Here is a 72,089-nt window from a genome sequence, read left to right as displayed (position 1 = left end):
GGGAAAATTCATTTTGTTGGGGGGTTGGTTTTGGTAGGGAATGTGAAACCCTAGCTTGTGGGACAGCGGGTTGGGTTTGCACCATTCCTTGCATTGTAGATATTTTAAGTGTTATACGTAATGATTTTTATAAAATATGAAGTGTAACTTTTTTGAAAACCTTTATATTGAAACAGCACTTTCTTGAATCTTTAGATGATTTTCATTTGTTAACTTCTTTCTTATGAATTGCGAAAGGATTTATTTGATTTTTCTCGGATGGTTGGATTGTATGAAGTCCAAGGTTGATAAAATGTAAATATTTTTGGGAATTCTTGAGTTCCATAGAGATTGGCTTCGGATATGTTCGGTGATGGTGAAACTACACTTGTGTAGGCGTAGGACCTACCTTATGGTTTGGAACTACGGTAGAGTGCCCCCATGAGAGGGTACTATTATGCTACATTTTTAGCATGGCTGAGTCTATTTGTACGACACTACGATGAGACGACCTGAGCAAGTAGGGTATGTGATACTTGCCGCTAGGTATATAACCTAGTTGACGTTACATCTTGTGTTGGTGATGGTATAGTATTCCCCGTAAATGATGAACTTTTACATGATTTTGATTAAGTTTTAATGCTAAGAACGAGGACCTTGAAATGTATTTACTTTAATATTGATTTCACTGTTTAACTTGAAAATTGATATAAATGCTTTCTTCTTATATCAATGTCTATGCATATCACTTGATTTTTTTGAACCTTGTCTCACTTCTCGGAGAAACGGTTGTATGATACATACTAGGCATGTGGAGCTTAGGCCTTTTGGCCATTCAAATTTTTATTTCAGGATTATGTGTTGACCATCTTGAGCCATGCGGTTAGGTCAGCTCTACATGTTCCAGTCGGATACTTTTGGGGAGACTCCACTTACTTTCGTGGAGCTTGAATTGTTATATTTGTTGAGTCACCGGGGCCTATTTCAGTTGACTAGTTTAATCCTTTTCATAGACGTTCCATAGACGGTAGTAGTTCTTTCGGGTTGTAACTATGGTTATTCATATGGCATGCATACATGAGATTTTATTATTATTATTATTATGAATACTCCGTTTAAACGAAATGTATTGATTTACTTGATTGTATTAATGCATGATTTCAATACTTAAAGGATTGAGATTTTTCCAAAGGCTTCCACATTCATGTTTTCGGGTGCATAATTAGGGATTATTGATATTTGGCACAAATATCTAGATTAGTAATGTCATTTGCACTTCGCTTAGCACTTTAATCTCCGCATTTTTAATGCAAATTAAACGTATATAAGCTTATGTTGGTATGCTTGTATGAATAGGTACAACAAGGACCAATGGAGGGTATTCAGGCGTGATTTTGATTGATTAAGGCTTTGCATGTTGATTGAATGTTGGGAAAGGAAGTTCAGCCTTGAAAAGGCGAATCCGACCTTTGAAGTGTCTTATGCGCTGGCACGTACGTCGCACGGCCCGGCGCATAAAAACCCCCCATCTCTGAATCTCGGACATGCCATGCATTGGCCATGCGCCGCACAAACACACAGGAGAGGAGATCATGCGCTGGCCATGCGACGCATAGCCGAGCGCACAACGCGTCGTTGTCCCTCTTGGATCGAGATTGGGCCAACTTATCTTATATTCACCCTAACATATAAATAGTCGTTTTAACATTAGAAAGGCGGCTTGGACCAATTTTGAGACTTGTGAAACTCTTTCTAGGTTTTATTCCTCTTCTATTATTTTTTTTTACATTGAAACCCTATGTTAATCATGAATTCTTGCTCCCATTCTCGAATGTGTAACTAAACACTGTTGGGGTTGTGGCTTAGCCATGAATATTGACGTTTGACAAGTATTTCAATATTAGTAGCTTGTTCGTATGCAATTGCTTCTTTACTTACATTATGTGATTGATTGTCTGGCATAGCATGATTGAGTTCTATTTACTAATTGATACACATGCTTGGGAAAGACGTTGTTAATTTGGAGAGGAACTAACGAGATTGTGATCTGAATATCCTTATAGTTGGGCTAGGATTTTGTGACTAGGATAGGAATATACTTAGTTACCGCAGTCAATTTCATGCTGTGCTCTTATTGCATTCTTGATAGGTCAATACCATAGGAATATAGGAGCGAGTTATCTTGAATCGAGTAGTGGTTCGGGAGAATACTACGAGATTAATAATCCGGTTAATTGACAATTGTGAACAAAGTTGCTAAGGTGTGATACTTGAATGACTCAATAGGATTGGTGAACAAACCACACCATGGAATACTTTTAAAATCTTGATAAAAACGTTACTCAAATATGTTCTTAGCATAAATTGTGGTTACATTATTAGTTATTTACATTATAGCATTAGTTTACAAAACAACCATTTTATTCTTTACTTGCATAATTAGTAGTAATAGTTTATTTTCGTAAAAGTATTGGTCATAAGTCTCTGTGGGGTGGGTTCGACATCCGATTTTATATAATCACTATATTACTTGTACGACCACGTACACTTGCGTGTGCATTAGGATACAACAATTATTACATGGGTTTGTTCGCTCAGGTTGGGTAGAATTCCAGGTGCCGGTCACGTGAATTTGGAGTGTGACACTAGCTTTTGGGGTTGAATTAGGATCAAGATCCATCAATATCTTTGGTTTTATCCTGTTTAAACTTTCTTCATGGTATCAGAGCCAGGCCCAGGTCCTAATCCGATGTGGGCCATCGAAAAAAAGGGGGCAGAATGCCTCCGGACCAATTGACCCGCACGAGTACAACTAAGTCAGGGAAATTCTTGAAATTAATATTGTATAGCTTGGAATAAATTACAACTCCATGATATAAGTGTAGGAATTAATTGAATGAATCCGTGTTATTGAATTGCCTGGAAATAATTAATTATTAATGATTGAGAAACTACTATGTGGTGATCATTTAACGGTGATTAATAATAATTGGAGTTATTAATGGAGCAAAAAGGATTGGGGCGTTATTAATGGAGCAAAAAGGATTGGCTAGCTAATGAGGCGACAAAGTGATAAAACATTTGGAAAGTGATAAAACATTTGGAAATCTAAGTGTCGTGGCAGTAACCAAAGAAAGGACTATAGTGACTAATGAAAAGAAAAGAAATAAGGGAATTTGTTGCTTTGATAGAGGAAATAGATGCTGGGAAGAATAGGAAAAATGAGACCTGCACGTTCTTGCAGCAGCTGCCCGATGCACGGCCATCCATTCAAGTGTTGGGTGTGGAACAAAATTCTATATTAGTAGTTGAAAAGAAAAAAGAGCTACTTATAAGGTGTTGGATACTTTAATGGTGTGAGGCCTTTTGGGAAAATTGTGCGAGCCTGTCCCAAAGCGGACAATGTCACCTATGTTAACAGTATCTTTGGGTCGTTTTAGCCCAACAACTGTTATCAAAGCCAATAATTTGGTGGATGAGTATGAAAATAAAGGAATGTGGCGTGGGGCCCGGCTTGGTGCCTTTGCCTGTCTATGGGTTGGTTTACGATATTTATCCATAACTTTGGAGAACCATACATAGCCTTTGGGCTTCGGTGACCGTAAATACTTGGACGATGTGTGTGGCACAAAGACACGTTGAATCTCTAACCCGTGATAAGTCATGTGAAACTTAGTTCGAGGGAGAGATTGTTGGGCGTATGATGAATAAAGTTCGACATTGGTAGTTGAAAAGAACAATGAATCAATTATAAGGTGTTGAATACTCTTAATGGTGTGAGGGCTTTTGGAAAACCGTGCGGCTTGACTCAAAGCGGACAATATCATAAGAGTATCTTTGAGCGAGTTTTAGCCCAACATCAAGTTGGACTAAATTCCGGAAAAAAATCTTGTACGCTACTCGTGAGATGCACAAAATTTGGAAATTTCATAAATTTCAGATAGGCTTATAAATAAACCTTACGGGGGAGAAAAATTTATTTGTTCTTGGAGCTTGAGAAAGGGAAACAAGCTGGGTATTAAATACCCATTTAAGGTGAGTTCTTTTGGGTTATTTTGAGTCGATTTCAGGTCTTATATGCTAGCTATAACACCAAATCGTTGTTGCGATTTAGATTCAACAAGGAAATTATCCAAGAGCACATGAAAGGGGGAAAAGCTAGGTTTTTTCTTCAACAAGGTAAATTCTTGAACTCTTGCTTCATTTTATTGATGAGAGAAGGTATTATTGGTGTGTTCTTTATCTAGAAACACCAAGTATTTCATGGATTGAACAAGACCTATAATTGACAATTTTCATTTGAGTTAGCGAAGAAGACGGGTTTGGTGATAATGGGTTAAATGCTATTCCTTGTAATCTTGAAAGCATTTCATTGTCGAATATTATTATTGAGAACGACATGAGAGATTTAGAGTTAAATCTCAAAATCGACATCTTTGATGAGAATATGATTTTTATTATACTTGGGAAGTTGGACGCTAAGTGTTGGACACTTAATTGAATTAGTCAGTGTCGTGATGCGTCATTTATATATTTGAGTTCGTATATGTAGATTGGAAAATCGTTGGCATCGTTTGATCTTTTGTGGTAACATTGAATAGCTATTCGAGGTATGTTGAAATTTACTACCTTTGAAGTTTATAAGCTTTTTCCCGAAATTCACTTTGAAGCTTTTTCTCGAAACTCACATCGTTGGAGTTAGTTTTTGAGTATGCTTTAATGTGAAATCCTAGCTTGTGGGGACAAGCGGGTTGGGATTGCACCACTCCTTGCATTGTAGATATTTTAAATGTTATTTGTAATGATTTTTATAAAATATGAAGTGTAACGTTTTTGAAAACCTTTACATATTGAAATAGCACTTGTTGAATCTTTAAAGATGATTTTCATTTGTTAATTTCTTTACTATGAATAGTGGAAGGATTTATTTGATTTATCTCAAATGGTTGGATTGGCTATGAAGGCCAAGGTTGATAAATGTAAATATTTTTGGGAGTTACTTGAGCTTCCGAGATTGGCTTCGGATATGTTCGGTGATGCCATGAAACTACACGTGCCGGTGTGGCGTAGGAGGTTTGGAACTACGGCGAGTGCCCCCATGAGAGGGTACTATTGTGCTACATTATTAGCATGGCTAGTCTATTTGTGCAGCACTACGATGAGACGACCTGAGCAAGTAAGGTATATGATGCTGCTGGGAATATAACCTAGTTGACGTTACATCTTGTGTCGGTGATGATATAGTATTCCCCGTAAATGATGAACTTTTACATGATTTTGATTAAGTTTTAATGCTAAGAATGAGGACCTTGAATTGTATTTGCTTTACTATTGATTTCACTGTTTAACTTGAGAATTCATAATGCTTTCTTCTTAAATCAATGTCTATGCATATCACTTGATTTTTTTGAATCTTGTCTCACTTCTTGGAGAAACGGTTGTATGATACATACTAGGCATGTGGAGCTAAGGCCTTTTGGCCATTCAAATTTTGATTTCAGGATTATGTGTTGACCATCTTGAGCCATGCGGTTAGGTCAGCTCTACATATTCCAGTCGGATACTTTTAGGGAGACTCTACTTACTTTCGTGGAGCTTGAATTGTTTTATTTGTTGAGTCACTGGGGCCTGTTTCAGTTGACTAGTTTAATCCTTGTCATAGAGGTTCCATAGACAGTTGTATTTCTTTCGGGTTGTAACTATGGTTATTCATGTGGCATGCATACATGAGATTTTATTATTTTTATGAATATTCCATTTAAATGAAATGTGCTCTATTTAACGGTTGTATTCATGCATGGTTTTCAATACTTAAAAGGATTGAGATTTTCCAAAGGCTTCCACATTCATGTTTTAGGTGCATAATTAGGGATAATTACATGGGTGGGTTCGCTCGGGTCGGGTAGAATTTCAGGTGCCGATCACGTGGCTTTGGGGCGTGACACTACCTTTTGGGATTGAATTAGGACCAAGATCTATCAATATCTCTGGTTTTATCCTGTGTAAACTTTCTTCCTGGTATGAAAGCTAGGCCTACGCTCGATCCGATGTGGGCAACCAAAAAATGGGGCAGAATGTCTCTGGACCAATTGACCGGTCCCGGACCAATGGGGGATGGAAATACCCTCAGTCTATGAATGTGTATGCTCCAGATCGAGCCGGGTAAAAAGAATGTTCGGATCTGGGCGTGCGGGGTGAAGAGAATATACCACATCGGTGACGGACGAGAACCCTGGGCTCCTTATAAGGCTTGGGCAATCCTCCTCCCTTTGAGCTAGCTTTTAGGGTGTTTTTCCCCATCCAAAGTCAAAATCCAGTAAGCTTCCATTACTAAGAACCTTCATCTCCGGATTCTTTGTCGTCCACGTCGCCACGCCGCTGCCACCTCCATCGACCCACAGTAAGTCTCTTTGTCTCTTCTTGATTTCTTTTGGTTATTTACTAATTTTTTGTCTATTGAAAATTTAAAATGAATAAAATCTCAAATGGGTTATCTATGAAATGATAATAATTTGTCATCTATAAGAATATGTCTTTCTATAAAGATAAAAGATAGAAACATTACAAAGAATATGTGCAAATAGAAATACAAAAACTAGCACCTAAGTGGCTAAAAAGGGGTAATTCCTTACTGTTTACAAAGAGTATTTGTGTACTGCTTCATAACTGTGAGTTGGATACAACTTTTATTTTGTAGGAAGTGCTCCAATTTTGTGAATTGAGATGGATAAATTTCTCACGAAGTTATTCTCAATCAAGTTCTAGTATGGATGCCAATAGTTCTCATCCTATAGTGAGCTCAATTTGGGATCGGTTGAAGTTGATCCATGAGAAAGAGTACCTATTGCTGACTATAACCCTCAAATACAAGATGAAGTGAGGAGACATGATATTGAAAAAGGGCCTTGTTAACCTTTTGTGCGTCAATTTCTTAAAACAAAAATAGGAGGTAGAATGAGTCAATTTGTTCGAAATTGGTTCAAATATCAACATTCTAGATGATTAGAGTATAGCGTGCATAAGATGCCGCATATTTCCTACGTTGTTATTTGTTCAAAAATGAATTCGTACATGAAAGTACGAGTGAGTTTTATATAAAAAAGTGGTTTCAGGGGTTGGAATATGGCTCTTGAAAGATTATGTCTGCATGTTGGTGAGGTTAATAGATAAATGTTGGTGAGGTTAATAGATAAATGTTTCAAGAAGATGATAGATTTGAAAAATCATCATCAATCAATTCAAGTTGTTCTTAACAAGCATATTCATAAGTTAAAAAGTGAGTACGAATGCGTTCGGAAGCCTCAATTGATGTGGCAAGACTTCTTTTGCATCATCGATTGCCTTTTTGAGGTCATGACAAAGTGAATCTTCAACAAATCAAGGCTTCTTTCTAGGATTTTTGCGATGGAAAGGGGACAAGCATCCGAATGTGGGAAAAGTGATATTAAAAAATGCTTCACAAAATGATACTTTGACTTGTCCTATGATCCAAACAAATATTGTCAATGCTTGTGCAAAAGAAACGTTGAAATTATAATTGGAGACTTGAATGAAGATTACTTTAGTATATTAGTTTATGAGTCCAAAGATATCTCACACAAAGCACAAATGACTCTTGTTTTGCGGTACGTTGATAAGAATGGTGAGATGGTAGAGCAATCTATCGGTCTTGTCCATGTTGGTGATACATTGGCATGCTCATTGAAGAAAGAAATCTACTATTTTCTTTCCAGTCACTCAGTAAGTCCATCCAAAATATGTGAACAAAGTTATGACGGAGCTAGTTATATGAAATGAGAGATAAATGGTCCCAAAACTTTGATTATGAAAGATAGTCCATCGGCATATTACATTCCTTGATTTGCTCATAAATTGCAATTAACACTTGCAACTATTGCTAAAAAACATGGGGATGTTGAAGACTTCTTTAATCATGTTACTAATGTGTTGAATGATGTTGGATGATCTTTTAAGTGTAAAAATTTGATTTGTCATCATCAAGCTGAAAAGTAGGAGCAATTACTTGAGTCAGGTGAAGTTCATACTCGACAAGGACCAAATCAAGCATGCGGACTTCAAAGACCAGGTGATACTCGTTGGGGATTACATTTCAAAATATTAGATAAATTTGTTGTTTTTATTCTCAACTATTTTAAACACGAAGGTTCCAACTCAAATGATAGAAATCAAGCAGAATATCTTTTGATTGAGATTAAAACATTCAAATTTGTTTTTATGTTTCACTTGATGTTGAAAGTGTTGACAATGTCAAATGAATTGAGCAAGACTTTAAAAAAAAAAAAAAAAAAAGATCAAGATATCTTTAATGCCGTGGAGTTTCTTAACTTTGCCCAAAAAAAAAAAAAAAAAAAATTGCAAGATATGAGAGAAACTTGATGGGAATCTTTGTTGGATGATGTTTCCTCATTTTGTGATGCTTATGATATTTTGATTCCCAAATTAGATGAGTTTTATTTTCCTAAAAAGTCAAAGTGTAAGTCTTCTGGTGTTTATAAGTCATAACACTTGCATGTTGAAATCATTTACGTTGTGATTAATATGCAACTTCAAGAGCTTAATCATCGTTTTGATGTAGTCAATAGGTATTTGCTTCTTGGGATGGATAGTCTGAATCCAGTCAATTCTTTTGCTAATTTTGATAAAGGTAGAATCATGACTTTAGCAAAGTGTTACCTAGATGAGTTTGATGGAGTACAGATTCGAGATTTGAGTTACCAACTCTATACTTTCATATTTCATATACGAGGTGGTATTCCCAAGCCTGAAAAGATGAATAACCCAATCCAAAGCCCAAAGTGATTGAATGGAGCATGACAACCGGAAACTTCAAATCCTGAATCCGCCTCTGCTTAGAATACAATTTTGGCTCTTCTTATAAAGGTAGTTTTTGCGATGCACTTGTTATGTTTATATGATAGTATTGACAATCTTGTGTTCTCATCAATGGATGGAGCAAATTTGATAAGATCCTAATTAGAAACTCTAGAAATTCAAACAACAAAAATAAAAATGGAGAAGTAGGAGAATTGGGGTTGAGAAGTTTAGAGGATAGAAGCAAGACCTTTAGAATAATGATTCTATGGACAAATTTGGGTATACCAAACCCAAACCCTTCCAATTGGAATTAATCCTAAAAATATGTACTATTTGAATTCTAAAAGATGACTCAATTTTAGAACCCACAAATGAGCAATCCAATAATGAATTCAATGGAAAGGATTCAATTTGCAACTAAGAAATCACACTTAGTTAACCAAACAAAATATATTAATAACTAAATAACCTCTATCACTCAAGTTTCATCAATATTCAAGCTAAGGTGAAAATGAAGACTAAGTAGTGTATTTATACTAAGCCTATTACAACAAAGATGTCACGACCCCAAATCGGAGGCCCATGACGGGCACTCGGGTCCTACTTGCCGAGCACTGCTAATCATGCTTTCATATCATAATCATAAACAAGAGTGGACCTCAAGGGTCTTTAGATAAAAATCTGCTAGATCATAAGAGAAATATCTTTGAAAAAGGAATGAGCCCGAAAAGACATACTATATAACTATCTTTGGACAAGATATACTAGCCGACAAGACCATTACGGAATACTATAAAACAAAAATATAGGCTGAGGGGGCCATACAACGCCTAACTAAACCGTGGCTGTCTAGAAGCCTCTACTGGAGTATATGACAAGATGTACACAAAAGTATATTGTACCAAAATACAACAGTAACTTCGGAATAATGGGAGTGCTCCAATATCAGCTGGACAACAATCTACGGGGGCGGATCGTCAACCTGTCTACCTGAACCTGCAGGCATGAAATGCAGTGCCCCCAGAAAAGGGATATCAGTACGGAAAATGTACTGAGTATGTAAGGCATGAAAGTAACATTAAGAAGACATGAAAGTATGCAGGATAAAAGGAATGTAACATTTACATCTGAATTGCCTCTGAGGGCTAATGACATGCATGAGTACTGTAAAAATATATATATATATACATATATATATATACATATATATATATATATATATATATATGTGTGTGTGTGTGTGTGTGTGTGTGTGTGTGTGTGTGTATAACGCACATCAAGCCTCTATGGGCATTCCATCATACCATATCGGCCTCTGTAGGCATCATCATCATCATCATATCGTCCTCTGTAGGCATCATTATCATATGACCAGCTGATCGGGTGGTAGTGCATATATAACGTCATAACCTCCCACATACCCCATATAAATAATACATAATCTATGCGTATATAATGCACGAGGGTTCATAGGTTTATATATATATATATATATATATATATATATATATATATATATATATATATATATATATATATATATATATATATATATATATATATCGGGGCCAAGTGCTGAGGTACACCGGAAGCTTAAGGGATCTGCCGAGGAAGTGACGATTTGAGAACAAAGATGTTGTTCATAATGGGCGAAGCTATCACTTTGAGAAAATGAAGTACTCACCAGGGGTACATCTCAAGAACTTGACTAGTGCATAAAGGTGCAAAGTGTGTGAGTTGCCGAAGACACCACGGTGAAGCGTGGGTAATTAGAGGCCGTGTTACACGTCAGTTGGGATAGAATAAGGTTAAAAAACCACTACTGTCAGTGTGTGGGCAATTTACATCGATTTATGGGGTCGAGACTTGATTTGTTATGTAGCTGATATAGTGGGATCTTCCTGAGGGAAATGGACAAGGACCATGAGGAAATGGTTGGCAAAGGTTGCCACATCGAGGGATGCCTACCTTGGCTATCAGGGCCTATGTTGCAATTGTGTTGGGCCATTGTGACAAGCATTGAAAATTGTCTTCCACCATGAGTGGGGGAGCGTTCACCTACAAAGAGGCATTGGGCCGTCAGAAACCTGAAGGATGAGTGTCTTCTGAAGTAAACGATAAAAAGAGGGCTGTGAAGGCCGCAGTTGGACTGTGCAAGTCACACCAGAGGGTGCTCTATCGAAATTATCAAAAGGGGAGACAAAGGTTCCGAATGGAGATGAAGGCCGTGAGGGACAAGGTGTGGATGACAAGCATGTCACCACAAAGTTAGTCACCAGAGGGTGCAAATGCGGAGGCACTTTCCAAGTGAACACCGGGAGGTGAAGTGCAGAGGCACGTTTGGGAGGAGAAGTGCGTGGGACGCGAATCCATTTTAAGAGGAGCCTAGATGGGTTCCAAACCCATAGGATTTAGGGGTCATGATGTGAAACCCTGAGGGGGAAAACTCTGGGTTTTCGTGGATGCGTTTATATCATCAAGGACGATGAAAAGCTTGAGTGGGAGAGAATGTTATGGGCTGCCTTCGTTATGCCTTGGCATCCATAACCCTACGCGCCCCTAGTGGGCCAAGTGTGTGTCAGCAGCGCAGGCGACGTGCGCGAGGGTGAGGTGTCGGTCGCGCGCGTGCGACGTAAGCCTCGACAATGGGCTCCAATATACGGGGAGCTAACAAGCACTTGGCCCCATATATATATATATATATATATATATATATATATATATATATATACACAATACATGAAAATGGTAAGAGTACATCCTGAGTCTGTCGGAGTGACGTAAGGTCGTTATACCTCCAAAAATCATTATGAGATAGCATTTTCATTAACATGTTACGATATGAATCATACTGAATCTGAAGGAAGACGTACTGAACAACATTACTAGAAAATGAATCAACATGGACCATCCCTAGCTGCTAAGAATAGATTTCATTATGGAGTAGTGCTACGTTTACATTTATGTTTCGTTCATAAGGATCATGCCAAAAGAAGGAAAGTTAGCCTTAACATACCTCAAGTCGTCAACAAAAACCCACTATGAAGCTGTCGGCTAGTATTCCAATCTCCTTAGTTACTACAGGACACCTAGCAGCCAACAACACAACAACAACCCTACATAAGTCTCTTTAATTCCACATCACTACTCACTTCAAGATTTATATCAAAATAGCCCAATATACGCGTTGTATACAATAATTATACACTTTCTTCCTTCAATTATACCAATTATAAAATCCTCAATACAATCTCAACACCAAATATTATCCTTACAACAAGTTTATAGCTTAAAAACACATTTACAACATGACTCAATTTAGATTACATCTCAACATTAATTCAAATTCATGTTTGAACCTTCCCTCCAACTCCTTTCCCTCCAAACCTAGCATAACCATTATATAAACTAATAAACATGGAGTCAAGATAGAACCTTCCCTCAAAACTCAAGAAGACATCAATTCCAATAGTGTTTCACCTTGAAGTATCCTCCAAAACCACTACCAAGAGGAGAAACAAGCTTCTATAATCACTTTAGAACCTTTAAATACTTGATCTTCTCTTTTGATCCTTGATTTTTCTTAGGAGTTGATTAGATATATTGGAAGGAACTTTCTAGAAGGTTAGAGATCAGGGGAAATGGAGAAAATGAAATAAAATGAGGGATACACAAAATATATATAAAAAAATAAACTGGGCCAACTAAAAAATATGTTCGCAAGTACTGACCGTATTTTCAAATATTGTCTGTATCTTGGACCATAATTCTCAGTCTGAAAAATCTCACTCTTTGTCTAAGTAAATACGGCCAGAAATAAGGTCCATATTTAAAAATATGGTCCGTATTTCCAAAATATGGTCCATATTTTTCACTTCCCAAAATCAATTCCGACGAGATGTATTCTCTTCGATTCGTTCATCCTCTAATCCTTCCAACACATGCCAATCATGAACTTATACCTCTACATACTCAAGATGAACACGTCTAATCTCATATAACCTCGAAGATAACTCCGCTCTCCAAATCTATAACAACCAACTCATGAAGACACTTAACGTATAAAAATACGAGGTGTAACATCCTCCCCCCCCCCCCCCCCCCCCCCGAATCCCCTTTAAAAACATTCGTCCTCCAATGTTAGCACTCTCAGGAGTCTACAAAATTTTGGCAGAGTCTCCTCTATAATCACAACACTACCAACCTACCACACAGCCCAACAACACAGTATAATCCCACACAGGGCTACAACAATCAAACAACAATGGTCTTACCTGACCATTAAGAGTAACTGATAAATAATATATACAGAAGGCGATGTCATTAAGTCTTCATCCAGACCGGAGCCAAAAACAAATGAAGATATCTAAACTTCATATCTTCCTCGGATTCCCAAGTCATCTCTTCTACATTCTTATTTCTCCAAAGTACTTTTACAGAAGCAACATTTTTGGTTCGCAACCTATGAACCTGGCGATTTAAGATAGAAACAAGGACCTCCTCCTATGACAATTGCTCTGTAACCTGGACATTATCAATGGGCACAATCATGGGAGGATCTCCGATGCACTTGCAGAGCATGGATATATGGAAAATCGAATGTACAGACTCCAAATCTGAAGGTAAATCCAACTCATATGCTACTTGGCCAACTCTATGCACAATTCTGTAGCGACCAATGTATCTACGGCTAAGTTTGCTCGTCTTACCGAATCTCATGATACCTTTCATAGGGGATACCTTCAGAAACACCCAATCATCTATCTGGGACTCCAAGTCTCGTCATTTGTTATCTGCATAAGACTTCTTGCGACTCTGAGCTGCTAGCAATCTTTCCTGAATGAGCTTAACCTTCTCCACCACCTGCTGAACCAAATCAGGCCCTATTAACTTTGATTCTCCGACCTCAAACCATCCGATAGGAGATCTACACTTCCGCCCATATAGGGCCTCATACGAGGCCATCTGGATATTGGAATTAGGGGTGGGCATGGTATGGTATTTAAAACTTCGGTACGATAATTTCTATTTTCGATTTCTAAAATTACTATACCATTACCGTACCAAATTAATTTGGTATGGTTCAGTATTTTAAATTTCGGTTTTGGTATTTTATGGTACGGTAAATCGGTACTATAGTTTGTCAGACTTAGACTTACATATACTCATATCGTGGAGAATTATGACTTCCGCTACTTAAGAAGCGTCTCAATTATTATGTACTAAACACCTTACACATGTAAAAATATTCAAAAAAAAAAAAAAGTACAAGCAATCCCCTTCGAAAATCAATTACACAAAAAAACATTTAAATTAAGATAGAGTAGTCAATGTTCCAACATTTAAACAATTAGTTTTCTAATAATAATAGTTTATATATTTGTTAGTGTTATAATACTAAGATATATGAATTGTATATGTAATTATATATTTCGGTTTGGTATTTCGGTATTTTCTTTATGAATACCGAATACCGTACCGAATACCAAACTTTTTAGAAATGCATATCAAATACCATAATACCGAAACTGCGGTATAAAAAATTTTGGTTTCGGTATGGTAATCGGTATCTACCATACCATGCCCACCCCTAACTGGAATAGTAGTTATTATTATATGCAAACTCAATAAGTGGAAAATGATCATCCCAGCTACCTCCGAAGTCTATCACACATGCTCATAGCATATCCTCTAGCGTCTGAATAGTACGCTCAGCCTGCCCGTCTGTCTATGGATGAAATGATGTACTGAGGTTCACTTATGTCCCGAAACCCTTCTGGAAGGATCTCCAGAAGTTACCTGTAAATTGTGCACCTCTGTCTGAAATAATAGATAATGGACACCACGAAGTCATACTATCTCCTTAATATATACTTCGCATAATCTTCGGTGGAATAAGTAGTTCAGACAGGTAGAAAATGTGCCGACTTCGTGAGTCTATCAAAAATCACTCATATCGAGTCAAACCTGCGTTGGGAACGAAATAAGACGGTCTAATTTATGTGAACCTATTTCCTTATTAGTTCATGCCAAAAAGAATGACTTCTTGCTATATTTGGAAACAATTTACTTTATGCATTGGTTTATAGTCACACAATATATGTGACTCATTTAACACTACAAGATTAAAAGTCTTCTCTTCTTTCTTAAACTTCGTGCCCAGTCAAATGAGTTCACATAAATTGAAACAGAGGGAGTATGAAATAGATAAAGAAGTACACAACTAAAAAATGCGTATAACCAATCTAGAATATCGACTTCAAGACGAAGTTGGAAAAAATCATCCTCTGGAGGTCGGTTTTGGCAACAAAAAAAAAATCAAAGAAACCAACCTCGGATGGTGGTTTTGTTTTATGATAATCTTTTTTCAAGAAATCGACCTCCAAAGATCGGTCTTTTTGCAACAAAAAAAATGAATTTGAAGAGTATAAATTTAAAAAATCAAAATCGTAAACCAACAAACACCAATGGTGATAAGACAAAGTACATTCTATGTTTTGATGGTTGTCAAACGGCTTTGAGTACAGAGAGAGAGACACAGTTCTCTATCTCGCTCTTTCGTACATCTCACGTATAACAACAATGGGGCTGTAAAGCCGCATGCCTAACTATATAACTATACAAATAAAGGTCTTTGGCATCATGCCTTAAGTCAAACATGGGATGAGTGGTCTATATCTCACCGACATGTTCCCCAATATATATACAACTTGTTCCAACATATTGTGCATCACTTGAAAACCAAAACCATCTTGTTCAAATCCTTGCTACCACAAGTTCTCAAGTACTCTCAAGAACAAAGTCACTTACAAGTTGAAGAACCTAATGCAGACACCACATTATGTCTATGTTATTTAGGTTGTTGTGAGTCTTTGTTCATTTGTTTTTTAAACTGTAAACCTACTCTTCTTTCAAGAAGCTATTGTAGGTAGCCTAAATTCTCAATAGTTGTTAGGCAATTTACCTATTCAATCTATTAAGTGGTACCTGGGCTAGAGTTAGTCAAGTGTATTAGTTGGTTTGGCTAGAGTTAGTCAAACGTGGTTGTGTGCTTGGCTAAGGGTAGTCAAGAGTTTTAGCTTACAACAGGTGTATCGTAAGGGTAAGGGATTTATGTGAGTTAAATTCCTAGGATTTAAGAGGTTGTAATATGAAGTTACTCAGTGTAGTGAAGTGAAATCCTACGTGGTAGGTCGTGGCTTTTAATCCTTTGAGGAAAAGATTTTCATATTAAAATCTTGTGTTATTTACCTACTGCATTGTCCGAGAGAATTGGTAGAAAACCAGGTCTCTCCATACTTTGTTTGGTGGACTCACAACCTCTATCAATTGAAATCAGAGCAGGTGCTTTCTAAAAGGTTAACACCTAGAAAGAATCTGTGAAATGGCAGCCCCACCAAACTTGAAAAAAGGTCAATCATCTACCAGACCACCTAGATTCAATGGAAATATTATGGGTGGTGGAAGGCTAGTATGTACGACTTCATTATGGCTGAAGACTCAAAGCTATGGGACATCATTTGTGATGGTCCTCATGTCCCTGTAAACAGAGATGAAGCTGGTTTGGCAACCACTCCTAAAACAAGGAAGGAATATAATGAGGCAGATATAAAGGCTATGGAAAAGAACTATAAAGCAAAGAAGATTCTTGTCTGTGATATAGGAGCAGATGAGTACAATCGAATATCATCATGCACAACTGCTAAGGAGATCTGGGAAGCTCTCCAAAGTGTCCACGAAGGAACAACTCAAGCAAAAAACTCCAAGATTGACATGCTCACTACAAAGTACGAGTTGTTTAAAATGAAAGAGGATGAATCTATCCATGATATGCACAGTAGATTCACCTCTATAATCAATGACCTCGGTTCTCTAGGAGAGGTTATCACAACTACCAAATTGGTAAGGAAGTTACTCGGAGTCCTGCCTGATTCTTGGGACAGCAAAGTAAATGCCATCTATGAAGCCCAAGATCTCACCAAGCTGACTGTTGATGAACTGATTGGAAATCTCAAAACTTATGAGATGAAGATGACCATAAAGAAGATTGAAAAGAATGAAATAAAGGAAGAGAGAAATCTCATTTTCAAAGCTGCTAGAGGATATTTAAGTGATGATGAATCTAAAAATGGCTTATCTTACACGAAGGTTTCATAAGATAATTCGGAGAATTGGTGGGATCCCGAAGATAGAAATTTTCAGCAGAAATTTCAAGGAAAATGACAACTGCTTCCATAAGTGTGGAAGATCTGATCACTTTGTTAAAGAGTGGCCTCAAAACAAGCAGGACAACTGTGTCAGAATTGTGATGAGGAATCAGGTTCTCGACAGAAAATTCAGAAGAAATGAGTCCACTGATGAGATAGTAAATCAGGTGCTTGCAGCATTTGGGGGTGGGGGGGGGGAGGTTCCTCTAGTGGATCAAGATGGATATGAACAAGGAACTACACAATGGTGGCCATAGAAAATAAAGCAACCAAATATGAGTCAATCTTTGCACTAATGGCTGAATTAGAGATAGATGATGATAATGAGAAGGGAGAGGTAAACTTTTATGAAGTCAAGAAAATTTGAAAGTATATTCTCAAAACAAACTCATATCGCTATCAAGTGTGTTAATTGATGTGTATCATGCTCTCATTGCTGAAAAAGGTGAACTGAATGATGAGATCGGTGAAGTGGAATAAGAAAGAGATGACCTGTTAGTCTCCATTGGGGATATGAAGAAACAAATCAATGAGACTAATCAGCAAAACATTATGTTGGAAAGTCAAATGAGAAGGGGCATGGGAACTTCCTCTAAAGGAAAGAATGAAGCCAGTAAGGCTCAAGAGGAGCTTGAAAATAAACTCAAGAAAGTGAAACTAAGTTTGACTACGGAGATTGAGAAAAATGAGCTACTAAAAGAAGAGGTGAAGAGGGTAAAGTTCGATCTCGGTAAAGCTCTTAAGTGGACCTGGTCTTCTGATGCAATCATTTCCATGCACAAGAGTAAGGAAAGTAGTAGATAAGGACTCGATTTTAAGAAGGAGAAGATGCCCTACAATCCCCACGTTAAATACGTTTCCATAATAGAGAACTGGGTATGTACTCATTGTGGGCAGGTTGGTCACTACAAGGATGCCTGTAAAGCAAAAATTGGTCTTTCTCAAGGGAATAAGAACTTTATCAAGCAAAAAGTTAGGATTGAAGGAGCTGGTCCTTAGAAGAGAATGAAGGGAGTCGGTTCTCAAAAGAAAGGACTTCAAAATAGAAAGGGAAATGTACTTCCCAGGTGGGCTAAAAGAAGTCTAATTCATCCCTTCCATGACTACAAAGGACCCAAGCTGGTTTGGGTTCTCAAATTGAATCAGTGACATCATTTACAGGCTGAGTAGAGAGGAAGTTATCAAGACGATTGAGGAATAGTTCCTAGCTCATGATTGAGATAAATAAGTCTCTCTTCAAGGCCTTCACAATAGAATGTGTTCCTTCGGTAAACAAAAGAAAGAACACATCCTTGATGACAGATATCGCAGGGAAGAATCATCAATGGTTAAAAGAAAACTTCAAATGACAGAGAAATTTGAGCCATGGGAAGAATTGAAAAATCGATGAAGCAGAGGATGGAAAATGATCAAAAGGATAAGGAAGTTGTAACATATGGATATTTAAAATGTTGAAGAACCTGGTGTCAAAAATTACATTGAAAGCACAAATCAAGAGGCACTGGAGGAAGGTGTACACATGGTAGAGACCTGCTCTCTCCGCAACTCAAGTTAGTAGGCTTCTCAATACTTACATATGTTCTGAACTACAAAAAGGTTCCACATCAGTCAAGCGTCACCTTATTCATAGAATGTGTCTCTTCTGAAGAGTGGCCTTATTCATGAACTGACCCGTTTTCTCTTCTTGCACTCCATCTAAACCGCCATCTCTGTCACTTTAAAATAATCTATAGTGTCTTTATTTTTCCTTTTCTCACTTTTAGACCGGTGATCTCCATCTCTCTCTCTCCTTTACATAACGTCTTCTTCTTCGTTTCAAATCGTTTCATATGTCCTCCCCCGTACCAACCACTTGGTCAGTGTGACCAATAGCTCTCTAACCCAAGATTATGGATTCTGTGTCATCATTCTCAAATAATCCAATCTCTTCAGACCAAAATACCATTGAATCAACCTCAAAATCCCCTATCTCGGTCTCTCTTGGAATCGAAAATCGCAGAATTTTGGGAAAATCTACATCTCTCTCTGCCCTGTTTGACTCAAGTAAAGAATACGACTCTATTGATAGCGATGGGTGTTCACATCTGTCAACATCAGACTCTTCGTCAAAAAGATCGAGCGAAAGAGATGAAGGGATGACTCTTGAAAGTAGTAGCACTGACAACTCTGCAGGTCAACAGATCGAAAATCTTGACAGGGGAAAAAATACTGTGGGTGGTATGAGTACTCCATTGGTCATGAAAATGGGCAAGAAAACTGAGGAATCTCAAGGTAAAAATGATGATGGGGGGATAAGCATGAGCGAGGAACTAGGTTCCTCTAAAAGGACAAGAAATGCATTTGATAAGAAAGAAAAAGAGGAAAATTTACGAAAGCAGATAGTTCCTTTTAGAACGATGATTGATGTAAACTTGTGCAAGGAGATAGAAATGAAGGAACTGTTGGAAATGGAGAAATTTCAAAATTGGACTCATCTCCTTACTCCACTGGCACCTAGTGTGTATGAAGCTGAAGTGATTGAACTGTACACAAGCTTATGCCACTTGGATGATAGTATCTGGTTCTAACAGTGAATGTAACAGAGTTTGTGTTAACTGAGTCAGTGCTAGCAAAAATCTTGGAAATATGGAATGAGGGGTTGAAGACTGTAACCGGAAGGGCCTTTACCTATTTCAAAATGCAATTGTTAAGGAAGAAGAGTCAGCCTCTAATGAAAATCTCTTCAAAAGAGAGCTTAAGCCTAATTATCAACTGGTTTTTGAATTTGTGGACAAGGTACTCATACCAAGAGCTGGGGGAAGCACTGGTGTCACTAAGACACATCTGATCCCCATGAAAGCCTTTTCAGCTTTTGAACCGATCAATCTACTAGCCATCATGAATGGACATATGATCAATACAGTGAGCATTAAGCAAGGTAAACCTGGTCTCCCATATGGGTTTTTTCTAACAAAGGTACTCGAGAATTTCAACATAAGAACTGGAAAAGCTACCTTAGGGACAGAGGAAAATATGCTCTATGGCTACCCTAGAAGATTGTGAGTGTGTGACTGAAGGAGCAGCTCTGATCCTCCCGACCATGATCGAAGCTCAAAAGCCACTGATGTAAAAATTCAACAGTTCAAGGCTGAGAACGCTCTTTTGACAGATCAGTTGGCTGAAGAAACCAACGAAACCAGTTCCTGTCACCAAATGAAGGAAGAAAATGAGAGGTTGCGCTTTGAGCGGAATCACTTGAAAGCAGTAATGGACGAACTTAGGGATCAGATACTACAAGATCAACATGCTTACAATAAGAAAGTTGATAAGCTCCTTCGAGCACTGAACCGTCCCCAGTAATACTTCCTAGTGTCTATCCTTCCTTTCATCCCTTCTGTCTAAAACCTTGTTATTGCCTGTCCTTTTGTTGTCTTTCCCCTTGACTGATGGTATAATGGTAGTCGGGTTATTATATATTTGTCCTGATTCGACTATCTTTTTTTGTGTGTGTGATTACTCTACTTCAAGGAATTTAATCTTACTTGTTTATGTTCTTCTCATGTTGTACCTTAATTACTTTTCGTTGAAGCTAGAAGGGGGAAGGATGAATGGATGTTATTGTTTTGCGATGTTGTTTGGAGGGATGTTGTTGTTTTACGATGCTGTGATTAAGATTATGCTTTAAAATTGGTCTATGTCGCAAAGGGAACAAGTAGGACCTGATTCTCAAGGGAACATTGTGTCAAAGTTTGTTATCATCAAAAAGGGAGAAATTGATAAGACAAAGTACGTACATTATATGTTTTGATGATTGCCAAACTGTTGAAGTAATAGGGAGAGAGACCGGTTCGCTATCGCTATTTACGTATGTTGTACGATCAACGGTAATAGTCGTAAAGCCGCTACTTATATTCGTACTATTACAGATGGTAGTGTTGGCCCATGCCTTAAGTCAAACATGGTATGAGTGGTCTATATCTCACCCACATGTTCCCCAATATATATACAACTTGTTCCAACGTATTGTGCCTCACTTGAAAACCAAAACTATCTTGTGCAAATCCTTACCGCCACGAGTTCTCAAGTGCTTTCAAGAACAAAGCCACTTACAAGCTGAAGAACCTGATCCAGACACCAGATTATGTCTATGATCTTTAGGTTGTTGTGAGTCTTTGTTCATTTGTTCTTTAAACGGTAAACCTACTCTTCTTCAAGAAGTTGTTGTAGGTAGCCTAAATTCTCAGTAGTTGTTAGGCAGTTTACCTATTCAATCTATTGAGTGGTACCCTTGGCTAGAGTTAGTCAAGTGTATTAGTTGGTTTGGCTAGAGTTAGTCAAACGTGGTTGTGTGCTTGGCTAAGGGTAGTCAAGAGTTGTAGCTTAAAATAGGTGTATCGTAAGGGTGAGGTATTTATGTGAGTTAAATTCCTAGATTGCAAGAGGTTGTAGTCTAAAGTTGCTCAGTGTAGTGAAGTGAAATCCTACGTGGTAGGTCGTGGTTTTTAATCCCTTGAGCAAGTAGTTTTCCACGGTAAAATCTTGTGTTATTTACCTACTGCACTGTCTGAGAGAACTAGTTTAGGTCTCTCCATACTTTGTTTGGTGGATGTACAACCTCTATCAAGTGGTTTAGTGGTAAAAATGTATCCTACCACGATAAAGACGGGACATTCTGAAATGAATCTTATCTGAAATCAACTATTATGGAAGGGTTTGCGAAAAATGGCCATGCATACATGCAATTGGGGTCACATGGAGGGTGTGTCCATCTATCTCCCAAAGCAAACAACTAGCACCTGCAATCATAAGGTAGCTAACCCTGACTGCAATGACACGTGCTCGAAAAGGTTAGCTATTTCTCTATGCTGAATGTGATCACGTTAATATCTTAATAAGGAACTACATGCAAATGTACACAAGTGATCAAATGAAGACATAATTTTTTCCATATGTGAGCTAACTAGATCAGCAATATGTATATCTATCTTACTTTCTGAATTTCATTTAGTGCTTATTTGCACCCACAAACACACTTAAGTTCAAATTAACACACTTTAAATATATGTTGTGCAGCTACTAATAATTCATTAAAGTTTTCAACCCAATAATTAATAGATAGGGTAAAACAGGTATGAAATGGTAAATTATCTCTTGGTTTTCCAAATTGGACAAGTAAAAATAGATATCTATTTTTAATATAAAGGACAAGTATCCAAAAAGATTGGCATTTTTCGTTTTTCGAGCGTCAAACGAGTTGTTCTTTGACCGTTATTTTTTCATACATCTTTTAAATATTTTAAATTATTAATCATGGTGACTTATAGTCAAAAATTAAGAAGTTTGACTCTCAAAAAGCGAAAAGTGTCAATCTTTTTGAGACGGATGGAGTATATATTATGCATGATAAAATCCATTTCCACTAGTATTTGGACACTTTAAAGGTTATTATTAAAGGCAACATCCCCTAGTCAACGCCACTAGTAAACAGGTTTTATATCTAGTGGAGGTGAGAGGCCATCTGAGAATGGATAGAATGCTGATGCCTTCGTTCAGGATCAGATCAATCAAAGGTATTTTAATTTGTGCCCCATGAATTATAATCTGTATTAAAGTTATTATGGAGAAGAGGAATCGAGGTGGTCTATCAGTTATAGCGCAGTGAAACGCTTGACTGTAAGAAGAGGAGCGAAAAGCCAGGATGGCTTTGACGTTTGGCACATATAGAAGTAGAAGACTTTTATCGCTCAAATAATGACTCTTGGATCCATTCAAATTCTTCAACTAAAGAAATGCTAATTGAGCTTGACTAATTCTCTGTACTTGATGTGTCCTTTTTATTATCCATCTTATAACTAAGCAAACATCCAACGTAATCCTTGAACAAATCAAATGGAATTAAGTTGACATTATGAGTTTCCATTGTTATAAATACCACCATTTCAACTATTTGTTTCCTCACCAAGAAATCCACTAGAAAGAATAGCTATGGCCAAGTACACTACTTTTCTTGTCCTCCTCTTTTGCATCCTCCTTGTGGCTGCAACCGGTGAGTCAACAATTAAAGCTATAACTAATTCTTTTAACAACTATATTACATGTATATTCATCATTATCAGTATTTCTTATTTTCATTGATTCGAGTTATGGTTTGCGAAGATCCCAAATAGATCTAGTATTGAATTATGTACTGCTAACTCTTCCTAAAGTGTAAGAGGTAATAGAAGAGTAAGATATATCTATTTTCCAATATTATATTATTTTATCTTCAGAAACTTATTACTGCTACTATCTTTCATATCACATTATTTTAAGTTACAACACGATGAAATTTATAACCAAATTGTAGACTTGGAATTTTTTATTTTTTTTCCAAATAGTATAGTAGGTCATTCAAGAATGTTACTTTATAAAGTCCTCCAACCGGCATACATAAGGTATCCTTAGTATATTGCATCATTTGTTTTCTTTTCTGTGATGCTATTTCCATTTTAGTTTCTAGAAATACTAAAATATCTTTCTATATTCGAACACAATTTAACTTTAGAATTTCTATTTCAAACACTTAGTGGCATAATTTTTAAAGCTACGCAAATGTATCATGACATGTTTAAGACCAAAATTTCAAAAGTGTTTATTTCTTTCTTAAGTTTTGTGCCTAGACAAACAGGTCCAATAAACTGAAACGGAGGCAGGAGGTCATTAGGGAGTTTTTGAAAATTTCTATTTCAAGTACAAATCATGGTTTTTCCAATTTTCCTGTTCTCGCAGAAATGCAAATGGCAGAAGGTAAATACTGTTGGAAGAAAAGTCACAAGTGGAATGGGCCTTGCCATTACTCTTACAAATGTATCCATCATTGCAAGCATTGGTTTGGCGCTAAATATGGTATATGTAAGAAGTACAAACCATGGGGTCACAAATATCACTGGGCAAAATATGCTTGCTACTGCTACTCTCCTTGCCATCATTGAGGAACTTCAGAGTCTCAAGGGTTGGCTTTGACTACATAAATAAATAAGAACCTACCTATTTTATGTGTGTAATAAGGTTGATTTAAGTCCCTAGTCTGAACCTTTTTGGTCAGGCTTTGCCTGATGAGCAATTGTGTTGCTTTCATTGTATTGTATGCTTTGTCTACTAGTGTTGATGTGATTATGGTTATTGCTAAATAAATATTTGTTGTGGTTCAATGAATAGTTGTGTCAAGTACGTACCATGAAGGGCATCGGTACAAAAATAATTACCATAAAGAGTATTAATTATTTGGATAATTTCAGACACATCCCCTCGAATTTGGCTAGGTTACTAATCTGCTTTGTGCTTTGCGATATTATATTTACCTTCTTTGTTTTGATTTCTTTGTAACAATTCTTTTAATTGATTTTTTATTAATTTAAAAAGATAAAAGGATTAAAAGATGCCGATTGATGATGAATTGAAAGCGTGTTTTTTTTTTTTTTTAGATTCTTCTCTTCTCCGTATTTCTTTTCTCTATTGTGAGTATATGTAATATGTGATTCGTATAGACTCTTAACTGTTATGATGTTGTTGTAGAGTGATGCACCTAAGGTGGTTGAATTGATGAAAATAAAACCTTTTGCGAGACACTATTTGATTCTTTAACTCTCATTATTTTAGTGTTTTATTAGTGTTATGTGAATTTTTAGTGTTAGATTGGTATTATTAATCTTCATATTGCGTGGTGTATCAACTCATATTCATTTGGTATTATGAATTATTTTAATCGATTTTTTATTAATGTAAAAAGATTATGATTTGAGTAATGGTATCAAAAAAAAAAAAGGATTTGACAAATTTTCCCTTTTTAACGTACTCTTTTATTTAATTAATTTTATAAACTATCATCTTAGCATATTAAACAAACTACAAATTGGAATCCATTAAATCATTTGATGCTTGAAATAGGTCAAATATATTCTAATCACTTCTAAGCTGCGCAAACAAGGTAGGGGTAAGGTCTTCGTACACCTCATCCTCCCAAAACTTCACTTTTGTTTTTGTTTGTTCCAATTGGTTGCCCGGCGGCATGAAATTCTACAAACCCTCAATTGGGTTCTAACGTGGCAATCCAAATTAGATTGCTGTCTTTAAATATTTCAATCATGTAATTACAAGTAGCTTAGATTCACGTGCTTATGTAAGATAAGCAAACACAGATCTTCTTCGATTTGTTTTCTTCTTTCACGTATTGCAAAACGTTTTATTGTTCATGAACTCTTGACATTAGTAGGCTAGATTAAAATTATTGAAGAAATGGTAAATCCCTAGTTTTAAAATAAAACAATACAAAACCAATATTTTATTAAAGCAAAGTACAAATTTGTAGGAGAGATTAGGCCGATACCCCCACATGTCGAATTTGGGATAAATTAAAGAGGCAGATCCTCAATTCTCTTAACAATGTTTTCTAGATCCAAACTTGATATAATAATCATGTCGAAAAAGACATATCTACATGACAACTCGGCATGATCTTCAATTGAGTTGGTATGATAGAGTACCCCTTTTTAATCTTTTAAATGGATATAAAGGATATGAGTTAATGCCAAACTCTTCCGTCACTTTAAGGTGATTGTTTGCATATAAAAATTAAAAATGATCCTTGTGCACATGAAAAATCTCTCAAATTAAATCATCCATAGTTTTTATCCCAAAGTTCATCAGTAAATAGTTCATAGTGTAAAATAAGATACCGATTGAAAATTGAACTACTTTAACATGTTTAAACTGTTAAATTGAATTTCTAGTCCATGTTTGATAAAAATTGATATTGTGTTTATATACAAGTAGGAAGATATCATCCATCTGTAATCTTCAAAGCAAACAATTGAAGGTATACTGTTTTGTTTTTGTTTCTCATTGCGCATTGTATTTGGCCTTGATGGTTGATTTTCCCTTTGGTTCATGTCTAAATGCCTAGTTTAACCAAAACACTAGTACACCATAAAAATTTTGAGTTACAAAACAGAAATATTGGCGTAGTGAAAAGTTTTAACTGCTAACTAATAATCTTTCTTTTACAGAGTGTGTTATATTATTATCCAACTTCAATTAATATGTTTTCCTCTTTAAGATTTTTATTCGTCGTTCATTTCACGAAAGACAAATTTAATGTTGTTTATATTTAAGTATAAGACTTTATAGCATTATGTTACTTTCAAGCATCTTAATGTTACATAAAGCAAATTTACTTTAAATTTGAGAAATAATCTTCAATTTTAGATGCATAAACAATGTCTGTCATTTACCATTCAATTTAATTAATTATATGATTTATTATTATTATTATTATTATTATTATTATTATTATTATTATTATTATTATTATTATTATTTTATCTCTTGATATATTTGTGGAGATGATATACCTTATAATGATTGATGCGTGTGTCTACATAGAATTTACTTTTTATCCAAAAAAAATGAAATGAGTAATTCGAAAAATACTTTTAGCGATATTAACAACGACGTGATGATGTATATATTACCCACAAGGTTTACAAACAGAGCACAATAAATATACATTCATCCCCGCCTCAAGGGTTCAAAAATAAGATTTTAATTAGAAAAACGTCCCAAAAGAAGAAACATAAATAAAATTATATATTATAAAATTCAACACGGTGTCCACAACTACATATTTCCTAAAAAGAAAAACATATTTCTTACACAATCAAGCCCTCATAATTTGCAGGTATTTGATTAAGCTGACACTTCCAAAAATTTTAAATTTTAATTCCACATACTCCAAATTCAAAGAAGAAAATGATTAAAAAAAAATACAAAGAACATAGAATGAAACTGAACGTCATCATGTTTATCTTGTATGATATCACTGGTGAACATATCCGCGCATCGCGCGACACATTAGTTAATTTAGAAATTATATTTATACATTAGTCAAACCAAAAGCAATAAAAACAATTATGAATATACGTACATAGAAAAATTAATTGATAAATCACAACATAAAATTAAGGGAAAAGGGTCAAATATACCCCTGTACTTTAGTTTATTAGTTAAATATACCCTCCGTTAGCCAAAGTAGATAAATATATCCGTCCCGTTAAGAAAGTATTCATCTCTACTCTTCAGTTGACAGAATCCCCAATTCCACCTATAATTACCCGATTTAACTAAAAAAACCATGTCCGCCCCGCCCCGCCCCGCAAATTAATTTCTTTTCACCCAAATATAACTCAGTCCATATTAAATATTATGGTTGGCTGAAGTTTTCCTTCCATTATTTTCTTTCCCTCTCTTCAGGTTTTCTCTTCCATTTTTTCCTTCCATTGCTACTCTTCAAGTTTTCCCTTCCATTGCTCACAAGATGTCGCAAAATAGTTGTTCGTTGCAAAGGAAGTGAGATTTTTGACAATCAACCCGCAGTTGCACCTCCTTTGTGACGAACAACTATTTTGCACATCTTGTGAGCAAAGGAATGGAAAACTTGAAGAGTAGCTAGCAATGGAAGAAAAAATGGAAGAGAAAACTTGAAGAGAGGGAAAGAAAATAATGGAAGGGAAAACTTCAGCCAACCCTAATATTTAATACGGACTGAGTTTTAAGGTCGTACGGGGGTATATTTGGGTGGAAATTAAAGAAATTAATTTGTGGGTTGGGACGGGTCGGGCATGATTTTTTTTAGTTAAATCGGGTAATTGTAGGTGGAATTGGGGATTCTGTCAACTAAAGGGTAGAGATGAATACTTTCTTAACGGGAGGGGTATATTTATCTACTTTGACTAACGGAGGGTATATTTAACTAATCAACTAAAGTAGAGGGGTATATTTGACCCTTTTCCCTAAGATTAATATTAGAATTAGAGGATAGATGAACTGCATCTTTCATTATTAATTTCTTTCAAAACCAAAAAAGTAAATAAAAATTCAAAATTTTTACTTTTAAATGTTTAAAGTTTCACTTCTTCTCTTAGCTTTGTATTATATTAAATGTATAATAAGTTAGGTATTTGATTTTCTTCTTTCAGTAATTATTTGTATAATATTTTGTTCATCTAAAATTTCTTCTATTGAAATAAAAGGAAGAAACATGAAATGAATAGTAAAAAAAATAAAGAATTATAGGGAGAAAATACAAAAGAAATAAGTAGCAGGTGGCCTGTTTATCATAAGATGATTAGTGAATCCTGAATACCATGAAGAAGGGGAAATTTCCACCTTCAACAAAAAAGCACCTGTAAGAAAATAATCAATTTCATTAATTAAAAAATTGGAAAGAAATAAGCTATAAAGAACCTGTTTGTTGATGTATATATATTCAATCTGCAAAGGATGAATATACCAAAAATCAGGAGCTAAATGAAAAACAAATGCTTGATAGAAAATGCAATAAGAGATTTATGCTATCTAAACCAAATTCAAAAACGTAGCATTCCTAGTAGAAGAAAAAGTGAAAGAGAGATTATACAGGAATGAAAGATATAGCAGTTTCTTTTAGAAGATTTTAATGAATAACGTCTTTTCATTTGTTTTCATACTTAGAGAATTGAATTTATTGTGGAAATTTATATCACTTAAAAGACTTTGCACACTCCTTAAGAAATAATAAATAAAGTGTGAAGTTTACGATAATACTTATGTTAATTGGTGCATATTTTTAATGGATTTGAAAATGTTTTAGAAATGAGTAATTAATACTATAGGTAAAACGGGAAAAAAATGGTTTTTTCTTGATATGCTAAAAGTGACAAATAAAAGTGAAAATTTATTTTTAGAATACTGGACAAGTAAAAGTGAATGGAGGGAGTATTTGTAGATGTAGTAGGCGTTTGGACATGCGGTTTTAAACCATGAGATGAAACCAGCATTTGTACATACATTTCATCTCATGGTTTTAAACCATGATTTTAAACCCCAAATCATCTAAAAAGGCATAATCTGGGGTTTCAAACCATGGCTTCAAAAATTTTAAATATAAAACTTGACCCATAAGTTTATATTTTATAAAAAAGACATAAGTTGGTAAATATTTCTAACAATTACTCCCACCAACCATTTACCAACCTCATTAACTTCCACCAACCTTTATTTATGTCTACCACGTGGGGGGATTATATCAAAGAGTAGTTACATTACTCTTCATGTTAAATTTTTATTTTTATTGAACTAAAGTTTGATCAATTGAAGTTATATTTTTTAAAAAGGCCTTTTACTAGCGTATTAATTTTATTTTGAATTATGACTTGCTCATTCGGTAAAATTGTATAAGAATTGAGAATGTTTTGATAGTTTTCATAACTTGTGAAATTTTTATGTCTTTAAGAGAAAAATACAACTTAAGATATCCAAATTACATGTCCAAACATGGCTTCAAATCATGGTTTGAAACCACGGTTTGAAATGTCCAAACTGCTCCGTAGTATTCTCAAAGTCACCGCCAAGGTCCGGCGCCTAAAGGCACCTTTTTTAAACCAAAAATTTCAAAAAGGGTCATGGGCTACACGATAAACCAAAACGGGTTTATTGTGTAATCCTCCACGATTTACAGTAATGTTAACGGAACACCGTCTGCTCCGGCTCGCCAACTTTAAAAAATTGCTTTGCAAATCGTGTACTCCTACACGATTTGCAAAACTTTTTTTTTTCTTTTTAAATAATAGCAAATGGTGTAGGGGTACACGATTTGCAAACGAATTTCTTTTGCAAATCGTGATGTCCTACACGATTTGCCTTTATAAAGGAACAACACATTGTATAGTCACCACTACTATGAAAATTTGCTTTAATATTCTTTGCATGCCCAATGACAAATGCTATATTACGAGACAAATTTAAATTACTTTTCATTATTACTATATAGTTGAAATTATTTAAATTATTTTGTATTAAACTATTGGTCAACCATTCAATTCTAATTATTTTCTATTTGATTCTTTTCTAAATGGACATACTATATATACTAAAACAAACAAACTTACTAACCAACAACAAAAGAAATTCAACGTGATTAATGTTTTCCCAATTTAAATACCACCTAAATCAGAATTTCTTTCCCCTACAAGTGTGTAAAAATATTTGCACATCGAAAAGCAAAAATTGATCAAGTTAAAAGAAAATTCATTAGAAAAACTTGTGATATATCTGAAGAGATATGGCTAGAGTTTGCTTTACCACAATGTTCTTGGTTTACGTTGTTCTAATCGAAATTATTGGTGTGTAATTAATCTCCCTTTCTTCACTTAAAAATCCTATCAATATTTATTTTTCTACGCAGCTATATTCAGATCACATAGATTGGGGATCAGTAGAGGCATCAGTGTCTGCGCAACCACCAGTTCGTGACCTACAGAGTGGCAAGGAGCTGGAACACGACTACGCATTCATGGACTTCAACATGTTTCAGAGCCAAGAAGTAAGTGTTTAAAATAATTATTTTAACAAATTAAAATACTTATACTGATTATTATATAATTTTTCATTGCTTAGGATCCAGCTCCAGCTTCGGTACCATCTACAGCTCCGGTTCCGGGGGCGGCTCAGGAGCCCGCTCGAGAGACCGCTAAGGAGCTAGCTTAAGAGCCCTATCATTAGCCATCTCAAAAGCCCTCTCAGGAGCCCGTCGACACACAAGTTTGATTTTTTACAAAAGATAATGTATTAGTTAGATCTAAATTAAAGTTAATACTAATTATTTATTTATTATTTCAAGTTCATTCTTCTGCACCTATGGACCCGTCTCGTGATAAGATGGACCCGTCTCCTGATGCTGATGAGATTATGACCGTACATAGCGCACGTAAAACCAAGAAGAAGAATATTAAAGTCAAGGGCGTAAGGAAGGGAAGGAAGGATGATCATGACATAAAACATCCTATTATTAAGAGGAAGAAGGGGGGTGGAGATGATGGTGAAAGGTGATAGGGGTGGTGGGATCACCTTAGGCCTAAGGTTACTCTAAAGGCTCCCATATGTGGGACCTAAGGTTACTCTAAAAGCTCCCACATGTGGGACCCATTAGAAATTGTGTATATGTAAATAAATTGCATATTTTATGTTAATATTATATTTTTGTGGTATTATTTTCTTAATGATAATTAGTTATCTTAGTCTTTATTATCGTTTATTAATAACTCGTGCGACGTCCTTAATTAATTATGAAAAAAATCTAGACATATTCGAAATAAAGTAATGCCTTGACTAAATAATAAAACACTTAAATCAAAATCTTATAAAATAAAACACTTAAACCTAACGATAACAAGTTTCCAAACAAAACTTACTCATAACAAGTTTCCAAACAAAACTTACTTCGGGGTACTTTACAACCCCTAAAAGGAAATCCAAATGTTTAGGTATACTTGATGCATTGAGCCTACATTATTGTTCGCAGAAAAAGATATCAGGTTCTATATAAAATATTGATATTCCGGAGTTTTGAGACATGACTAATCTTTGGTCAAAGTATGAAAAAAAAGTGAATTGCAAAACTTTGAAATTATTCAAAGTGTGTGGAAAATAATACTAACCCGTATTGCACACAAAATGTATTGTTTGCAACAAGGCTGCAAATTGTTTTTATTATTGTTATCCATTTACTTATGCTGCCAAGTGTAAATATGGACATTGTTTCTGCACTTAGGGGTATGGAATTTGTCTTTAAAATCACTGAATATTGGAAAATTCTAAAGCACTTACATGTGCAAAGAATATTACAGTGAATTTTCAAAGTAGTTGTTATCATACAACAATGTATTGTTCCTTTGTAAAGGCAAATCGTGTAGGACAACACGATTTGCAAAAGATTTTTTTTTGCAAATCGTGTACCCCTACACGATTTGAAAAGAATTTTTTTTTATAAAGTTGGAGACAGAACAGGCGGTGTTCCGTTAATATTATTGTAAATCGTGGAGGACTACACGATAAACCCGTTTTGGTTTATCGTGTAGCCCATGACCCTTTTTGGAATTTTTGGTTAAAAAAGGTGCCCTTTGGTGGTACGCTATATTTCTGCCATTTAAGTTGATGAAACAAGTGATAAGTATTAAATATTATTTGTACATATCTTTATAAGGGTAGAGTAATCTTTATACGTCAATGTATATTCTATATATATCTCGTGTACATGTACATCAATTCATCAAGAAATATAGTTTGTTACAACGGGTGTTTCAGTGTTGTCTGAGGTGGAAGGAAAATGGAGCTATAAGTCTTTCATGCTGATTCAAAAAGGGAAAGACGATGCCCTTTGTGTGTTGAATGAAAAATACACAAAGGTGTGTATTTCTTTGTGTGCCAAATCAACTTGCTAAAAATCAGCTGTGTGAGTGTAGGTAGGGTAAAGTGTGGTGAATAGTAGGTATGGTGCGGGTATGACACCTAAAGTGAGAGTTTAATCTGTTATTACTTTATTATATGGGATAAGATGGAATTTTCACAACATGGCAACACAAGGCTAAAATAAAAATATAAAGTTAAAAAAAAAAAAAAAACTAATTAACTATTTCAAAAATATAAGGAAAATTAAATAATTAAATTAAAAGTAAAAATAATACTACAAAATTACTAACTTATTACGTAATTAAGAACTAAATTAAAGGAAAACATATTTTTTGTAATTTTTCTTTTCTTCTGAAAATAAAAATAAAACTTGTATCCTAATGTGACAATATTTTTATTGTCGTTTTCAAATTTATAATTAAAGTTTACTAAAGATCGAGCAAAAAAAGACAAGATTTGACTAAAAAGGAAAATTTAGACGCTAAAACGCTGTAAAAATTGGGGCGGATTAAAACGTACATGTCTACGGTCTTCATCATATTTATAACAAATGGTGGCAATTATGCAAATCTTCAATTTGAGCTTCATCGGGTGACTCTAGATGTACAATGTAATTTTCTGTGTTGTTTTCATGACTTGCAAATATGACCAAGGATTGAAGAAAAAATATGGAAACGACTCTTAAATAAAACTTGCTCTCGAGTCATGTTCTGTAACTATGCTAATGATACACACTGTTATGATGTATGAAGTGAGAAAGATAATAATTTATCTCAAGCTCAATAATTGTTCATATCAGGAAAATAAGTAGAACATCTATTTACAATAGTGCAGAACCTATGTTAAGTAGAAACCGAAAAGTCTATTCTTAATACGAATACCATTGCAAAACAAAACTAGACATGAATCAAATAAAACTAGCAAATATCAAATCTTACACAATTTTTGTTCCTACTTTTTTAAGTTAAATTTAAAAATTGTTGTATGTATGTATTATTGATATTTTATGTTAAACCCACCAATATAGTCAATGGTTGGTAACCGAAGTAACAAATGAATCGCTTGTGCCTACATGTAATCTTTTCTTTTATTTCTTCATCTTTTCGTACTCTCTCTTTCAGTACAACTCCATTTTTATTATTTACAAAATTATAGATAAATCTTTAACTTTTATTTGAATGTGATTTTAATCATTTTTTCTTATCCATCTAATGTTATTTTCAAAATATTTTAGAATGATGGAATCAATAAACATAATATTAAATTTAGCTATGCATAGATTGAAAATTGTGTTTGCTAATGTTAAATTTTATTTCTATTTTATGTTTTTAATCACATTTCTTGGTTGCTTGGTTGATGCAAGTCAAGCGGCTTTTGTGCCAGACAGAGTTATTGTGGACAATCTCCTCCTAAGCCATGAAATGGTGAAAGCATATGGCAGGAAAGGAGTGTCACGTAGGTGTATGTTAAAGGTGGACATGCAAAAAGCCTATGACTCAATTGAGTGGCCATTTGTGGAGAAAATTCTGAGGTATCTGAACTTCCAACAATCTTCATAAACTGGCTTATGGCATGCTTAAAAACTGTTTCTTATTCTATCATGATTAATGGTGTCCAAACCCCTCCATTTGAAGCAAAAAAAGGATTGAAGCAGGGGGGATCCCTTGTCCCCATACTTGTTTGTTTTGTGCATGGAGTATCTAGGAAGACTACTGAAGGATATAAAGCAGAAAAGAGACTTCAAACATCATCCAAAGTGCAGTAAATTGAACATAATTCAACTGGGGTTTGCAGATGATCTCCTTTTATTCTGCAGAAGGGATTTCAAGTCAGTACAGATCCTATTTGACACATTTACAAAATTTTCTAAGGCATCTGGATTAAAAGCAAATAGAAGCAAAAGCTCTATCTACTTTGGGGGAGTAAATCAAACAATATAGGATCAGATTCTTGACTACACAGGGTTTACAAAAGGGGAGATGCCATTCAGATACCTTGTTGCACTAAAAGACTATCCATTGCCCAATGTGAGCCTCTCCTATAGAAGATACTAGGAAGAATATCCTCCTGGACAGCTAAATTCCTCTCATATGCAGGAAGGACCCAACTGATCAAAGCCGTCTTGTTCTCTATGCAAACATACTAGTCCCAAATATTCATTATACCAAAAAAAAAAAAAATCATTGCACTGATAGAACAAATGTGTAAGAGATTTCTATGGACTGGTAAGGCTGAATTTACAAGGAAAGCACTGGTGGCTTGGAGCAGATTGTGTCAACCCCAATCAGCTGGGGGTTTGAACTTTATTGACATTGCAAAATGGAATCAAGCTGCTGTGTGCAAGCTGTTGTGGAACATGCGCAGGCAAAAAGATAAGTTGTGGGTAAAGTGGGTTCATATATACCATGGGAAGAACAGAAATGTGTGGGAGGTGGAACTAAAATAGGCATCCTGGGTGGTTCAGAAGATATTCAAAGCAAAAAAACACTTTGAGGAAGCTGGATATTCAAAATAGGAGGTTCACCAACCATCCCACCTCACCATCAAAATTATATACCAGAGATTTCAGGGACAGTTTGATAAAGTTAGTTGGAAAGGGGTTATATATGGTAATCAGGGATCTCCCAAGTGGATATTTATATTGAGATTAGCTGCCTTGGAAAGACTATATACTTGTGACAGACTTAGAGGATGAGGTATGGATATTAATGATCAGTGCAAGTTATGCAATAGTGAGATAGAAACAATTAATCATCTCTTCTTTATGTGTGCATACTCTGGGAGCATATGGTGCAGGATACTCCAATAGATACACATTAGCAGGAGCAATTTGGACTGGGCTAAGGAACTCAAGTGGGCAGAACCATGGTGTAAGGGAAAGAGCGACGGTCGAGGTATATAAAATAGCACAACGCCACTATCAACTATGTATGGAAGGAAAAGAACAATAGATTCTTCCAGCAGCAAACCAGAACTACTGAAGGGATCCTGAAACAAATTGCACAAGAGATGTTTTACAGAGCAAATATGAAGCCAAGGAATAGACTACTGTTACAAATGCTAAATTGTTATCCTTAGTCTAGATGATAAGAGTAACGATGTAGTTGGAGTATAACAGAACTACAGGCATGTTTGGTTCTGGTTTTTTTTAATCTGAGCTATAATGTTACACTTTGGTAAATATAATATCTTTAATTACCAAAAAAAAATCACATTATGCAATAGAATTTGAATCGAGAATTAAATCTTATTGGACTAAACTTATTTGATTGGTGGTCTTGTATTTATTTATGTACTAAAAATCTTGTAAATTGAACTGAATTAATTCAAAATGGATCGATACGAATCAAACTAAATTAATTCAAAACGGATTAAACTAACTAAATGTACAGCCTATTCAATGGTCTTCATAAGTGGTAGGTTTGTGTTGAAGACAAAGGCACTCATAGTCACCAAATTCTGAATCCACCTATGATTGTTCTGGTGTTCTATTTAATTTTAAGAAGATAAATTAGATTACAACCATTCTAATTAATCAATTTTCATCAGCCTCGTTGCTCCATCTAAGTTCAATTGTTTCTTGTCATGTATGAATTTGACTCTAACATTGGTAAGTTTTCCATCTAAAGAAGTATGTATATTTTTAAATACTCCCTCATAAAAAAAAAAAGATTGTCTTACTCTTTCTATTAATTTGTTCCAAAAAGATTGACACATTTCTATATTTAGAAATAATTTAACTTTATGAGATGAATTATTTTGGACCACGGATTTCAAAAGTCTTCATTTATTCTTAAATTTCGTGTCAAGTTAAATTAAGACAATCTTTTTGGGAAGGAGGGAGTACTAAAATAGCAACAAATTTAAATAAAATAGGACCATCTATTCTTTTTGTATCTTTAAAATGAGAGGCCACCTTACTTTTTTTCGTATTCCTAATGTATTTCTACTTTTTTTTTTTTTTTAACCTATTTCTGTACTTCCTCACAGTGTCTTTCATTATTTACTCCCGGTGTGGTTTCTTTGAATTTGACAAAATGAAAATTGGGTTGATGATATTGGCCAAAAATATAACTACACCTCAGTCACAAATAAGTTGGGATCGTCATATTGGCTAAAAATAGTCTCATCTTTACACCTCAGTCACAATAAGTTGGGATCATAAGAAACACTTACCACAAATGAGGGTAAGTTGCTATCCTGGGAAAGCTTCCACAAAGTGTCTATATTCCTCTTGTACGTTTCTGGTATTCCTTTTTCACAATGGCCTTATATGATCATACAAAATTGTGATACCAGATGTGTCTTTTCATGCAATGAGAGAACATGTCATCAAATTTGAGAAGTAACTGCATAAACTAGAAACAATCCATGAAATAGGCAAACTACATGACTAAGGTTCCAAAAATAACTTCTGGTTCCATTCAACACAAAATTGAGTTGTCTTGCTCAAAAATAATGTTTGACCTATAGAAATTAGTTATCATCATCAGTCAGCATCAGAGCCATTAGTTTCTTCTATTCAAAAACTCAGCAACTATACTGGAGGAATAAACACCAAATATCACATGGTAAAGACGGGACGACTGCCGTCTTATTATAGAAACTTCACTTGAAGAGCTCTGGATTCAGCCAGTCCCTACCAAAATGTTTCAAGCAGAATACATAAGTAACTTATAGAGAACAATGTGCATGTAAGCAGAGTTCAAGCAGATTACAGTATGTCGGTCTTACTTGCTAATGTCATCCAGGTGGTCATCGAAATCTATGATGTCCTTCCATTTCCCGGATGAGATAAAATCTAGAAGGACAATATTTGCAGATGGCTCTTTGATTTTCAGAGGGCCGCTTGCATCTGCTCCTGCTAGTTTCCAGCTCCTAGATAATTCCTTAGTGTAAAGCTGAACAAAAAGCACAAGACAAAAAGTAAAGGAAATTACTATGACATGAATAACTTCTTTCAGAACAGAACTATAAAAATCATAGTCTTATACAAGCAAGACTAGTAAGAACAAAGACATAAATAAGTGTCGATAGCGAGCTTTAAAGTCGAGCAGAAATTTGACATCTGAATTAGCTTGTATTGCCATACGTAACACAATTACAAATGTAGGGAGCCATACTGACCCTATAAAGTATCACAAATTGTTATCTGACGGATTTCCAAATATTCACATCGAATACCACTGGAAAATTTAGTAAAGAAAATGCATAGAGAATTTGATTTAGATTACGATAACCAATACAATTTTCGGGCAACGATTAATTTATCTCATCAGGAATTCCAAAACTACACCAAAATGAATATGAAGTTAACAGCACCCAAGGGTTCAGTGGCCAATGACGTAGATTGAGAGCCATAAGGTCACAAGTTCAAATCCAGGTGGAGGCAAACAAAACTAGGTGATTTCTTCCCATCTAAGCCTTGGTGGACAGAGTTATCCGGTACCTATGTTAGTGGCAAGTAGCAGGTAACCAAATAGTCGAGGTGTATGCAAGCTAGCCTGGGCACCACGATTATCAAAAATAAATCTGAAGTTCAAAATATTCAGGCAGCAGTCCTAAAGATTATTAAAACTCTTTCATAGGAAGCCAGAAGCTACTCATCCAGACAATTCTCTGTTTTACACAGGCAGATGAAACCACCTGAAGACTTGATCTCATCTGAATGGGTTAAAGCAACTTTTTCCTCCGATGCAAGCTAAGCATGGTGATTCATCTTCATCCATATTACAACAGAACAAATAAGGTCCACTTCATATTTGAAATTGGGTTCTGATATTTTTTTTTCTCTTGAAGTTGCCATAGTGGGGTTCTAATTCTTTTTAGGCAAAATACACAAGTGGCCCCCTAAACTAGTTGGATAATTTCATTTTGACACCTCAAATAAGACTGGTACCTATGAAGCACTTATACCATTCAAAATCTGTACCTATCAGACAATTTTGTTTTAATCCACTAAAAAGGCTTAGCTTGTGATGTCAAATAAGAAAGCCTTTCTTTTACCCCCCCCCCCCCCCCCCCGGTGTCTTTCTCTTGCCCCCATGAGCCACTGTCCCATGCCTTTTCCCCCAACTCCACCAAGAAAACCGAGACTATCTCTGGTAACCTGGCAAGTAAATGATCATCTGACTCCTAGCTTCCAAGATTTGCTGCTACAAATTGAAAAGCATAAAGAATACAAACAGAGAAAGGAAGTCCCTTGGTCCAAGCTTCTGTCTACATGGCATTATTTCTAGCAACCATACCACAGACAAAGTGCCTGTCAGCTGTAATTTTCCAGCCACTTCTGTGATCATCTCTACCCAAATTGAAATTTATATATCAGATCATCGGCTTTCACTTCTATTTCTTTGGAATATCATTAATAAATCCCTTTACCCAAATCCTTGGCCACCGGAGATGTTCTTTTAAGAGCATTTCTTCTTCGGTCAATTTTTTTTTTTTTTAATTCACTATGACAAATAAGTAGTGAGAAAAAACAAAATATTCTTGTGATAAAGTAACAATACTCACCTAAGCAACTGAGTTTTGCTCCTCTAGAGGTGGTGGCAGGAGGGAGATTGAGGAAGAACTTTGGAGTTTTTTTTAAAAAAGACCTCATTCACACGCTCATAATCAGTGTAGAACACGCATTGTGCCATATCAGTGGAAAGTGTCTAATAAGCACAGATCTTGAATATCTTGAATGGTATAAGTGCTTAATAGGTACTAGTCCTACTTGAAGTGTCAAAAAAAAAAAATAGGTACTAGTCCTACTTGAAGTGTCAAAATGAAATTATTCGACAACTTTAAGGGACCACTTATGTATTTGAAGCAAGCAACATCCAAAAACAGATGTCATCCGAAGATTTAACCTATCCAAACTTTCCATGTTCCACCTATATAAAATATTTAATTTTCCTCCTCCATGATATGTCATGTGCCAACGTTTTGGCTTTGAGAAGGCAAAACAGAGTTGACGAATTGAAGATGGTTAATTAATTGCGCAAGAGCCCGGATGTTTTACTATTTTTGCATCATTTAGTATTACTATATTTGAATATATTTTTTGTATCAAGCATCTCAATCATAGAAAATTCAAGACCTTAAAAAATAGGGTTTAACTCCAACTAAATTTTAGCATGTGATGGAAAGAACGATGCACATAAAAGACCATGTCTACTTAAAAGGATCTCAATACTGCCACTAAAGGTTAAAAAATCTTGACTTTTTTTTGTCAGACCAGACATAACATGTCAAGCTCAAAACAATCTCAACAATTTAACATGTTAACCAAGATTAAGTACTTCAGGCAATTAGTTGCTCTAATAGGACTTCTCGAAATAGAAAGCTCTCTGACACAGATCTTACAAAATTCAAAGGTGGTAGTGGTACCTAAGTTGCGCGGACTCTCCGTTTTTTGTGCCGACCCGTCTCAACAAGGATCAGGAGCGGGAGCTGGAGGGGGATACGTCTGGGTTATGGTCAACCAAGCTCGGATACTTTGATCGGAGTCCATCGACAAATTTGGGGGAAAATTGAGATTTTGATTTCTCAAAATTAAAGATAAAATAGATTTAAGATAAGGGAATTGACACACCTTCAATACTATAGTACCTTTGTCTCATTTTTGCTGCTTCGTGTTTCAGAGAAACCAAGAATTCAACATTTATAGCTTTACTTTATATAATTTTAAATTTTCTTAGCCGAATCCCCACACCCGGATCCGCACCCCCGAATCTTAAAATTTAGATTTTGCCGAATCCGACACTCAGATCCGTACCCGTACCGGATACCTGCACCCGAGTCCGAGCAACTTATGTACCACTTGCATAATGAGAGAACAAACATATAAATTCTTGATCAATGGAGGAAAAGTATTACCTTTTTGTTCAATAAGATACTAAAGTGGAAGATTTGACTCATTCCTAGACAACAAATGAAGATGAAAATGATGGCAGCAGGCATCGATTTATTTTGAATAGAGTATCCAGTTATGGTGCCTTTGAATCTGATTTTTCCAATAGTGCTGATACAAGTCTATAGGAGTGAGACCGATCAAAAGATTTTTACAGGAATTACAGTGTATGGCAAATAGAAACGGTGGAGACATTATGCATGTGGGCTAGTTGCAGAAGCACTATATGTGACACTAAGGCATTATGCGAGACAATTATAGAGAGAAGAATGCTGAACGTAGAAGAGAAGAAAAGCAACTGCCTTTCCTTCGTGTTTGACTGGCTAAATCAAACGCCTCAGATAGAATATGAAAGGAGGATTGTAATTCATTCACCCAGCAAAAATAGAACAATGAACACTATTGCACACAAATAGTCTTCGATGTGAACTTGATTCGTTGACTCACATAATTAAAAACAATAGGACAGAGTTTCTATTAGTCAAACGACACCGCAAAGTTCTCTAGTACATGAAAACCACCCGCATTTAGATAGGGGGAAAAAAAAAAAAAGAGACAAAATTCAACCCCATTACTCAACTAACTGCATCACAAGGCAAGAGTGGGGCAGATTTCTCGAGAACCCAGTTGTTGTAGATGATAAACCATAAGGCAGCTAGAGTTATTCTCAAGGAAGAATTAAGAAAAAGATAGAGAGCTGGTAAAAAATTTGTTAAAGCTAAGTGCCCCAAAACTTCAAATTTAATTGTGTGACTGAGTACGACATTTGATGTCAGTTACTTTTTTAAGAGGAAAAAAAAACATCCAGCATTAGCAGGGTCAGTTACTTTTTTTAGAAAGGTAAATATAATTTGACATCAATAATTAACAGGACGGGGTACAAATATGAGAATACACTTAATTAAGGTTTCAAAAGGCAATAGCTCCTTAAAATGGAATATAAATACCTGCATTACAGGACTCCTGTCTTTCCCCTCTTTCAGTAAAGCTTCAAGCTTCTGGTTATCCAACTGCAAAATACAACATGCATTAAGCTCAAGCACTTTGTTTAACTTACAATTTAAAGATCAGTACTTTTGAATTAGAACTATGCTGAATGAAGCAAAAAGGTACCAGAAGTAAAGCAGCTTGAGGGAAATATTTGTAGATATGATCTGCAATATTCTTGGCCACATTCCCAACCTCGAAATCATCAAATCTTTCATTTGCGTGAAAATAACCCACGATACTCAAACCTTTATCAGCATAGTACTCCTCAATCTATCCAAATCAACATTCAAACAAGATGAGACTTCCAAATAACTAAAATTATAAGTAGAAGGCATGGTGTCCAAATAGCTAAAACAACAAGCAGAAGGCATGGTGTCCAAATAACTAAAATTACAAGTATCCATATTTAAAACCAGAAATGTTTTTCAATTTTTCCTTGTTTGGTTGGTCAGATTATTTCGGAGACCATTTTCTCTAGAAAAACAAGTTCCATAAGTGACATTCAAGTTTTTGTCTCCTCCCCACCTGCCCGACGTTCCCAACCCCCACCCCTTGACCATCCCACCCCGCACCACCCCTGAACCCCCACTCCGCACCTCATCTCACCCCATAGTGTCTTGCTAGATTACATATAAATGCTCTTGGGATAATATCTCTTTACTTACTTAACAAACTCTAGAAAGTTTCTTGCAAAACATTTTCCTCATGCCAAACACACCCTTAGTAGAAAAGTCTCCAAAAAAACATTTCATTTATATTCCGTTCAATCAATGATCATACAGAAATTGTGGACACTGACCACATCTATATTATTGGATTTACGTTATATAGTCCAACAATGTACAGATTTTGAAGATTTTTCACACTATCAGTGTAGTTTACTTTCACCCGGTTAGCAATTAATTCTTATCATAGATATTTACTTATACTTACCTCATAAATGACCTCACTACAACAACAATAATGTACCCCGTGTAATCCCACAAGTGGGGTCTGGGGAGGGTAGTGTGTACACAGACCTTACCCCTACCTTGGGAGGTAGAGAGGTTGTTTCCGATAGACCCTCGCCTCATATATGACCTCACTGTGCAAATAAATTTATACCACATAGAAATTAAACTCCTATTGGACCAATTCAAACCAAGTTCAATTTCATTATCACAGAGATTATGGGCCACGCCGACATTTATAAATTACTCACTTAGTACTAAATTCAGACCCAATGCCACACAGAAATATCAGTGTAGTTTATCCTGCTATAGTTAACTACAACTTTTACCCGGATAGCAATTAATGCTTATCATAAAGATTTACATGTAATTACCTCATAAATGTCCTAATTGTGTAAATAAATTTACACCGCATAGAAAGTAAACTCCTATTGGATTAATTTAAACCAAGTTCAATTTCATTATAACAAAGATTAGTGGCCACACCGACCTTTACAAATTACTCATTTGCTACTCTCTCTGTTACAATTTGTTTGTCTTACTTTCCCTTTTAGTCCTTTAAAAAAAAAAAAAAAAAAAAAAAAACCTTTTTTGGCAACTCTTTAATTCCAACTTTCCACATAGCATGTTTAAAACCACAAGATTAAAGGAAATTGTATCTTTAGTTAACGACCACAAGATTTAAATGTCTTCTTTACTTTCTTAAACTCTGCGTCAGGTCAAAACCAGACAAACAAATTGAGACGGAGGGAGCCATGTTTATCACGAAGATTTACAGCTAATTACCACCCGGTGACCTGATTTTGTATAAATACTTTCTTACAAACTTTAAACTCGAATAAGTTCAAAATTACTCATTTACTACTAAATTCAATCCCAATGTCCCACAGAAATAGTACTTGACTTTAAGATAATTTTTAGGTTATTAAATCATTAAGAAGATAATAACAACTAAGTTGTCATGGTAAAGAATTTATAATTTTTATATAGCTACTATAAAGTAAATTTTACACTATTACTCCCTCCGTCACACTTTAAGTGTTTTAGTTTGACTTGGCATAAATTTAAGAAATAAAGAGAGTTTTTTTAATCATGTGGTCTTAAACTTGATATGTACAATTTTGTAATTAAAAAACCTACTAAATATAGAAAGAGACACTGTTTTGGCAGACCAAAAATGAAAGTAAGACGGAGTAGATCATTTAAAAGACAATCAATTGGCTATAGTAAGTGACATTAGAAATGATTGTAGAGATATTTACAAGAAAATACCAATCCTTATTTTTTAGTTTGGGATAAAATCAATTGCTTGAAATACAATAGGTAACAAATCATCCAAACAAGCTATGTCACATACAATCTAAATTATAGAGATATCCAAACGTTTGGATTTGGATTAAAAATTGACTTTTGGAAAAGAATTTACAACTTTTATACATTCGCTTAAAATACTCTCTCAGTCTCAATTTATGTCATACAATTCTAATTTCGAGAGTCAAACTTCTCTATTTTGACCCTAAATTCGGATACACAATATTTAAGTCTTTTGAAAAATAGTTTACTAGTATAAGTATTTAAAGGGAATACAAATAAATCGTGGTCAAAGCTTTCTTGTTTGACTCTCGATATCCAAACTGTATCACATAAATTGGGACAGAGGGAGTAATCAAAATATTATACTTAAGCTAAAAATACAATACAACCAAACAAGCTGTAAAAAATTACTTCAATACTACTAAATTCAAAACCAGTGCCACACATAAATAACAGGTTGCAAGCAGGGGCGAATCCAGGTATAAAAAAATGGGTCACGTGAACACATGGTCACCCAACTAAACTCGGTATATTATGTATATAATCCTTAAAATATATCAAATATTAACTAAAGGAACACAGTGCTACCTTTATTCCCTTAAGGCTGTGGGATCAAACCCTATTAAATGCACTTTTGCATCATTTTTTTAAAAAAAATTCTAAGGTGAACTCATCCTCTTAAAATCCTGAATTCGCCTCTGGTTGCAAGTCCAGTGAGCATTCATCTACTTACTTTTAAATTGTGGATGTGAGTTGCTAGAAGAAGAAAAAGGAGGAACTGACTAACCATAATAAGTGAAATTTCGAGTGGAGGTAAGAGACCAATCTGAGAATGGAATAACGGAACGGATTCAACAATTTCGACGCTGTCTCCGTTAACGGAGTTACGGCCAAGAAGAACACCGTTGACTGAGGAAGTCTTGTGTTTAAGAGCATGAAGGATTAACTTTATGTACGCGTTTTGATGAATCGAGTAATTGGATTCCCCACCCATAACTTCAAACAAACGATCACTTTTGGTCCTTTTTGCAATCGCCGGCAGATCGAATCTGTTTATGCTCTCTGTGTAATTAAATCCTTTTGGTGTTTTTCCTTTTTCTTTTGCCCTTTAGTGGAAAGAGCACGAAATTAACTGGGACGTTCGGATTTGGTATAAAAAAGAATTTTTATAATTTTATACAGCTGGTGTAAAAATGATATTTAGGTTATTAAATCATTAAGAAGATAATTACAACTAAATTTTCATAGTAAAAGAATTTAATCTTTATATATAGCTGGTGATCTAATTTATCTTCTTAAAGATTAAAAAGGAACACCCAAACAATAATAGGTGGATCCAAAATTTGATGACTATAAGTGCCTTTGTCTTCAATACAAAGATTTCTAGTATATAAGTAAAAACGTGACCACCAAATCAAATAAGTTTGGTACAATAAATTTAATTCTCTCGATTCAAATTCTATTGAATAATGTGATTAAAAACATAAAATAGAAATAAAATTTAACATTAGCAAATACAGCCTTCAATCTATGTGTAGCTAAATTTAACAATATTTACTATCTATCTATGTCAATTCCATCAATGATGTAAGTCCCTCTAAAATGATGTAATTAATACAAATAATAAAATGGGGCCGGGGGGGGGGGGGGGGGGGGGGGGGGGGAACTACTCCGTACGTTTCAAATTATTTGTCGGCTCACTAGAAATAATTGTCTCAAATTATTTATCGCTTTAGGATTCAATGCATAATTAATTATTTTTCCCCATTTTATTCTTAAAATTTTATCATTAATAGAGATGGCAATCAAATAGATTAGATATTTAATGGGAAGAGATTATAGCTTAGACATAAAAAAGGGTAAAGTTAGTCAAATACTCTCCTAATTAATACTCCCTCAGGATCAAAAAAAGAGTCCACTTAGCCATTTGCACACCCCTTAAAAAAATATTGCACACCCCTTAAGAAAAATACTAACTCCTAGACAAAAATAGGTAATTTGACTAAACTACTCCTAATTAAATAGGCATTGGGATTTTGATCATATAACACTTAATAGGGGCAAATATTGAAAAACAAGGTTAATTCTTTATTGATTTGATAAATGGATACTTTTTTTTACCCAAGAAAAAAAGGTTAAGTGAACACTTTTTTTTATTCGGAGGAAGTACTACTTTTGTCCCATTTTATGTGATACACTTTTCTTTTTAGTCTATCCCAAAAAGAATGATACATTTCCTTATTTGATAACAATTTAACTTTAACTTTACCTTTCATGCTTGTCGAGATGATTTATAACCACACAAATATCTTTGGCTTATTTTAGACCACAAGATTCACAAGTCTTCTTTTATTTCGTAAACTCCGAGTCCAGTCAAACTATATCACATAAATTGAGATGGAGGGAGTACTTCTTAAGGAGCGTGTAAAACAAAAAAGCGACAGATAATTTGAGACTGATGGAATACTTAATTTTATCTTTGATTTTGAAAAATGATAAGTATTTTAAGGCGAGTATTATTTAGTAAGAACCCCAATATTTTGATAAGCTAGGACTGATGGACATCGGTGACTGCCTCTTTTTTTTTTTGTCTGTGTGTTGGGGCGGGGGCTGTGTGTTGGGTGTCGTTGGAGCTAGATAAATTTTTTATTATGATTTGTGTCGTGTGATTATTCCTCTAATTAATTAGGTAACTTACAATTCAATTTGGAGATTCAATGAGAAATATATTACTATGATTTAGCTAATAATACGTAGTAGTATAATTTTAAAATTTTGGCGCAACCATTCTGTAAAAAGTGTTGCCCTTGACAAAAAATTCTAGCTCATCCCTTCCAATCCGATAAAGAGCACTTTTATTTTCGCGAAAATCGATCCCAACAATTGTTGCAGATAGTATAAATATGCAGTGGCGGATGGAGCTCTATAACTTGGGGTTCAATTAAACCCCAAACTTTCGTTGTGGGGTATAAATTTATGTATAAAAATTTACTAAAATTACAATAAATAGTAGATATGAATCCATAGCTTTAGAAGTATAATGATTTAGTGCTAAAAATTTAAAATATTGAATCTCTAAAACTTAAATCCTAGATCCGCTTCTGTAAATATGAATCAAGATTCAAGAAACAAGATAAGAGTTGAAGTACAAAGTGAGCATACTTTACTATGGTAACAACTTGCTTTGTTTCGTTCCTTGTAAGGATAGCGATCCAACACACACACAGAAAGAACAAAAAAAAAAAAAAAAAAAAAAAAAAAAAAAAAAAAGAAAGAAAAATTCAGGCGTATACAATTTTGAATTACGGGAATGTTGGAAGAAGAATTCAAATTAAAGTTGTAGTAGGAAATCGAATTTATTTAGGATTTCAGTATTTATTTAATTCATATCTAAGTAGGACTTTATAGTCAAATTTATCTAAGAATAGGTTTTCCAATTTATAGTCAATGTCGGTTTCATATTATTATAAATAGGGGTGTTGCTAGCTATTTTATATCGTGGAGAATTACAGAGCATATTATTTTCCTACGCTCTGTTGCTCTTTCTTTCATTCTGTCCGTTATTTTTCAAATACAATATAGGTTTCTTCTTCCTTTCGAACCAACCCAAAGAAAGAATAGTAGAATGGTGAAAAGTGAAGGGGATGAAGAATGGGCAGGCGAAAGTAGAGAATGTGCGTTCAAGGACGAAAACGTGCCCCCATGGGATAAGCAAATAACGTTGAGGTCAATGGTGGCGGGCTTGATTCTGAGCGTTGTCTTCAACTTCATTGTATGCAAGTTGAATCTCACGACTGGTTTTATCCCTTCCCTCAATGTGGCAGCGGGGCAGTTGGGGTTCGCAATGATTAGGTCATGGACTGCTGTTATTAAGAAGTTTGGCAAGTTGAAGGAGCCTTTTACTAGGCAGGAGAATATCGTCATCCAGACCTGTGTCGTTGCTTCTTCTGGCATTGCTTTTAGTAGCGGGACAGCAAGTTATATGTTGGGAATGAGTCCATATATAGCATCTCAGGCTGATGCTGGAAATACCCCAAATAATACTAAGAAGCTTGCTATTAGTTGGATGCTTCCCTATCTTCTTGTTGTGAGCTTTGCTGGTCTCTTCTCAATTGTCGCACTGAGAAAGATGATGATAATGAAGTATCAGTTGACATATCCAAGTGGAACTGCAACTGCATACCTTATCAACTGTTTCCACACTCCTAAAGGAGCCAAGCTCGCCAAGAAACAAGTTGGTTCCTTGTTTGGATCCTTTGGCTTCGGCTTTATATTTGGGGCTATTCAGTGGATATTTGCACGTGAAGAAGGCTGCGAATTTAGTAGCTTGCGTTTATTTGGTTCCTAAGCCTATGCCAAAAGGTTCTATTTTGATTTTTCCTCAACATATGTTGGAGTTGGTATGCTTTGCCCCTACATGGTCAATGTTTCGTTGCTAATTGGGGCCATAGTCTCATGGGCTATCATGTGGCCGATGATTGAAGCAAAGAAAGGCGATTGGTACTCTGCCCAGTTATCCGCAACAAGTCTTCATGGTATCCAAGGATATAGGGTATTTATCGCAATTGCCATAATGCTCGGAGATGGTCTGTTCCATTTTGCCTACATGTTGGTCGTGACAGTCTTAAGTTTCACAAAGAAGAAATCAGATTCAGGCGAAGAGTCTTTAGAAGACGATGATACAAAGATACGAAACGACTACATTGAAAGACCAGATCCCCAACTGGGTAGCCCTTGGGGGCTATCTTGGTATTGCAGTCATATCTGTCATTGTGGTACCCATTATCTTCCACTCACTGAAATGGTATCATGTTTTGGTTGCCTATTTGATTGCTCCCATTTTGGCCTTCTGTAATTCTTATGGAGCCGGCCTCACTGATTGGTCCCTGGCCTTAAATTACGAAAAAATTGCAATCCTTACCTTTAGTTATTGGGTTGGTTTGGAGAATGGTGGAGTAATTGCTGGTCTTGCTTCATGTGGTTTGACGATGAGCATACTAGACACAGCTTCTGGCTTGATGGGATATTTCAGGACTGGTTACTTAACCCTTACATCGTCGCGTTCCATGTTCTTTAGCCAACTCATTGGAACTGCCATGGGCTGTGTCATAACCTCTCTAGTCTTCTCGATTTCCATAGTGCCTATAGTTTGGGTGATCCAGAAGGCTCATACCCTGCACCATATGCTCTCATGTATCGTGGAATCACCCTACTTGGCGTGGAAGGTTTTGGAAGTCTCCCCAAGCATTGCCTCAGGCTCTCCATTTGGTTCTTTCTCGCTGCTATTCTAATCAACCTACTCACTCAGCTGCTGAAGAAATTCGAGACCAAGTATGGAATCTATCGATTCGTTCCGAGTCCAATGTGCATGGCCATACCATTTTACCTTGGAGGATACTTTGCAATTGACATGTGTGTAGGGTCATTGATCCTGTTCATTTGGCAAATGGTGAACAAGCAGAAAGCAAAAGATTTTGGACCTGCATGGGCTTCTGGTCTCATATGTGGTGAATCCTTATGGGGAATTCCAGCATCTGTTCTTGCTCTAGCTGGTGTGAAAGCTCCATTTTGCATGAAATTTTGATCATTAAGGTGCCTGATTTTAGTCACATAATAATTGTACAAAGCACTTTTATCCCTTCATCTAAGTTTTAGAGTCTTTTTGATTGTCTTTAGAGTCTTTTGGTTGTCTTTAACCATCAAAATTTGGTTATTCTAGTCTCTTAGCTTGACACATTATTTTCAAGGTTTATGCAATTTTTTTAATTTTTATTAGCATTAAGATAAGCTGTGTTCCTATATATTCTTGTTGTTTTCGAATTTCTTGACGTATTTTAAATTTCGTTGGTATTGGATTATGATTTTAGTTAGTAAGGTGAAAAAAAATGATGGAGTCCCACGTCGGTGGAATAATGGGAACTTGATATCCTTATCCCCAAATTCCAAACCATGTGAATTCCCTATAATTAAGTGAGTTAATGAGATGAAAATGCATGTTAATTAACCATTATTAAATGCTAAAGTCTATGTACAAACACATGACATATATTTATTGACTTGATGTAAACAATGGATACAGATAAGTCTCTAACTTTGTACTTCTGTATATTGTGACTAAAAAGACTCACTGGGATTTTTGTTTCACATTAAAGTGTTACCATTTGCAGTGAACTTATGTGTTTACCAGTCCCTAGACAAACCCGTGGCACTGATCACTCTACAAAGCTTAATCAGCAAATTGGCCTCTAAACCAGCCAAGATGATAAATACTAACTATATGAAGTGGGTTAAGAACCATCAGGTCTCAGGTTCAATTTCCAGCGAAGACAAAAACGATAATTAGTCATAGATGATTTCACATAAGTTAGTCATCCTTGTTTAATTGGTATACTTTTGGCTAAAATCAGGTGTTCAATAGGTCACATACTTAGTTAAGGTGTAAATGGAATTTTTTTACAAGGGTCGCTGCATAGATATTCAACCTTAAAAATTTTGGTTTTCCGTTTGGTTGGAAAAATTTAAAAAGAAGAAACTACAAAACCAAAATATTTAGGTGTTCACACACACATATAAAGAGGGTTAGTTCTTAGATTTCCAAATTCTTCTCTTTCACGTTTTAGTGATGTAATTTATACTTTATATTGCCCTTATAATGCTATAGTTTACTCTTTTCCCTTTTATTCTTAAAACTTAAAGATACACCAGAAGATGACATATAAATTCACATGCACAGAAGAGCGTGGTACCGCTATAAATATTCATGAAAAAATGAATGCCAGGCTCTTTCTTCACTTTTAACCCCAAGAATTTCCAACATGCTGAAACTATCTATTTTGTCGAGCAAAGGGGTAACAAAATGGCACACGTGTTCTTTCTATGTAGTAGTATAGAGCGCAAATGCTTAGGTTTGTTGCATCAATGTTAGGTTGCACCACTTCAAGGTAAAATAGTCGAGATACTTGCAAGTTGACTTGGACACCACTGTAATTAAGAAAAGGACCTTATGGTAAGAAAAAGAAAGTAATGACATGCTTCGACGTGTGTCAAGACCAATCAAAACGTATCTCTTTTACCTGTTTTGGCAATTATCAATTGATTATAGGCAGCCATGTTGTGTAGACATTGTTCTAAGGCCGCAGAAGAAAAAATAAAAAGCATGCAGTGTTTTATAATATCAATTGCACTTGCCTTTGAAAAGCTCTGCTACAAATAAAAATGAACGAATGAAAAGCTCTTTCTCCAAAACATTAGCAACATGACCATCTCCGATTTGGTTCATACTTGCTCCTCTCGACTAGCTCAACGTTATTTTCCAGTCTTTCTTCTAGTTCTATGTCTACGCGATCGCTTCAGATCTTTATCTGAAACAAAAAAGTAACAATTATATCAACCTTATCGTAACAGCACACCATTGGATAATATGTATAACGACGGGATTCATCATCAGAGCTGTATACTGCAAATGATTAATCAAATAAGATTGCACTTCGTAACCATATTAATACTCAAATACTCAACCGCATATAATTACATACCCCTTTCCCAGTTAGCAGCAGAAGAAAAGATTAAATAACAACAATAACAAGGCACAAAAATGAAGACTATGGCGGGGTCCGGTATGGAGGAAAACATTTCTTCCAATTTTTCCGGTTGGTCAAAAGTTTTGGAAAACATTTTTTCTAGGAAAACAAGTTCCTTAAGAATGAGGAAAATGACTTCCCTGGTGAAAGTAGGGAAAACAAATTCCACAAGTGGCATTTCACATTATTTGTGTCCTCCCCACCCTCCCAACACACCTCATCTTCACCCTCACCCCCGTGCCGGTAGTCCCCATCCCTTCCACCCCCATCTCCCGTAGTATTTGTCTAGATTATATACAAATGTTTTTAGGATAATAATAATTTTCGCTTACGTACCGAACACAAAAAAATAAGTAAGAAACCACATATTTTCTTGGAAAAGATTTTCCAAGAACACATGTTCCATAGAAAACATTTTCCTTCATACTGAAAACACCTTATATATTTTATTGCCCAGCGGTATATTGACTTAATTAATTGGACAAAAAATGAGATATCGTATTAGGGACTAACCTGTCAATCTGCCAGCATTGTACAAAGCTTCCTCAGCAATAGGTCTCCACTGTTCAGCGCACGAATGACTTATTCCCATACCAACACTAAGCCCTCTCAGTAATTGCAGAGTTCGAAGAACAGAGAAAAGTTCTTCTGGAAAAGCCTAACATCAAAAAGAATTGTGTTCACATTTTGACCCTGCTACTCATATTTTCTAAGAGTACATTTTAGGCAATTAATCATAAAATAGGAAAGGCCAGTGAAGGCCATGCAGATAGAGTATGAGATCATATCCACCTTATCATTTGTGGAGCATAATGCAAGAGAACATAGGTCACTTTTAATCCACAATCTAAAATCTAGATTTTACGGGACCTAATTGAGTCGCTTTTTCACAAATTATAAGAGACTGAAATTCCAAATGATCCAGAGTCACTTTCATGGTGGTTGGACATTATGGCATTTGCATCTTAAGTGAAAGACTTCCAATTTCAACACGATGTGATGCGGCCTTCCTTTTTTTCTTCTTTATTGGGCCTTTTCTGACCAATGTCAAAAGATTTTCCTCTTTCAAGATTCTTGGCTAAACATTTCTCCATTATAATAAAGATTGAGGAATACATTAGTAGCATATCTAGCCTATGTATAGCATGGAAGTGTAAACATGTACAAGAATGTCTTTTGAGTACTCTTAGTATTTATTGTATTGTGTTCTTTGAAGATTAACCATGATAGCCGTAAGAACATGTCAATTAGCTATGGCTTCAACTTCAATATTTTAGCAGTCTTTCCACAGAATTTGTTCTAGAAGCTATAAGAATCATCTAGTATAAGGATTCGTGTAGCTGGATATTAAGTGCAGGTGCAAAATGTGAAAGAAGTTAATATATTGATTTAGATGTTTGAAGACTTAGGAATACAGATCAGTCTATTGCAACAATAGATTAGCAGTCGGTCTAAATTTATTTGCATGACCGCGAACGCTGTGGCCTTCTATCTCAATTGATCACGATATTCTCCAACCAGCAAATGCTGAACCAAACAGCTCAGTTTTTTCAATTTACATCTCCTTATAACAATTTGTGCATTATATTATAACTTCGTGCCAGAGGATCGTTTAAGCCAACGTAATCTTTTTCTGAGACATCCATTCCTTTGAGCCTGAAGCTCCGAATAAATAGGAATTTCAGGTATTTATGTTCAAGTAGAGGGCAGCGATGAATATTATTCTGCTGAGGTTTGTTATTCAAATTCAATTCATCCTCCCAATGCCATCCTAAGCAAGTTATTAACTGTAAATGGAAAAATCAAGTGGTAAAAAGAAAATTGCATAAGAAGAACCCCCTTTTGGACTCCCTAAAAGAGAAACTCCTCTCTGTACTCTCTTCACTACTTCTCCAGTTCCTTATTACCACAAGTTCAATTTCTTTAGTTAGGGGTTATCAAAATAAAGGTGCGTCAACTCGTCTTAAATATCCGTCACTAATCAAACTGGTGGACCTAATGTGTACAAGTATCATGTGGGGATAGATCATTAGATTCTTTAATGGTAAATGCAACCCTTGCTAAAAATTATTTACATCGGAATTGGTAAATACTAGAAGTTGCGAGCACAAGTTCTGCGTACCTCAACTGCAATTTTTTTAACCGAAGATTCTTCCGAGAAAGGTTGCAGCGTCTTTACACCAGGTGGTAAATTTGTATCAAACATCCCTTGTGCCAATTTAAGCATTTCTTTCTGCTCATCCTCACATTTGCTCAGGGTGTCTATGCCAAGCTCCCTTTAATTCAAAGTGAGAGATGTTCAAAAGCTGGAAACATATCAGTATTAAAAGAATGTAATTATTGCAACAACTCTAATTTAGTCCCAGACTAAAAAAAAAATCTGATTTGTGATTTGGAGCTTTTGAGTTCATTACTATTTTGCATCATTTTGTTTCGTCAGGAAGCAAACTGATCTTGAACTTATAACAAGAGAGTTGTGGGTAAATTCCTCACTTAAAGCTTTCTCCAGCCCTTGTAGCATCACTGTCAGCAATAGCAAGAACAAGATTAGCATATCCGAGCCTGAGATTTTGTGGAAGATCCTTAACTTGTCCATAGTCCAGCAAAGCAACCTTAATAAGAAAAGAATGGCATAATCCTTGTCAGAACTCTGAACAAGTAAAATTTTATATGATCACCGAGAACCTGACTTTGAAAGAAGAAAAAGAAAAGATGCATACTTGCCTCAGCACCTCTGCAGATCAGAATATTGCCTGGATGAGGATCTGCATGAAAGAAACCACTCTTGAGTATCATTCGTCCATAAGCTAAGGACAAACTTTTAAGAATGTTCCTGCATCCACAAGGAATAAATAAGAGAACAGTACCCCAGTTTACCATATTCTCACGATTAAAATGATGAGGTTGAAAGGAGACTATGAAAAATTGGAAACTACTAACTTTATAAATAGAAATGACAGTATGGAGATAGAGAATTTATGTAAACATAAATTAACTGAAAAGAGTCATATTAAGAGAATAAGGACTTCTCAATTTTAGGAAATCTATTTTAGGAAATCTTCGAAAAGGAATAACAGAGTTCAGCATTATGAAGCATCACTGAACAAAAAGGGAACTCTTTTACAGAGAAGTTGCAACAGTTAACATGGCAAAAGCTGAGACTTCAAATGGTCAAGAAAGGTTGCGTGTTGAAACATTTTAGTACGGCAAAAATCTCAAACTATGTAGCCTTTTAGGATGTACATTATGTTCTTAAATAGGTAGGTGGTGAGACATCCATAAAACTTCTTAAGGTGGAGAGAAGAAATCAAGCAGAGTCTCATCTCCGGGAATCTTTCATGAGATAAGTGACGTAATCACCAAGAAGAAGGCTTGCGATCATCATAAATTTTGTTACTTCAGGTGGAGAGGAGAGATTTCGAAGAATCTCATCTCTAATAAGATAAACTTCAAAATATAAGTTGGTGGCCAATTACTATATGTTGAGTGACCACTCAGGTTAGTTTCACTCGACACATATCTTTATCTGCTTAATTTTCTGTATTATATTTCTCAATCGGTTTCAATTGCAAGCCCTAGAATTTGTAAGTTAGATATTGCTTCTTCTATTGCCAAGGTTATCAGTTTAATTTAGCAGGGATAACAAATATACAAAAGAGACAGTGACCAAGATAAAATTGAAAAGAGAAAAGATGTGGAGTGCACAGTAACACAATGGCGGGAGCATAATATTGTAATAAACGGTAAACCAAATAAGACTTGTGCGAAATGGACTTGAAAGATAACTTCACTCTGAGAAATCTAGGTTCTTACTGCCTTGCTATTGCTGCAACTTTACCATCTGGGCTTATGCCTCTCTTTGCCATTTCATCTCCCAACTTCAGAATCGGGGTTCCATCAATATATTCCATCACTAGGACCCTCCTTTTAAAAAATTAAGGAAAGAACGGATTAACAAGATATTTGAAAAGAAAGTTACAATGCCAGCTGGAAAGTTCATAGATCCAACTGAGAATAGAAATAAACTGATTGAAAAGTTAATGAACCTAGCTTACATCTATAAGTTGTTGGAATGATGAAAGCAAACAAGATGTGAGATGGCACAGTCATTGGAAGTTTCACAATGGCTTGAGATAACATATTAACCTTGTGACAGTAAGAACAAAAGGACATGAAAGATTGTGAACAAAGAACAGCGAAGCATCTTATGCAAATTCAGTTTTCAACAATCTCTTGATCCACCTCATAACATCAAGACATTCAAATGCCCGTTGAGGATCAAAGTCTACCAATATTTAGATATAAAAACATCAACTTGTCAAATGTTCAGCAGCAGCTCACCTTGTAACAATATCTCGAATCACCCGTGGAACTATAACTGGGGACTTTTTGTTACTTTCGTAGAGAAAACGCCGAATTCTATCCATTGCATCAGCCTCTCTCAAAAAGTTGAATTCGTATCCAATCTAATATGGAAAAGTGGAATCAGTTTGTTAAAGCAAAAGCACAAGCAAAAAAATTGTTGTACTAATCTAGTTGAAAAGGCAAATACCAAGATGCATTTAGCGACATGAGCAAACAAATGAGAGGAGTTGACTTTAAGCACATTTGTGACAAACAACAGATTTCAACGAATTAATTCACGTTCTGACCATTAGTGCAGATCATAATGCACCATCCAACTATTTAAAACTACTGTACCGAAGTACTTCCTCAATTTTTAGATGAACAGAAATCTACAATGGCTACGAAGAGCCATCTTTTCTTTAAGGGTTAGCTTAGAAGAGAGAGAATTGGTGTTTTTATCCAGGGAATGAAGTAGGAAGGTTCCAGGTGTCAGAAAATATTCGCAATGCAACACAGCCACATTTCCTTCCGCCTATTTTGGCTTGCCTCTAGGGGAAAAAACACAAAACTGCTAATATATGGCAAGCAATAAGTGATAAAACTGGGAAGAGAATGGTTTCATTGAAGAAACAATATCTTTTACCTTGATAAATAGTGTACTGGAAGGCCTGGCATTGTTATTTATTGTTGCTCAACTCTGACCATTGACTCATTATGTCAATCAATTTACATTTAAGCATCGCAAAATATCATTTTCCACCATAAAAAGTTGAGAGCATGGTTCAAAGAAATCTAAAGGCCTTAAATCTATTAAAAAATGTGCCCAGATGATGAGAAAGTAAGAAACAGAAACCTATACGTTATTTTACTTAAATGGAAATTAGCACAATATTTTTACTCAATGTGTTGTAACTAATGTTAAAGAAAATGTCCCAACTCTGGAAAGCATCCTTGCATCTACTTTCAGCGGCTTTACCGAAAACTTACAGTTTGATGTTACAAATTATAAGCCGCATATACAGAAATTTTACGCACCTGTTTCTCCATTTCCTTTGTCAAAGAGTATAGATCAAATTTTATATCCATCTTCTGCAGGTATAGTGCAAAAGCTTGCAAGTTGTGGATATCGGTCATCATCAATTCTTGGACCCCAGGGTGTTGCACCTTGAGCAAGACAATGATTTTAGAACCTTATAATCGCAAGAAAGCTGCAAAGCGATGAGTCAATTTCTCTTACCTTGACAACAATATCTTTTTTGTCACCTTTGAGCTTCGCTCTATGAACCTAATTCCAAGTACAGAAAACACAAGTTAGAAAACTTAGGAGAAGAGTAGTTTTTATTCTGTGTATCACTAGAGTATAGCTCAACGTTATTACACTTAGTGTTTTATTTGGCTATTAAACTGTCTTACATAGTTACATGTTCAAATCATGTGGCCTTTAAAGACAAGTATAACACTGGTTTACGTTAAAGCTACTGCTGTTATTCGGATAGGGCTTAGGCCCTACATAAGCCATAGAAATTAAGAATGAACTAGAGATTGTTAGCCATGATAACATATCAGCCACAACTAAGATTGAAAAAATCGTTCAGTGTATCTTAAGCACTTTCTCTTGCCCATCTATAGAGGGTCCTCAAAATCAGATAAATCTGTCTTTTCCTCATGGATTCGAGATGCCCTTGCCATGAGAAAAATGAAAATCCTCCTTTAATCTGCTTAAGATGTAAGTGGCGATGCTTTCGCCAGGGCCCTGTATGTGTCTATTATGTGCCTAATATGTTCCACCACCTATTAGCAGAAAATAATTTCAATGTTTTGGCCCAAGAAAAAAGAGTTGGCCCGAGCTTGAGTGAATGTGTTGCAGACCTAATAAAAATAAATAAATGTGTCTCCTCTCTAACAACTTAAGCTTTTAAATGTGGTAGCCACACACTTCAACAAATCCAGATGTATATACTAGCTGCAAGGTCAATATTTTTAACACCTTTGGAACAACATTATTAACATAAAGTCCCTTCAAATAAATGTCCATCAGTTGCTCGACAATGACTGTAGTCATGCTTTAGATCAAACTAAGCAGTTACCTGCGCAATAGAAGCAGAACCTAGAGGATCGACATCAAATCTTTCAAACAATGCATCAACGTTTTGACTCAATTCCTTCTCCAGTACAGCCTTGATGACATTATATGGCGTAGCAGGTGCTTGATCACAGAGAGTAACTAACCGTCTCACCCATGCAGCTGGGGCCAAGTCTGGCTTCCCAATGATTTGAGCAACCTAATATTACCATCCATCTGCTTAATCAAATCTCACTCTCAAACCATATTCCAAGTGAGATAATTACAGTCCAATGGCTTTCGGTGATCTAATTTACAAAATAGCCAGCAAATGTATAGGTTTTGTATATTTAATTATGAATATACATATAACATACATAATCAGTGTATAGGTTTTGTATAATTTGGCTAGCACCCATAATTAAGTTTGGCCGAGGAGCCGAAAATGAAAGAATCGATAATATGAACCATATAACAGTGGAGGCAAAACTTAAACCCTCTGATCATCCAGTAATATTGAAGCAATTTCTATCTGCTAGAGAGCTTGACCTTTACATAAACCTCATAAGGAAGATAAATTAATACAGTAGTACATGATGCAGCACAGTCTACTGCACATACTCCAATATGCATTAACCATATAAACTTTACCAAATTTATTAAATCAAACCACTAAATGCTACTCCCTCCGGTCCATATTATATGGTGTTTTAAGCTTGGGAGCACCCCTTAAGAAATACTAGTACTTACAAAGGAGGAAAGCAACAGCCTTTCATTTTTTATTTTTTTCTTTCTTTCCTTGTAATATAAACAACAATATTCTTTCGAGATTGAATCAGTTGTACATTAGCAAATAAAAAATGGGAAGTTAGCTACAGATTATTGAATACCTTTAGGAAGAACCCACCAAGGTCAGAGCACATATTATATATTTTCTCAGCTGCAAACTCATGCTGCCTCTCCCACATTGCTTCTTGTTTTTGCACATTTTTTTCAAAGCCAACTCTTAATTGAAACACCTAATAAAGAGCAATTAAAATGCATAATATACTTCAATAAGACAATGAACCTCCAAATGACTCGTCCATATCACTAAGAGAGAAAAAGATTATAAAAAATAAATAGAACAGTCCATTCTCAAACTAACTCTTCTACATTAATGTTAGAGGTCATAATTGTGAAATTAGACCATCTAATTTGTAGAATTTAACTACTTAATACTCTTTCTGTCCTAATTTATCTGACACAGTTGGAATTTTGAGATTCAAACTTCTAAGCATTGGCTGTGAATTCGGACATAGAAGCTTTAAGTTTTTTAAAATACTAGTAATATTTATATATTTGAGACTACGTAAAAAATACTATAAATCAAAATAATTAACAACTTAGTATATTTAAAGGCATATAAAAAAATTCCGGTCAAAGAAAAACTTGATTGACTCTCGAAATTTCAACTGTGCTGCCTAAATTGGGACGGAAGGAGTATAATTTTGCAGTGTGATATCTATCCTAAATTCTTCAAATAATAAAAAACTTATTCATTCATTACTATTGTTTACTCCCTTTGTCCCAATTTATCTGATACACCTTCCTTTTTAGTCTGTCAAAAAAATAATGATACATTTTTATATTTAGAAATCTATGACTTGCTTTAGATCATAGTTCATTTAAGAAACTTGAGAAAAATGAAGAGAGTACCTTATAACCAGTATATATATCTACTGCACGAACCCAAAACTGGAAAGAACGTTGCCAAGGTCTGAAACAAGAAGATAACTTTTCTTGAAAATCCGTAGTGTCAAACTGAATATTCATGGCTACCATAATTCTTTACCATGCATTGGTGTTATAAACTTTTATTGCAATCTCTATAAGGTTAAAAAAATCATTTTTACACCATGTAGTTTCTTTAAAGAGGTTGCATGGCTCAATATTACAAGAAATTTGGGACATTAATAGCCATTCACTCTTTTCTTTTTTTGCTTGTGGCTAAGAAAATATTGGGATTTTTTTTTTCTTTTCATTTAGTTTTTTCTTAATGGGTTGCTGAGGATTCTAGTAAGCCCTGGGGATTTTTGTTTGGAGGTTGAAAGAGACGGCGTGTTCCGTTATACAGTTGTGTGGAGCTTTGGATATTAGTTATAAGGAGGGCTTTTAATTTTGTGAAGTATTTCAGGTGAGGAGGGCTTTCAATTTTGTGAAGTATTTCAGTTGTAGGATTTAATATTGTTTTTTGTCTAATGAAAAGAATATAGATACATTCAAACCTCTCTATAAGCGACGTTTGTCGAAAATTTCATGATCGTTATAGTGAAGGTCTTTGTTATATATATGTATACCTGCATTTGATGTTTAGATCTCATTTAGCTGTTATAAATAAAAGTACGCAAACAATTATTTTTATGTACCTTTTATGTTATACACGATAACAATATATACTTGTTAATTTTAAATTTCAATTGATTTACATAACTTATTAATTAAAATTGAAAAGATTAATAAATTCATAACTAGTTGTACCATACGAATAAAGAATTAAAATCTAAGGAACATACGCGTTATAAATTAATTGAGAATTCAAATATTTCAAGTTTGATGTAAGAATTCTACAATTGTAGATTGTTTCGTAAATTCCAATCGCTTGGTGATAATATAACGCTCGAATTAACGAAGAATTTTGTCCAAACTTTCAGCAAATGAGAATTACTATGTGAAATATTTTTTTCCTTCTAGATATTCGTACTTGAAATTTACTATGTGCATGACACTAATAATGATTACCATAAATATTTTAATATTTTATTTTTATACATAAAATATTTCTGACAAAACATTATTACACAATATTTGAGTTTGGTACGTTATAGAGAGGTAGTTTTACAAAGAGTGTGCCGTTATAATGAATGTCACTGTTGTTACAGGTAGAATGCTGTTATAGAGAAGTAAATATAACATGGAAAATTGGTTTCGGAGAAAATCAGGTCGTTATAGTGAAATGCTGTGATAACGAATGACAATTATAGAGAGATTTGACTGTACATTACAAGGATATGAACATACTCATTCATTTCAATTCAATTATGTAACACACTGAGTAATGGTCCTTCAATTCCCTTTAATGGTTGATTTACTGGCTGGTTTAAATGGCCAAGTTAATGATCATTAAGTCCTCTTTAATGGCTGAGTTAATGACTAATAAATTCTCTTTGAACCTTTCAGATTTTTAGCCCATATAAATCAAACTTCTTGGTGAATTTCTTACACACACAGAAAAATCATCTCTTCTTTTTCTTAAAAGTTCTTCTTTTCTTTTCAATATCTAGGTAATTAAGTTTGTGCAAATTCCAAACTTCAAAGAGTTTGAAGAGTCTATCAGACAGCTATTAGACCATCCCAGCACCTATGGTTAGAGCTGAGAACAATCCTATACAACACCATGACCCGAAGGCCTTGAGGGTCGTTAATCACGCTCTGGTCTAATGGTTAGAATTCATCCATGAGACTTGATTTCCTATCTCCTTATAACTTAAGGATAAGGTCGTACGAGCCTATTTGATGAGTTATGATACCTTATGTTTTGATGATTTGACAAACCTTAGGAAATCAGATATGATCAGGTTCACTTGTTGCATTTGGCCTCCTCTTGATATCTCATGTATGGCTATGTTGACATGCTCCTTGAAGAATCAGATGCAATAAGTCACTACACAAGCTGCAGGATATGTTCATAGATGAAGGACCAGATACGTGTTCAGAGGGACCAGATGAGATCAGGTTCCCAGCAGGATATGTTCATATATGAAGGACCAGATACGTCCTCAGAGGGACCAGATGGGATCAGGTCCCCAGCTATTGCTTGGTCAACTGAACAGCTAAAAAGCTACTGATATTGCAGTAGTGTAGCAGCATAGCAGCAGAGTTATTGCAGCCCGTTTAAGAACAGATGAGGGACCAGGTTCCTCCAGATAGGGACCAATTTCCTCCACATGAAGGACCAGGTCCCTAGATCATTGAAAAGTCAACTCTACTGTGACAAAGTCGTCGACACAAGATAGAAGACGACGGGCGGCAGCAGTACAATAACAGCACAGAGTCGCTTTACGGGTCGTCACCTTCACTCTTCCTCTACACACCTTCACTCTTCCTCTACATATACAAACATCAGGTTAAAGTGAAGATTTACTCTTGCATAAAAATGTAGATCTCAAGTGCAAGTCTCCACTATCCAAGGGCGTACAAGAACAAGGCGTTAGCAGATCCAAGGACATGTTCTCTACAACTGAAGATGTGTTGAATTCTAGGACTTTTAGGTTTTTTTTTTTTCTTTTGTGCTTAAACTTTAAACCTACTCTTCCTTAAAAAGAAGTTTATTGTAGGTGTCTTGAAGTCTCAAAAGTTGCTTGTTGGAACTGTGTTTCCTCAACCTTTTGAGTGGTACACTAGGCTAGAATTAGATTAGTTGTATTAGTGTATGGGTGGCTAGTGTTAGTCATTGTGGTGAATTCTCGAGGGGTGCCCTTGGGTGGTACGCTAGGCTAGAATGAGTCTAGGCGTATTAGTTGAATTCTCAAAGGTTGCTTGTTGGAAGAGTGTCTTCACAAAACTTTGAGTGATACACTGGGCTAGAGTTAGTCTAGCTTTATTAGTGTGCTTGGCTAGGGGTAGTCAAGTGTGAGGGTTGCATAAGTATCATTGTAAGGGTGAGGGGTTATGGGATTTAACTTCTAGCTTGCAATAGAGTTGTAACCTAACATTGCTCGGTTAGTGGAGTTAAAATCCTACTGGGGTAGGTCATGGTTTTTAATCCCTTGAGTAAGGAGTTTTTCACGTAAAAATCTTGCGTTGATTCTTGTACAGACGCATGCGGAACCGGTACATAACCGGGTCCCTCATATCGTTTGGTGGACGCAAGAACAATTGGTATCGTAGAAAGGTGTTCTTTCTAAACGGTTAACACCTAGAAAGGATCTCCATCATGGCTAGTTCACCAAACCTAGAGAAAAGAAAATCTATCACAAGACCACCAAGATCTAATAGAGAATATTATGGATGGCGGAAGGGAAGAAGGCATAAATATATCATGGCTGAGGATCTAAGCTGTGGGACATCATTTATGATGGCCCTTATGTTCCTATGAAGAGTTGTGAGGCTGGTTCTATGGCAGTCCAAAGATTAAGAAGAAACCCCGAGTTGAGCGATTTGGTCCCCGAAAAAGGAAGAAGGCTAGAGTGAGAGGAGGTAGTAAAAAATAATAATATACTAATGTTTACTTGGATAGTGACTGCTCAAGGCATATAACTGAAAGAGTGGATGATTTCCTCTCACTCAAGGACTACCAAAGAGGGAGTGTGTCTTTTGGAAATGGCAAGAAAGGTCACATTCTTGGCCGTGGAAAAAATGGCTTAAGTGCCACCCATCCCAGATCTTTGCCCAACAGACAGACGGGACCCTGAATCTTTGCCCACGGAGGGTTCTCACCAGCACCACTCTGGGGGACCCGCGGTGTCCATGCACTCACTCAATCAACGATTCCGAAACTAACATTGGATATCGGTCATCTCACATCACTCAAGTAAAATCGAGCCCAGCTTATCAAAGTGTTTCATCACGTATCATCAGTATCTCAACAGTGTATCATGAAAATGAGAGTGCATGAAATGCATGTATCAACATCAATAATCATGCTCAATATCACAAGTACCAACAATAGGTACGCAAACAATATAGCCGAATGACAAATACCAATAGTGGGTATGCCAACAATATAACTGAATCACAGGTACCAACAGTGGGTACGCTAACAACATGTTAATCAAGATGGTAAAACAAAATCCAATATCTACCAACAACTCATGGTATCAAGCCAACACAATCGAACAATCAAATCACAACATAATCGGGTGGCTAGCCCCAAACACACAACCGGGCCCAACATAAGGCAATATCTAATCCAACTTCATACCCGAAGGTTCACATGCTGTATCTGACAATATAATCTAAATATGTGCTTTGCTATATGAATTCTCACCAAGGGTAAGCCATAACCTACCTGGATGGCCGAACCGCAACACCAACAATTCACTCTTTTGCCTTGCCTTTCCGCTGAACCTCAGAATCAAAGTAGTCTAAGCATAATCGAAATCTAGATTAGAAATCATGAAGAATGATACTAATAGTGCTACCATTTAATCTAGGTCAATTCTAACCCTAGAAATTGGGAAAATGGGCACACAAGTGCAAACCGGGAAATTCGGAAGCAAAATATCAAATTAAGTACTAAGTGATCATAACCCAGCCACTAATTGCTAAATTAACTCATGGATTTACCCAATTTCGAATTTGAAGCAAAACCCCCAATTTGGGTATAAACCTTAACTTTTTGATTCCGAAATCCAACACTAGAAATGGAAGATATATGATCAACAAGGTTAGATTCATCAAAAACTAGCATAAACCGCCTCAATTTCTTCATTAATAAGCCTATAGAAAATGTTCATCAAAACCCTCTTCCAACCTCCATTACTAAGGGATTATTAAAGGAAAGAGGGAATCTATGATGATTACGACAATGAAATAGAAGAGGGGTTAGCAAGATTTACCTCCAAGAGTATTCGCCAAAATATCTCCAAGAACAGTCCCCACAAGCTCTAATTTCGAAATGGGAGTAAATGAGGGTCTAAAGGCTTTTAACACTTCATTAATTAAACACACTGCCTGTCACCCGCTTTAGCGGCACTGGGACCGCCCCAGCAGAGCCGCTTCAGCGGTCAAGCCAAAAATCCTTGACCGCTCCGGCGGTAAGCTACCGCGTCAGAAGGCCGTGCCGCCAAAGCGGGCACCAGACACTAGAAACTTACCCAAGTTTCACCATTTGATCCGATTTTTCGACTAATTCCCGAGGTTATCTGCTCACATACCATACACATAACACACATAAAAATACGCTACGAACGCGCTCGTGGACTTAGAATTTCTAACGGAGGCCTCGTTAACCGAGTCAACCCCCGATACCTTAATTCCAATTTTCCAACCCAAGTCCCAAAATGCATCCGAGTGCATTGGGAATCGAGCCAAATACACATACAAGTTCTAAACGACCATCCGAACCTCTCGGAATCGACTGAATTTCGAAAAAGGTCCGTTTGCCCAAAAGTCAACTTTGGGTCAACCATTTTTCACTTTAAGCCTATATTTCACAAAAGTTGCTCGAATCCGATCTAGACACCCCGGGAAGCATGCCAACGATCCCTTCGGATAAAAAATGAGATAATCAATGCTTGGGAAATAGACAAAATGCCTAGAGGTCTATAACGACCAAACGGGTCGTTACATTAGATACCAATTGAACCGTCGCTCTCTTCAAGCGAAGAAAAGAAAAGAAGCGAAAAATAACTGAATCAGTAAACAACTGAGTATATCGGCCACGCATGTCAGACTCGGTCTCCCAATTAGCCTCCTCAACAGGACAGTGCTTCCATTGCACTTTCACAGAAGCAATCTCCTTCGACCTAAACTTTCGAACCTGCCTATCCAAGATCGCGATAGGCTCCTCTTCATAAGTCAAATTCGCATCAAGCAATATAGAATCCCAACGAAAAATGTAGGTACCGTCGGCATGGTACTTCTTTAGCATCGAAACATGAAAAATCGGATGAACTCCCGCCAAGCCTGGCGGCAATGCCAACTCATAGCTACATCATCCATACGGTCAACAATCTCAAACGGACCAATATACCTGGGGCTCAACTTGCCCCTCTTACCAAACCTCATAACACCCTTCATGGGTGAACCCTTCAATAGAACCTGGTCACCAATAGCAAACTCCAAATCCCGGACCTTCTGGTCCTCATACATCTTTTGCCGACTCTGAGCTGCCAAAAGCTTGGCCTGAATAACTCTCACTCTATCAAGGGACTCTCTCAATAGATCCGTGCTCCAAGGCCGAACCTCGAATCTATCAAACCAACCAATCGGAGATCTACATCTCCTACCATATAAAGCCTCAAAAGGCGCCATGCCAATACTTGAATGATAACTGTTATTGTATGCAAACTTTACCAATGGCAAGTGTTGATCCCAATGACCACCAAAATCAATAACACACGCTCTCAACATGTCCTCGAGCACCTGAATGATCTGCTCGGACTGGCCATCGGTCTGGGGATGAAAAGCTATACTAAGATCCAATCGGGTCCCTAACTCCTCATGAAACGCCCTACAGAAACGGAAAGTGAAAATAGTACCCCGATCAGATGGAACAGAAATAGGAACCCCATGCAATCTCACAATATCCCGAATGTACATCTTAGCTAACTTCTCCGCGGTATAGAAAACCTGAACTGGAACAAAGTGAACGGACTTAGTCAACCAATCAACTATCACCCAAATAGAATCAAACTTGCCTAAGGGTCTTCGGAAGACCCGTGACAAAATCCATGGTAATCCTCTCCTATTTCCACTCGGGAATGGGTATCCTCTGAAGCACCCCACTGGGTCGCTGGTGCTCATACTTTACCTGCTGACAATTCCCACACTTAGCCATAAAATCAACTATATCCCTTTTCATCCGACGCCACTAATAGTGTTGGTCTCAAGTTATGGTACATCTTAGTCGCCCCCGGATGAATGGAACAGCGAGAACTATGAGCCTCAGTCAAGATCAACTGAATCAAATCACCAACACGAGGATCGCACACACGTCCTCTAATCCTCAAAATGCCCTCAGAATCAATCTCGGCCTTCGTGGCCTCACCTCTCAAAACTCTATCTCGAATTTTGCTCAACTAAGCATCCTCAAGCTGATAAGTCCTGATCCGATCCAATAAAGATGACCTCACCTTTATACAAGCCAAAATCCTGCTCGGGGCTGAAATATCAAGGCGAACGAAACTGTTGGCCAGAGTCTGAACCTCCATGGCCAACAGACGCTCAGAAACAATCAATCGAGCTAAACTCCCCATACTTACTGACTTGCGACTCATGGCATCAGCCACCACATTGGCTTTCCCGGGATGATACAAAATAGAGATGTCATATTCCTTCAGGAGCTCCATCCGTCGGCGCTGCCTAGAATTAAGATCTCTCTGGGTAAACACATGCTAAAGACTACGATGATCGGTGAAAACCTCACAATGAACACCGTACAAATAATGCCTCCAAATCTTCAAAGCGAAGACCACGGCCAACAACTCCAAATCATGGGTAGGGTAATTCTTCCATGAACCTTCAACCGACGGAAGATAAGTTATCACTCTATCTTCCTCCATCAACACAACACCCAAACCCATACTTGGGAGGCATCACAAGAGACCGAAATCCTTACTCTCCACGGGCAATGCCAAGATCGGAGCTGTAGTCAAAAGAAGCATGAGCTTTTGAAAGCTCTCCTCACAATCATCCGTCCACTGGAAGGGAACATCTTTCTGAGTCAATCTGGTCAAGGATGAAGGAATAGCAACAAAACCCTTCACAAAGCAACAGTAATAACTGGCCAAACCCACAAAACTACGAATCTCAGTAACAGTGGTGGGCCTCGCCCAACCCCTCACAGCCTCAATCTTTTGTGGATCAACCATAATCCCATCCTTAGACACAACATGGCCCAAGAATGCTACAGACTCCAACCAGAACTCACACTTAGAAAACTTAGCAAACAGGCTATGTTTCTTCAACAACCCAAGAATAGAACGAAGATGGCCCTCATGCTCCTCTCTACTCTTGGAATACACCAAGATGTAATTAATAAACACAATCACGAAGGAATCAAGGAATGGCCTAAAGATGCCATTCATCAAGGTTATAAATGCAGCCGGGGCATTGGTAAGCCCAAAGGATATCACTAGAAAGTCATAGTAGCCATATCTCGTCCGAAATGTTATCTTCGGAATATCCTCCACCCTGATCTTCAACTGGTGAAAGCCGGAATGCAAATCAATCTTCGAAAACACTGAAGCGCCCTGAAGCTGGTCAAATAGATTATCATTACGAGGCATAGGGCACTTGTTCCAAATAGTGACCTTGTTCAACTGGCAATAGTCAATACATATCCTCATGGTCCCATTTTTCTTTTTCACAAATAACACAGCAACACCCCAATGGGAGACACTCGGTCTAATGAACCCCTTGCTCAACAAATCCTGTAGCTGCTCCTTAAGCTCCCTCAACTCGGTAGGTGTCATCCGATATGGCGGGATAGAGATAGGACGAGTGCCCGGATCAGAGTCAATACAGAAATCAATGTCGCGATTGGCATACCCGGGCATCCGACGGAATACCTTCGCGAACTCGCTCACAATAGGGATAAACTCAAGGGTCGGAGAGACGTGACGTTTAAATACGAGCCAAATAAGCTAGACACCCCTTACTTACTAACTTCTTCGCCCGAAGAAAGGAAATGATCTTCTTCAAAGCGGGACTAAGAGAACCCCTCCACTCAAGCCTAGGGATTCCCGGCATGGCTAAGGTGACTGTCTTGGCGTGATAGTCTGTGCTCGGTGATAAGAAGAAAGTTGTGTGACATACCCAACATCCCATCAAAGTCCACCATATCGAGAATCATCAAATCTACCCAAGTGTCATACCCCATAAAAGTAACCAAACAAGACTGGTAGACTCAATCAACAATCACAGAATCTCCGACCGGAGTAGACACATGAACAGGTATATTTATGCTATCACAAGGCAAATCCCAACAAACGGCATAAAATGCAGATACATACGAATAGGTGGATCCAGGATCAAAAAACACAGATGCTACTCTATGACGGATAGAAATGGCACCTAAAATCACAGCATTTGAGGCCTCTGCCTTGGGCCTACCAGGAAATAAGTAAAATGGGCTCCACCACGCCTAGTCTGAGATCCCCCTCTCGTAATCTAAGAACCACCTCTAGCTGGCTGGGAACCACCTCTAGAACCATGAGAAGCACCGTGGCCAGACTGAGTGTCGCCCCTCTGAGAAGTCCCACCTCGACCACATGATAATATAGGAGTCCTCGGCGGCTGATTGTTACACCCCGTACTTTGTACGTTGGAATATTCTAAGTTGGTTGCGACGAGTTAAGGACAAGACTTTTAATTTCCGGTTTTGTTGATTTTGTCTCAAAGCATAAGTCGCATATTCATTTTCGTGGGTATGAAATGTTAAGGGTAAACTTGGAATAAGGAATTTGGGGTTAAAAGTGAAATATGGAAAGTTAGACATTTTATGAAAATTTTGGGACCAAAAAAGAATTATGGAAAGTTCCATTATTTGAAATGAGGCGGCTCGCGGCCATGTGTGAGTGTGTGGGGCCATGTGGCCATGTGTTTAAATTATATATGTGTGTATAAGATGACTTAGTCATCTTTACCACTTTGTTGCCTTAAGGAAAATCAAGAAACATGGAGAAAGACGAAGAGAGGAGAAACGGCCAAGAGAAAAAAATGGAAGACCAAAATTGACCATGGAAAAATTATTTCCTTCTTGTTTTTCTACTAATCGGAGGGTGCTTAGTAACGTGGAGTCGTTGTTTCAAGCGTTGGATTGTTCGTTTTCATCCTTGGCCAACTTTGAACAAGCCGGAGGAATGTGAAGAAAGGTAAGTTGTAATCCGGGAAGGTTTGGTATTGTAGTATGTTAATATGATGAAATTCATGAAAATACGGATGTTAAAGTCGAGTTGTGAAAGCTGAAGGTTGGCCGTGTGTTGTGTATGGTGTGATGATAGTGATTTAATTGTATGCAACATGTTTGGGCGTGTTATGGTAATGTGTAGAAAGTGAATGAAACTCATGGAATGGTGTAGGTTGAGGGTTGGCCGTGCTTTTGGTAGTTTATAGTGAATTGATTTTATTTAGTATGTTTTGGTTGTTGTCATGAATCCAATGATGTAAATAAGAGCTTAATGCGTCAAGTCGTGTTGTAATTGTTGGTGGGCTGATTTAGAACCTTAAGAATTTTAATGTAGTTTCATGAATCAGTGGAAGATAATGTCGTCAATGTGTGAAACACGGTTTATGAGTTTGGAAGAAAAGAAATGCGTTGTTGATATTTCCTTGGATCCGGTTGCCTTATGTTTTGGTTGGATTGTTTTTGAACAATTTTGTGAATTGTGGGAAATGTTATTGATTTGTGTTTGAAAGGTTTGAATTGTTATTCGATGCGATCGGTTGTAGTAGTTTGAAAATATGTAGTTAAGTCAATATAATCGAATGTTGTCGAAGTACGTGGAAATGACTTGTTAGTGTTAATGTGTTTGAAATTACTTCTTGACGTTGCCGAAATGGTTGTTGGTATTGTTGTTGACGATTTGGCCGAGTTAAATTCTCGGGGCCCAAGTTATAGGGGAAGTGGCCGCCCAAAACGTAGAAAAAGTAGTGGTTTGGAATTGAATGCTTCGACGCTTATGGCTAATGTTCGATGCCTATCGATGTTGTCGTAGATTTTCTACGTTGGATTAGCTTAGGAAGCAAGCCGTATGTGAAGCTTACCTTTCTTTTCTTTTTGGCATGTCTTAGACGAAATTAAGGTATGACATGATATATGCCTCGGGGTAATTCCATTCGTAAATTTCAAGTAGGTTTGTGAATCGTACGTGCCAGGCCGGTGCGCATCCCTAGTATGGTCGTCGTGGTTTGTATGTTCTTGATATGGTTGAGTTTGAGAAATTGTGTAAGCGATTCGTATAAGTTCCTTGATGTTTGTATTTTTAACGCGGTTGAGTTATGACCCTTATGTCTTTTGTAGGATTAAACTTTTAAGGTTTCAAAAGAGTTCTATTTTCAAAGGAATCTTGTTTTCAAAAGAGACTCGTTCTAAAACGACTTTGAAACTACGAACGTCCGTAACTTTTGCATACGACCTCGAAACGCCCCAAAACATAATATGTAAGTTCTTAAGACATCACTCTCCCCTACCCCTCGTAGTCGGGCTCTGACGGGGGCTCGCACCCGTCCGTGGGGCCCGCGGCCTTTCTATGCCACCTTTATGGATTTTTCGAAAAATTTAATATTTTCTTCACTATGATTATTTATTTTTTCCGTCGAGTTGGAAATAAGGATTTTATGTCCATGATTTTGATACGTAACAACGGTTTCGAAGTTTAGTTTGATATGCCCCGAGCGAGATTCCTCGAGGATAAACTTGTTTTGCCTATGGTTTTGGATTTTCAAAAAAAAAAAAGAGGGTTCGTTCGATCATTCTATGGCAGTCCGTGATGATGTCCGATATGCGTGTGGTTACTTACGATCCGTTCGTGCGTTCGTGTTACCTCTTTCACCCATCCCGGCCGTATACGATCGTGCGCACTATGATATATTTTGAGCTTACGCCGTGGCTCCCGAGACCTCGCCATAGGCCGGTTCCGTTTATGAAGTTATGCTGTGATATGGCTTATGATGTGTTGTGATGATGTGTTGTGTTCGGGATACGGAGATTTGAAATCTTCTCGGAGTTATGTCGTGTAAGGCCAGATAAGCGGCGACCACGTTCGTCCGGGTGTCCCATGGACCGCATTTGATATGTGATGACGTGTGATGAGTTTGTTCCCCGATGATGAGTTTGATCACCCGATGAGGAGCATCCCACATCGGTTACCGCCATTCCATAGACGCATCACGATGCGTTTTGAGTATGCATGATTTGTGTGTGCTCTGATGTAAGTACTTAGATAGTCAAGTTATTACGACTTTACTTTCTCGTACTTCCTACTTTAGTTATGACCTCGTTTGATGTATGCTATGCTTTACTCGAGACATATTTCGTACCGACCCCTTTCTTCGGGGCCGCGTTTCATGCCACGCAGTACCCACCGGACGAGCTCGGCGTATGCTAGCGTACATGACCGGGATTGGCGAGCTCCATTTCTCCGAGAGCCGCCGAGTCGAGCGTGCTTTGTATGGTGTTCGAAGTTATGATAGAGACTTTGCACGTGTCGAGTGTAGGATATGCTCGGGTCCGTTTTGTAAGCGGCTACGTAAGCTTCTGTGTTTGTATGCATTATGCTATCGACGTGTTTGGCAAGCGGCTATATGCCCGTCGTCGTGCCTTATATTATAAATTTTATACTATTGCAAATTTTATTTGGTTTGAAAAAAAAACGAAAGGCATGTTTGTTTTCCGAAAATTTTCATTACGCGCGTATGTTAACATTGGTATGGACATTACGATAGTCGGGCCGGTTCGCTCGGCCCGAGGTAAGGGTCGGGTGCCCATCACACCCTATCGGAAATTGGGGTGTGACACTGATAATCCCGCCTGGGTCGGGGACATCTCCTAGAAACATGCCCAATCTCTCCACAAGAATAATAGGTAATAGGAGAAGAATGCTGATGCATATCTAAAGACCCGATAAAGCAGCCCCCGTCCACCTGTCCGGAAAACAAAGCTCTCCGTCCGGGTGGCTCACTACCGAATGCACAGGACGGCTAGAATATGGATGATGCGGCCTCAAAAATTGACCGATGCCCCTCAAACCAGAACCCTCAAAACTACCAGTCTGACGTTGTCTATTGTCACTACCAGCAAAAGCACGGGCCTTAGCGCCCTCAACCATAAAAGCATACTCGATAATGGACTGGAAGGAAGCCCCCATAGACTCAATCTGAAGACAAGGAATCTGTAGAAAGCCCACTAGTCCCCTAACAAAATGCCTAATCCTATCGGCCTCAGTAGGGATCAAAGGAGTAGAATAGCGAGCCAAGTAT

At 36.5% G+C, this 72,089-nt stretch overlaps 3 protein-coding genes and 2 pseudogenes across 6 annotated transcripts; 2 read left to right on the top strand and 3 right to left on the bottom strand.

Annotated features, from left to right (window-relative positions):
- Nucleotides 1–22,953: 22,953 nt before the first annotated feature.
- LOC132040565 (defensin-like protein 19) lies at nucleotides 22,954–24,194 on the top strand. Its single transcript, XM_059431213.1, has 2 exons — nucleotides 22,954–23,046; nucleotides 23,769–24,194. Exons 1-2 carry the CDS (start codon nucleotides 22,986–22,988, stop codon nucleotides 23,969–23,971), a joined length of 264 nt encoding a protein of 87 aa, XP_059287196.1. The 5' UTR covers nucleotides 22,954–22,985; the 3' UTR covers nucleotides 23,972–24,194.
- Nucleotides 24,195–36,589: 12,395 nt separating this feature from the next.
- On the bottom strand, nucleotides 36,590–44,564 carry LOC132039778 (ER membrane protein complex subunit 8/9 homolog). The gene is made up of 5 exons (XM_059430298.1): nucleotides 44,203–44,564; nucleotides 41,275–41,421; nucleotides 41,109–41,171; nucleotides 36,996–37,162; nucleotides 36,590–36,900 (listed from the first exon to the last, which is right to left on the bottom strand). Exons 1-5 carry the CDS (start codon nucleotides 44,407–44,409, stop codon nucleotides 36,870–36,872), a joined length of 615 nt encoding a protein of 204 aa, XP_059286281.1. The 5' UTR covers nucleotides 44,410–44,564; the 3' UTR covers nucleotides 36,590–36,869.
- A 2,476-nt stretch (nucleotides 44,565–47,040) lies between these two features.
- Nucleotides 47,041–49,229, top strand: LOC132041011 (probable metal-nicotianamine transporter YSL7; annotated as a pseudogene).
- Nucleotides 49,230–50,402: 1,173 nt separating this feature from the next.
- LOC132040281 (uncharacterized) lies at nucleotides 50,403–59,522 on the bottom strand. 4 transcript variants are annotated; one of them, XM_059430911.1, is made up of 12 exons: nucleotides 59,103–59,516; nucleotides 58,295–58,423; nucleotides 57,430–57,624; nucleotides 56,580–56,627; nucleotides 56,378–56,506; nucleotides 55,337–55,461; nucleotides 54,809–54,919; nucleotides 53,720–53,828; nucleotides 53,489–53,607; nucleotides 53,118–53,271; nucleotides 51,509–51,653; nucleotides 50,403–50,776 (listed from the first exon to the last, which is right to left on the bottom strand). In XM_059430911.1, the coding sequence occupies exons 1-12, from the start codon at nucleotides 59,226–59,228 to the stop codon at nucleotides 50,721–50,723; spliced, it is 1,446 nt and encodes a 481-aa protein (XP_059286894.1). In that variant the 5' UTR covers nucleotides 59,229–59,516; the 3' UTR covers nucleotides 50,403–50,720. The 4 variants fall into 4 exon arrangements, with proteins under 4 accessions (XP_059286894.1, XP_059286896.1, XP_059286895.1 ...); XM_059430913.1 differs by lacking the exon at nucleotides 58,295–58,423; XM_059430912.1 differs by lacking the exon at nucleotides 54,809–54,919 and having other exon boundaries at nucleotides 59,103–59,515.
- Nucleotides 59,523–60,770: 1,248 nt separating this feature from the next.
- LOC132041312 (small nucleolar RNA U3) lies at nucleotides 60,771–60,968 on the bottom strand (annotated as a pseudogene).
- Between the last annotated feature and the right edge of the window lie 11,121 nt (nucleotides 60,969–72,089).

The sequence above is a fragment of the Lycium ferocissimum genome, chromosome 12 (genome assembly GCF_029784015.1).
Source record: "Lycium ferocissimum isolate CSIRO_LF1 chromosome 12, AGI_CSIRO_Lferr_CH_V1, whole genome shotgun sequence".
Taxonomy (NCBI): Eukaryota; Viridiplantae; Streptophyta; class Magnoliopsida; order Solanales; family Solanaceae; genus Lycium; species Lycium ferocissimum.
This window is presented reverse-complemented; position numbering and strand designations above follow the sequence as displayed.

Bases quoted from the DNA above. Each gene is read 5' to 3' on its own strand.
- LOC132040565 (XM_059431213.1), top strand. From the start codon at position 22,986: ATGGCCAAGTACACTACTTTTCTTGTCCTCCTCTTTTGCATCCTCCTT. The intron at 23,047-23,768 runs GTGAGTCAACAA...CTGTTCTCGCAG, and splicing joins CCTCCTTGTGGCTGCAACCG to AAATGCAAATGGCAGAAGGT.
- LOC132039778 (XM_059430298.1), bottom strand. From the start codon at position 44,409: ATGGGTGGGGAATCCAATTACTCGATTCATCAAAACGCGTACATAAAG. The intron at 37,163-41,108 runs GTATTTATATTC...CTTTTTGTTCAG, and splicing joins ACAGGAGTCCTGTAATGCAG to CTTTACACTAAGGAATTATC. The intron at 36,901-36,995 runs GTAAGACCGACA...ACATTTTGGTAG, and splicing joins CACCTGGATGACATTAGCAA to GGACTGGCTGAATCCAGAGC.
- LOC132040281 (XM_059430911.1), bottom strand. From the start codon at position 59,228: ATGGTAGCCATGAATATTCAGTTTGACACTACGGATTTTCAAGAAAAG. The intron at 58,424-59,102 runs GTACTCTCTTCA...GCTCTTTATTAG, and splicing joins ATATATATACTGGTTATAAG to GTGTTTCAATTAAGAGTTGG. The intron at 51,654-53,117 runs GTACGCAGAACT...TTTTGATGTTAG, and splicing joins TTAAAAAAATTGCAGTTGAG to GCTTTTCCAGAAGAACTTTT.